Source organism: Bidens hawaiensis, unplaced genomic scaffold, assembly GCF_021521415.1.
Source record: "Bidens hawaiensis isolate Kalapana, Puna unplaced genomic scaffold, B.hawaiensis_p1.1 tig00012636_1, whole genome shotgun sequence".
Lineage (NCBI taxonomy): Eukaryota > Viridiplantae > Streptophyta > Magnoliopsida > Asterales > Asteraceae > Bidens > Bidens hawaiensis.
The window spans coordinates 8,715-80,803 of NW_027492042.1; the positions used below are offsets into that span (position 1 = coordinate 8,715).

General features: G+C 35.3%; 3 protein-coding genes, 1 non-coding gene and 1 pseudogene across 4 annotated transcripts; 3 read left to right on the forward strand and 2 right to left on the reverse strand.

Annotated features, from left to right (window-relative positions):
• Positions 1–3,563: 3,563 nt before the first annotated feature.
• Positions 3,564–6,266, forward strand: LOC143541680 (G-type lectin S-receptor-like serine/threonine-protein kinase SD2-5; annotated as a pseudogene).
• A 1,242-nt stretch (positions 6,267–7,508) lies between these two features.
• LOC143541688 (G-type lectin S-receptor-like serine/threonine-protein kinase SD2-5) lies at positions 7,509–9,603 on the forward strand. The gene is made up of 3 exons (XM_077034446.1): positions 7,509–7,829; positions 7,941–9,130; positions 9,174–9,603. The coding sequence occupies exons 1-3, from the start codon at positions 7,509–7,511 to the stop codon at positions 9,601–9,603; spliced, it is 1,941 nt and encodes a 646-aa protein (XP_076890561.1).
• A 28,248-nt stretch (positions 9,604–37,851) lies between these two features.
• On the forward strand, positions 37,852–47,314 carry LOC143541690 (serine carboxypeptidase-like 34). Its single transcript, XM_077034448.1, has 9 exons — positions 37,852–38,389; positions 42,877–42,984; positions 43,099–43,194; positions 43,315–43,407; positions 44,160–44,248; positions 44,326–44,616; positions 46,009–46,145; positions 46,244–46,442; positions 47,059–47,314. Exons 1-9 carry the CDS (start codon positions 38,110–38,112, stop codon positions 47,206–47,208), a joined length of 1,443 nt encoding a protein of 480 aa, XP_076890563.1. The 5' UTR covers positions 37,852–38,109; the 3' UTR covers positions 47,209–47,314.
• Positions 47,315–48,239: 925 nt separating this feature from the next.
• Positions 48,240–51,440, reverse strand: LOC143541689 (cytochrome P450 86B1-like). The gene is made up of 2 exons (XM_077034447.1): positions 49,946–51,440; positions 48,240–48,767 (listed from the first exon to the last, which is right to left on the reverse strand). The coding sequence occupies exons 1-2, from the start codon at positions 51,188–51,190 to the stop codon at positions 48,363–48,365; spliced, it is 1,650 nt and encodes a 549-aa protein (XP_076890562.1). The 5' UTR covers positions 51,191–51,440; the 3' UTR covers positions 48,240–48,362.
• A 16,531-nt stretch (positions 51,441–67,971) lies between these two features.
• LOC143541695 (U6 spliceosomal RNA) lies at positions 67,972–68,073 on the reverse strand. The gene has a single exon (XR_013136794.1). It is a non-coding gene; the product is annotated as a U6 spliceosomal RNA (small nuclear RNA).
• Positions 68,074–72,089: the final 4,016 nt, after the last annotated feature.

A 72,089-nucleotide genomic window follows, 5' to 3' on the forward strand; every position in this document is an offset into this window, starting at 1 on the left:
TTATTTTAGTTATACTTAATTAGTGAAATTAGTAGAATAAAAATTTATTGGTTCAATTTAACTTAAAACATTTAACTAAAATATCTTTGAATCGAAATAAATTTAATTACAAAATAATTTATAATAAAATATACCTTTATTTATTATTAATGTTGAAATGAAACTCATAATACCTTAAGACTTTAGTTGTATATTTACTCAGATGGCTATGATTTATTTATTTATTTTTTTTTGTATTGTGAAGCAAAATGACCTTTTTTTTAATAAAATGTCAAAGAAGTTGATGGTGGGCTAATATGATGATAACATGTTCATGTCTTCGTTTGGTTTTTTAATTTAGGTGTATAATAAGTTTGTGTAAGTAAAAACTTTATATGCATACAATCTAAATGTTTAATATTTTGGTTACAAAGTTATGCTAAAATATTTGTGTTGGTTTAATATGTTAGTTATGAAATTTTATGGTTGTCTATATGTATATGGTTGTTTCTATGTTTTTAAACCATGTGTAACATGTGCTACTATTATAGAAATATATTTGTGGCTTAGATACTTTTACATAAATGAATTTTTGATCATCTATGTCGATTCAAGTTAGCCGATTTTCTTCATATCCAGTTGAGTAAGTTGTGTTATTGTTGTTTCTAGTTTTCATGTCTTTAATATCTATATGAACACCAAATATAAATAACCTACAATTGTCACTAAAGTTAATAGTACTTGGTTTCCCGGTTTTCTAATTTTTCTGTTTTGTTTATTAAAATCCTTCATTAAGTCAGCAAAATTGAAACATCATGCTATATAAAATTCTGTTTTTATATTTATATTGTTCATCTTTTTCATATACTAACCATATTATATTCTATTATAGATGTTCTCAAATTAAAGAAAACGTAATTTTTGGTCAATCAACGTCTTTCAATACGAGGGGTAATTCAAACGGTTAGTCATTTTAATATTTTTTTAGTTGCCCTTTAAATGTTTTTTAGAAATGCATTTTTTTGTAAACGTGCAGCTTCAACGCTAAGAGAAATATTTACTAGCGTTTTGAACGGTAACATTTTATTTTAAACGCGTTAATACAATATATTGTATTAAAATATAATTTTTATTAACTAAAATATAGTAAATAATAATTTATATATTATTAACTAAAAATCAGGCACTTGTAAAAAAAAATTATACACGATTTTTATTATATTTATTATTAACTACATTATACCTTAAACAAATTTTTAATAACATTGAATGTATGTTCACACATTTCTTTTTTCTATTTTGTTTTTTAGAAATGATACGAAACATAATTTTCAGTTATCCAATCCTATTTTATTTTCTTAGAACCAATTAAAATATATGTTTTAATTAAGATGTGTATACGAATCAATTTATGTTAATTAGAGGCGCAAAGATATTTCTCCATTATTTTTTTACTTATATTTGGTTAACTCAATTTATATTGTTTTCATACTTTGCAACAAAATTCACATTATTTTTTTACCTTAGTTGTGGTCCATATAAAAAATCAGTTTTTTGGTTTTTAAGTAGGATCATACAAATTATTTTTTTATATTTTAATTTGAACTAAAATTTTTATAAACACATTGTGCTAAATAAAATCAAAAAGACCAAAATTATTTTGACTCATAGATTGGTTATAAAAATCGATATGCCAATAATGTTACTAAGGAATATGGATCAGAAGAACGGTTTGTGTGATGAAACTAGATTGCGAGTAATTAATTTGGGTAGATGTTTTGTTGTACTAGAAGTTATTTTAGGTACTAATACCGGTTGTCGCACTTATATAATTCGTTATGGTATAACACCTTCAGATAAGAAACTTTTGTTTAAATTGAAAATAAGGTAGTTTTTTCTAGTTGTAGTCTGTTTTGCAATGACCATTAACAAAAGTCAAGGTCAATCTCTAGCAATAGTTGACATATATCTCAAAGACCCGGTGTTTACACATAGACAACTTTATGTAGCTTTATCAAGAGTGAAGAGTGGTGTTAAAATTATTATATTAAACAATGAAGACAAAGTTACAAATAAAGAATAAATCTGGTTTATAAGGAAGTCTTTTTAGTAGCTTATGGATTTTACATTTTTAACTTTTGGTTATGTTTTCAAATATTGTAATTTGAATGTTGTTTGGGTTTATCTTTGTATTTCACAATCATTGGATTTCGTACCAATATTATTTACAACTTAAAGTACATATAACAACTTATGTTGTCTTTTCAAATGACATGTGGTTGTTCGAAAATTTCAATATTTCCACCCGTGTCGTATATAGGTTAATAACCTAGTGTTTAAATATGTTAAGTAATACATATTATTCTTAAATATATTATAACTATTTATATATAATATTAAAAACAAAATTAGTTACTAAAATAAATCAGTTGGTTATGAGATATAAATGGAAAGCTAAGTGATGATATGATGTTATGATCATATAATATAGTTCATTATGGTTTCCAATGTTAAAATTTTTGTTATTTTGCAATTCACCCCAGGCTATCAACAATGGCAAGTTAGTTTATTAAAATTTTCTTATTTTTTAAGTTGACATGGATTTACTTATTAAATAGATTTTTACAAAAATGGATTCTCATCTATTAAATTTTAGAACCCTAAATTGTTATTTAAAATAACTAGTTAATACTAGCATCTTGATATTTTTCGTAGAATCATCATAAATGCAACTCCAAATCAACTTTACTGGTCCAGGTCGACTCCAACTAGCTAGTGGTTGGTCCAACATGATAAGTTTCGTACAGTTAATCCATTAAGCTACAACAATTGTAGGGCTTCATTAGTTGTAACAAAAGCTACAACAACAATTGTAGTAACTAGGCCTTAACCGCAACGTTAAGGCCCGGGCGCTGGAAATGATAATATGGTAATGGGGTTTTAACAAGAAAATGATGAGGCTCACAACACATCGTTAAAGGGGTGTGTTAGTTAAAGTCTCATTACCTATATGACAATGACATGACGCTTTAACTTTAGGTTTAAAGCTTCACCACAACAAGTAGCCTCAGGTCCATGAGTATACCTTAACACCCATGACGTTAGAACTGATTTGACAAAATTTAATGAGTGGGACATCATTTCTATCATGGGTTAAGGGACATTAAAGACAAAATGAGTTAAAGTCCTCATGGACTTTAAAATCCTCTACCCTTACACACAACAATTTAAGAATTCTTTTTAAATTAAACTGAGGAGGGTTAAGCGTGGTTAAACCATTTCCTTTAGATTAGATGAAGTAAAAAAAGGACATAGTGAGTGATGCGATGTCTACGTAGAGTAGAGTTAAATGGCATGGATGGCCTAAGTGTTAACTCTCTCCTACTAGTTAAAATTTTCTTCATCAAAATTTAATAAATACTAATAATAGTAACATGTATTAAGTAGTTACGTTTATACACACTTCATTTTTGTATAACAAAGTTGTTAAATTAATGAAAACATTACTAACTTTATTAAGTTTTATATGATAAAACGAAAAAATTAAAATGAAAAATAATCCGACATGAAATGGTGTTGCACCATAGGTATGCACTATATAGCTTTTTGAACGATAATGAAGTGGGTGGTCTTTAAACAATAACACAGCTGGTTTTATGAAATTCTTATAACATATTGAATCATCCATGTATTCAAGAAGTGGTGATCAGTACTCATGAGGATTTGTAGTTTATTCTTTACCTTTTTCCTAATCCTCATGTTATGTTGCTACTCGGCCACTGCTGAATCAAATCAGCGTACATCTAATGCAGATGTTTCCATTACATGGACCACCAATTACTCATATGACCAACCGATGCTCCTTAGAAAAGCCAACCTAGCACAATTCGCCTGTGGTTTCTTTACTGAAGATGATGATCATGATGAACCTACCTCTTTCTTCTTTGGCATATTGATTTCACCAACCGAAGGACCTTCGATTGAGACTGGGATAGAAATTTGGTCTGCGAACCAAGGCCATCCGCTCAAAGAAAACGCGATACTGAATTTCACTGCAGCTGGAGACTTGGTCCTAAGTGATGCAGATGGAAGAATAGTTTGGAGCACCAATACTTCTGGAAAAGCGGTTGTTGGTATGAACCTAACTCATACAGGAAACCTGGTGTCGATGACCAGAACTCGGTAGTTTGGGAATCTTTTGATCACCCAACAGACTGCTTGGTACCAGGCCAAAAGCTGCTTCAAGGTCAAAAACTTAAATCTAGTGTTTTCTTAACTGGTCCTAATGGTAGGTATTCTCTTCAAGTCACGGGTGAAGGTTTGGTCGCTTCTGTTGAATCAAACCCACCTCAACCCTATTTCATTATGTATCGGGACGAACTGAAGGCACTGAGCTCATACATTAGCTTCTTAAATGGTGAAGTTGACACACCTCAGACATCATCATCACCTCACTATTTTAAACTGATGCCAGATGGGCAGTTGCAAGTGTTTGAATGGCAATCTGATTCTCAAGAGTGGAAAGTGGTAGACGATCTTACTACAGAATTCGAAGGGTGTGATTATCCTTTGGTTTGCGGAAGAAATTCCATTTGCTCGGGCGATAAACAATGTAGCTGTCCCGTGACAGAATATTTTAGACTGGTGAATGATCGCCAACCCATCCTTGGATGCTCCGAAATTACTCCTCTCACATGTAATTCTTTACAAAATCAACATTTTATCACACTGAGGAATGTCAGTTACTTCACTTCCTACACTCCGACAACCCCTGACTTAGCGAGGGTGAATATGGAAACTTGCAAACAAGCATGTCTAAAAAATTGCTCATGCAAAGCAGTTTTTTTTCAGTATGATTCAAATGCTTCAAGAGGAGATTGCTTTTTACCTTCTGAGGTATTTACAATGCAGACTGTTGAACCGCTTCATTATCATGCTTTAGCTTTCATAAAAGTCCAGAATGTTACATCACCTCATTTGTCTCCTCAAATTGTACCACAAGTAGGCTCTACCAAACCTTCGTCTCCTCAACTTGCAAGAATTGTAGGTTCTACGATTGGAAGTATTGTGATTTTGCTTTTTGTGGCCACAGGGTTTATTGCGTACGTAATCCACAAACAAAAAAAGGATATAGACATGGAGGAAGAGTATTTAGATCAAGTTCCAGGAATGCCAACTCGTTTTTCTCACGAAGAATTGAAAACCGCCACAAAGAATTTTAATAAAAAGCTTGGTGAAGGAGGGTATGGATCAGTTTTCGAAGGGATTCTCGGAGATGGCACCAAGATTGCAGTAAAATGCCTTGAAGGTATCGCACATGTTAATAAATCATTCCTAGCAGAGGTTCAATCCATTGGCAGCATTCACCATGTGAATCTGGTTAGACTTTGGGGATTTTGTACATGGAAATCACAAAGATTTCTAGTGTACGACTTCATGAGTAATGGCTCATTAGATAAATGGATCTATCATGGAAATCATGAACACATACTTGATTGGGAATGCAGAAAGAAAATCATTCTAGATATAGCAAAAGGTTTAGCATATCTCCATGAAGAATGTAGACAAAAAATCATCCACCTCGACATTAAACCTCAAAACATTCTCCTAGATGACAATTTCAATGCCAAAGTATCTGATTTCGGGTTGTCTAAGCTTATAGATAGAAATCAATCGCAAGTGATGACTACAATGAGAGGAACCCCTGGGTATCTTGCTCCGGAATGGTTGAGCTCAGTTATCACAGAAAAGGTGGATGTGTATAGCTTTGGAATCGTTCTCCTAGAAATTCTATGTGGAAGAAAGAATTTTGACCGGTCTCGGCCGGAAGAAAGCTGGCACTTACTCCGTGTTTTCCAAAATTGTTGGGAGCAAGAAAAGTTGTTAGATATCGTTGACATGAGTGGTGAGGATATGCACAAAAATGGTACGGAGATTATGGATATGATGAAGTTGGCTTCATGGTGTTTACAGACTGATTATACGCGAAGGCCTTCAATGTCATCGGTGGTTAAGGTGTTAGAAGGAGGAATGGAGGTTGAATCGAACCTGGCTTATAACTTCACGGATCCAAGACTACCAAAAAACAACAGTCATGAGAAAATTTTAACATTGTTATTGCCTTTTGTTCTATCTGGGCCTCGGTGAGTAAGTAGTGTTATGGGTTCTTGCGAATCATTTCTTTGCCTCTGTATTTTGTTTCAAACTAGAATGACTTTATGCTTGTAATATATCATTTTCAGTAAATTTTATAATGGTTGCAATAAATTCAAATTATTATGGTTTTAGCTACTTATATTATGTCAATGTCCTGTATTCTGCTTCACAAGTATTGATCAGCCGGAAACAATAGACCACAGTTCGCACTAGCTTATTCCATAATGGATAAAAAACAGATTGAGTAGACAATCTGAGTTACCAACTTAATTAACCATAGGGTTTAAGTGCTTGTTATATTAATTAATATTTTTTTAACCTCAGCCACCTCCACTTCCACTTCCATCCATTCAGCCCAACGTTCTTATTCAAGTTTGGGCCTCACACGAGTCATCAGTCAACTATATCGCTGTCTTTGGTGTTTTGCATACATGGACATGACTTGTGTGGTTGAATTATTCTGATGTCTACCTACTTAGCTATTGCTAATGGATTTCTGGTTCATACCCGCGGGTCGGGTATACAGGGTCCGGAACTGACTTTTATGCCCAAGTCTACAATTCAACTACATACTTAAATGTTCGATATCTTTTATTATCCACATTCCAGATTCTTTTTCTTCTTTACATAATTGTTTTTGACCCTTACTATGAAGGTAACGGTTGACTTGGTTTTAATATTTTGCTTGCAAAAAAGAGAGTACCACATGTTGGTTCAGGCCCAAATTAACTCAACACACACTCACGTATGTATGTATGTAATATGCACGAAACAAAATAAACCTTGGAACTCTCTGAGATGCTCAAACTATTATATTGAAAATGATAGTACAAGGAGAAACTACGTACTATGCTATCCTAGTTTTAAAAGAAACTAAACACATCCTACTTTATAGCAACTAACTTTCAACGGGAGCTATTCAACATCCATTTTTAGCCATGTTCTCTTCTGAACTCGGTCAAACCCTAACCAATCCATTATTAATAAACGTGCAACAACTCCTACTCTTCCGGATAACCAAAACCAAGTAGGATAATCCATAAACAAAACCGTGACGAGATAACGTGCCAACCCACAACCCATAAACGAACCCGATTAACCCAACACCACATGCTCATGACACGGTTTTATTCATTATATGAGAAGGATGATTGGCCTCAAATGAGTCAACTATAGCAATGAGTTGACTTTAACATACCGGCCATTTTGAATAATTAATGCATCAATTCGGCGTAGTGTCTTCAATGTTGATGAGTCATGAAGATTAACTCTAGTTTCTTCTTTGCCTTTTCTCTTCTTCTCATGTTGTGTCGCTACACACCCACTGCTCGGCGTTTTGAATCATCTCCTACAGCAGATCTTTCCACCATGTCATGCCCCGACAGATCCTCCTTGGAGAAACCAATGTAGCTCAGTTTGCTTGTGGCTTCTTCTGTGAAGAAAACTATACCACTTACTTCTTTTCCATATTCATTTTTGGAACCCGCAGTTCCAAATTTAAGGTCATTTGGTCAGCCAACCGAGACTATCCGGTCCAGGAAAAAGCAATACTGAATTTCACTACAGCTGGAGACTTGGTGCTAAAGGACGGAGACGGAAACGTAGTTTGGACCACCAAAACTGCAGGAAAATCAGTTGCTGGCATGAACCTAACTGATACCGGAAATTTGGTTTTGTTCAATGACCAGAATTCGGTAGTTTGAAAATCTTTTGATCACCCAACAGACTCTTTGTTACCTGGCCAAAAGCTGTTTCAAGGTCAAAAATTGATATCTGGTGTTTCTTTAACCAATTCATCAGGTCAGGAAGGTATGTATTCTCTTCAAGTCACGAATAAAGGTTTGTTTGCTTATGTTGAATCAAACCCACCTCAAGCCTATTACAGTAAGCTTGACTATCTATATGGTAATGAAACAAATAAAGGTAGAAGATACAATAGGTTCTTGAATGGGAGTTTGTCACTATTCTTTCATTCTTCCGAGCCAAGTGACCCAGATGATGCTATTGACATACCTCAAGCATCATCAGCTCAGTATATGAAACTGATGTCAGATGGGCACTTGCGAGTGTTTGAATGGCAGTCTGATTCTTTAAAGTGGACAGTGGTAGCCGATCTACTTACAAATAGTTATGTAGGAGAGTGTGGCTATCCATTGACTTGTGGAAGAAATTCCATTTGCACCACTGGTCAAAAACAACAATGTAGTTGTCCCACAAAAGATTACTTTAGACCAGTGAACAATCGCCAACTCAACATGGGTTGCTCTGAAATTACTCCTCTCACCTGTAATTCTACACGACGTCAACATTTTATCACCCTCGATCATGTCAAGTACTTCACTCTTACAGAAGACATGGAAGGGGTGAGTATGGAGACCTGCAAACAAGCATGCCTAAACAATTGTTCATGCAAGGCAGCTTATTTTCAGTATTCATTAAATGTATCAAGTGGAAAATGTTTTTTACCTTCAGAAATATTTACAATGAAGAATGAAAATTCAGGTTATTTTGTATGTTTAGCTTTCATAAAAGTCCAGAATGTTACATCACCTCCTTTGTCTCCTCCAGTTACAGCAATTTTAGGCTCTTCGAACCATTCGTCTCCTCAAGTTGCAAGAGTAGCAGGCTCTATAATTGGAGGTTTTGTGCTTCTGCTTGTAGTTGCCATAGGGATTATTATGTACAAAGTCCATAAGCGAAAAATGGATGCTGAAATGAAGGAAGAGTATTTTGATCAAGTTCCAGGAATGCTGACTCGGTTTTCTTATGAAGAACTGAAAACCGCCACTAAGAACTTTAGTACAAAGCTTGGTCAAGGAGGTTACGGATCAGTTTTTGAAGGGACTCTCAGAGATGGGACCAAGATTGCAGTAAAATGTCTTGAAGGTCTTGCGCATGTTAAGAAATCATTCGTAGCGGAGGTTCAATCTATTGGCAGCATTCACCATGTAAATCTAGTTAGACTTTGTGGATTCCGTGCATGGAAATCACAAAGGTTTCTAGTGTATGATTTCATGTGTAAATGGTTCATTAGATAGGTGGATCTACCATGGAGTTTGGGAGCAAATACTCGAATGGGAAAGCAGAAAGAAAATCATTCTTGATATAGCCAAAGGTTTAGCATATCTCCATGAAGATTGCAGGCAAAAAATTGTGCATCTTGATATTAAACCTCAAAACATACTTCTAGACAACGATTTCAACACCAAAGTATCTGATTTTGGGTTATCTAAGCTCATTGAGAAAACTCAAACTGAAGTGATGACTACCATTAAAGGAACACCGGGCTATATTGCTCCAGAGTGGCGGACCTCAATTATCACTGAAAGCTGGATGTATACAGTTTTGGGATTGTTCTCCTGGAGATCTTATGTGGTAGGAAAGTCTTTGATCGATCACTACCAGAAGAAGAAAACTGGTACTTGCTCAATGTTTTTGAAAAATGCTGGGAGCAAGGAACATTGTTAGAAATGGTTGATAGACATAGTGAAGATATGCAAGTACATGATACAACTTCACAGATCCAAGAATTCAGGAAACAGAAGTTAGGGACGAGAAAGATTTCACACGATTGTCATTATCTCTTCTCTCGGGGCCAAGATAAGTAGCCATGATGTCCTTGTGGATTATTTGTATGCATTATGCAATTTCTTTAATATTTTTTTTCCTTGTTGTAATATGAATTAATATGTGTTGGTTATGAATATCTTTTATATAGACATGTGTAGTATTCATTGTTCTAGCTAACTGTTTCAATCAAAGAAGCACAATCCTTTTGATAGTCTCGTAGAAAACAAAGCCCACTTTTTCAATTAATCTTTGAAATTTGGTAGAATAAAAAACAGCATTCTTCATTTCAATCATAGTACTGATATTCAGACCTTCTAGCATTTTCATTTATCATAAAATTCCAGATCAAGTCATGCTTAATTTTTGCCAATCCTTGAATTCTGTACGTCTTTTATTACAGATCTCACAAAAGGCATACTACCAAATTTTCTAACTGACTTATTATCCAAATTTTTCTCCATAAAGTTATTAGATTGCTTAGTGTATTGTTTACTACCATTGTTAACAACACATACTATAAGCTCATTAACAGTAATATTAGCAAAAGTAATGTAGACATAACCAAACGAGCCCAACTACTTGCAAGCTTCTCAAGCTCGGATTGATAAAAAGCTCGAAACGAGCAGAGCTGCTTGCGAGCTACTCAAAATTGGATCGATAAAAGGCTCGAAACAATCGGAGACTGAGCCTCATATAAAGCTCTTTTAGTTATCGAACCCGAGCTCGAGACTTGTATGGAAAGCTCGTTTAGGCTCGTCGAGCCTTAACGAGCTTTGTGTATTTAACCTCTTTTGGAAATCTATATATTAAGTTAACACTTCATAGCTGAGCTCGAGTCGGGCTTATCTCATTTAACGTTTCTCCAAATACATAAAAGTAATAAAAAATGTAAAATAAATTAATTAGTAAATAAATAACAAACGAGTTGATCCCTGGCTTAAAAGAGCAACTCACGAACTAGGCTCGAGCTTTAGAAAAAGAAGTTGAAACGAGCCATCTCGAGTCCTTGGATTCAAATTCAAATATTTTGAAATTAAACTTCGACCAATTTCACAATCACAAGACATTTGTTGTTTGATTTTGAAAAAAGAAACATCATAATGCTTGTTGATATGTTTCACTTCACAGCCAAATTAAATATCATTATTATGCTATTATAATTCCCTTGCAACATTTGTAGACATAGTTCTCGCTATCAATTGCTTACTTTATCCAAATTTTCACCAATTTATCGAAACGACTAATGGAATATTATGTGATGGTGGGCCTGTGTTGAATAGAGTAGTATTCGTGACTGTTTGGCCCACACTTTATTTAGCCCATTGTTAAATTGTTGTTGGTTAGTTGGCCTCTCTTAATATTTAAATACTTCAATTGGAAAACAAACAGTCAATCATAAACTTTAAAATGCAATTTTTATCTATTATAGATTTACAATTTAAGATGAAACTAGCAATAATAAAAATGTGCGCATAAGCCCAGCAACGGACTCGAATATCAAACAACATGATATACAAACATAACGACTATCCCTTCGTCACAACAAAAAAAACAATTTGGTTTGTCATGGTTTCGGTATTGTACATGCACTCGCTATATATAATACAAAATGATACTATATTCCGAATAAAACTATGTTTTCAACAAATTAAATTTATATACGTTATTGTGAATATAACTCCATTTTAATGGTGTGACGTAGATAAAAACCAACAAATTGTAATGGCATACTCAAAGTATCTAAAAAAATGCTCTGTATTAAACGTTATACAAGAATAAATAACTAGAAGATAAGCGACACTTTTTAAATGAAAAAAAAATCCCCATCAAGTAAAAACAAAAGTCAAGTAGACGCTACTAACCCCGTTCAGTGAAAACAAAAGCGGTACTTTTCAAACGAACAAATGAAAGCTCAAATAAACAAATGATATCCATGACAAGGAAAAACATGCTAGAATGAGAGACTCACTTCCTTAATCATCTCACAAGTCCCAAATAGCCACGTTCAGTGAAAATAAAAGCCACCAGACAGACACTAGTATCTCTGTGTAGTGAAAACAAAAGCGACACTTTTCAAACAAACAAACGGAAGCCCAAATGAACACATGGAAACCACAACGAGTCAAAGAAGAATAGAATGATGGACTCACCTCCTTAATAATCTCACGAGTCCCTGATATCCCTATTCCATGAAAACAAACGCCCGGAAGTCGCTACTAGCCCTGTTCAGTAAAAACAAAAGCGACACTTTTCAAATGAACAAATTAAAGCCCAAACGAACAAATTAAAACCACGACAAGTAAAAGAATAATATAATGAGGGACTCACCTCCTTTATCATCTCACGAGTCCCTAATAGCATCGTTCAGTGAAAACAAAAGCCCAAGAATCGAAAATCGGCGATAGCCCCATTCCGTGAAAACAAAAGCGACACTTTCCAAACAAACAACTGGAAGCCCAAACGAGCAAATGGAAACCACAACCGTAAAAGAAGACTAAATGATAGACTCACTTTCTTAATTATCTCACAAGTCCCTGATAGACTCGTTCGGTGAAACAAAAGCCCAAACGGTGTTTCTAACCATCTTTAGTGAAAAACGAAGCAAGACTTTTCAAATGAATAACTAGAAGCCTAAACGAACAAATAGAAACCACAACAAGTAAAAAAATACTAGAATGAAGAACTCACCAATTTAGTCATCCCACGAGTCCATGATTTCCCCGTTTAGTGAAAACAAAAACCTAGCAGTCATTGCTATCCCCGTTCAGTGAAAACAGAAGCAACATTTTTTTTTCAAACGAACAAATAGAAGCCCAAACAAACACATGGAAATCATGATGAGTAAAAGACGGATAGAATGAGGGAGTCACTTCCTTAATCATATCATGAGTCATGATAGCCTAGTTCAATGAAATAAAATCCCACCAGCCGTTTCTAGCCTCGTTTAGTGAAAACAAAAGCGACACTTTTCAACGAACAAATGAAATCCAAACGAACATACGGAAACCACGACGAGTGAAAGAAGATTTAAATGATGGACTCACCTCCTTAATCATCTCATGCGTCCCTAATAGAACCGTTCAGTAAAAATAAAAGCCCAACAGTCGTTGTTAGCCTCATTTAGTAAAAACAAAAGCGACACTTTTCAAACGAACAAATGAAAGCCCAAATGAACAAATTGGAAACCACGGAGAATTAAAGAATAACATAATGAGGGACTCACATCTTTAATCATCTCGCGTGTCCCTAATAGCATCCTTCTGTGAAAAAGGAAGACCAATAGTCACTGCTAGCCCATTCAGTGCAGAAGCAACATTTTTCAAATGAAAAACTAAAAGCCCAGACGAACAAATGGAAAAAACAATTAGTAAAAGAATACTAGAATGAAAAACCCACATATTTAGTCATACCACAAGCCCATGATTTCCCTGTTTAGTGAAAACAAAATCCCATCAGTCATTGCTATCCCCATTCAGTGGAAACAGAAAGAACACTTTTCAAACAAACAAATGAAAGCCTAAAAGAATAAATGGAAACTATGACGAGTAAAAGAAGACTAAAATGAGGAAGGCACTCATCTTATGAGTCCCTAATAGCCTAATTCAATGAAAATGAAATCCCATTAGTCGTTTCTAGCCCCGTTTAGTGAAAACAAAAACGACACTTTTAGATGAACAAATGGAAGCCAAACGAACATATGGAAACTACGACGAGTAAAAGAAGACTAGAATGATGGTCTCACCACCTTAATCATTTCACAAGTCCTTGATAGCCCCATTCGGTGAAAACAAAAGGCCACCAGTTCCTGCTAGCCCCGTTCAAGCTGACAAATGGAAACCCAAATGAACAAATGGAAACCACAAGGAGTGAAAGAACATTAGAATGAGGAACACACTTCTTTAGTCATCCAACGAGTCCCTAATAGCCCTGTTTAGTGAAAAAAAAAGCGTAGCATTCGCTGCTATCCCCATTCAGCGAAAAGAAAAGCGACATTTTTCTTCAAACGAATAGGAAACCACGACGAGTAAAACAATACAAGAATCGGGGAATCACTTACTTAATTGTCTCACGAGTCCCTAATAGCTACATTTAGTGAAAATAAAGGCCCACTAGTCACTTCAAGACTCGATTAGTAATAACAAAAGAGACACTTTCCAAATGAACAAATGGAAGCCCAAACGAACATATGAAAACCCCGACGAGTAAAATAAGACTAGATTGACGGACTCACCTCCTTAATTATCTTATGAGTGCCTGATAGCCTCGTTCAGTGAAAACAAAAGCCCACCAGTTGTTGCTATCCCCATTCAGTGAAAACATAAGCGCCACTTTTCGGAAGAAAAATGAAAGCCAAACGAACAAATTGAAATCAAGACAAGTAAAAGAAGACAAAAATGAAGGATTCACTTCCTTAATCATCTCACGACTCTCTGTTATCCTCGTTCAGTATAACTAAAAGCCCACCAATCGATATTAGCCATGTTTAATGAATGTCTCGAAGTTTTTGCATGTGTCAGAAATCATTCCTAGCTGAGGTTCAATCTATTGGTAGCATTCACCATGTGAATTTGGTTAGACTTCGAGGGTTCTATAAATTGAAATTACAAAGATTTCTAGTGTATGATTTCATGTGTAACGGGTTATTAGATCAGTGGATTTACCATGGACTTCGACAGTACATACTCGAATGGGAATGTTGAAAAAAAATTATTCTTCGTATAGCGATAGGTTTAGCATATCTCCACGAAGATTGTAGGAAAAAAATTAATTATGCATCTTGATATTAAACCTGATGAATATTGTTAGATAAATTCCTAAACTGAGACTCCTCTACCCCTTCCCTAATCAAACACCTAACAAGATGATATGGACTATAAAAGTATTATATATTGATGGTAATTATGGTTATAAACATGTTTTAAGCTGTGTAATTCAAATAATTGTTTGCATCTTTCTTCCATTCGCTTATTGGGACACTGTAATATCTTCTTATCGTTCACTAAGTTATTGGTTTGGTGATGGTCGGTTAATTTATATATGTTTTAGTTTGTTTATTATTTAGTTTTAACTGTTTATTTTAGAACTATCGATACTTCATATGTGCATTATGGGATTTCAGGTCACAGGCGTTAAAGTACTCATTTTGGACCTGTTGTGACACGGAATGAAGACCCAGGATGCCCAGCACGCGAAACGATAACATTCGTTGAAGATTGGCTGTAGCAGAACCCATCGCGGTACGCGATGGGTGTGTTGAAGGTCCCATCGCGTACCGCGATGGGATATTAAAGAGGCTTTGACTTTTGGTCAATCGTGGTACGCGATGGGCCATAGAAGACCCCGTCGCGTACCGCGACGGGACTGCAGACGGGATTTTTAGTTTATAACTTTATTTTCATCAAGAAGAAACCCTAACTCCGTTTTGACGAACCATAGGCGATTCCAGCAGTCCAAGAAGGCGATTTCTACCATCATAGCTCGTGTCAAGACCCTACTTATGATCCATATCATCTATATTGAAGATTCGATTATGTCTAGGCTCGGCTAATCTCTTAGAATCGCACCCGGGATGTATAGTTTGTAACTCTTTACAGTTTTTCTCTTGTGATTAAGAATACTTATTGATTACTGATGATTGATATATGATTATTGATGTTTAGTATTTCTGTGTATTCGGTCGGTTTAGGTTTACGTTGGTCTGAACGATCTGTTACCAGTTGCTAGATAATTAGTCATATAACTGTTTGGTTAGATTGAATACAATAAAACATACAATTACCCTTAACTGAGTCACACTGGCAAGGACCGTTTGATAACCAGTGCCGTGTGTAAAGTAATTGTTGACGTCTATGGTTTTGTCTGGTTGATCAGTTTTCAGTTAATCGTTGTTAATCAATCTGTTAGGTTACATGAGATACTGTTTGGTTGCTTACTTGAATTCCCGTGTGTGGTTTGCTTTGTTAACTGCTTAATACTCGTTTACTTGTTCGTTGCTTAGTTCTCTTAATTTAAACTATTGCTTGTGTGATCAGCACCAAAACCGTTTACTTCATAATATTAAATCTGTTACACGAATTGCATTGACCACATACTCCTTGTGATACGTTACCCTACTTGCTCTAACTATTTAGAATAATTAGGTTTTTTATTGACTCGAACGACGGTCATCAAAATGGCGCCGTTGCCGGGGAGTTAGTGCGCTTTTTGTATTTCGTGTTACAAGATTTTCGTGTTTAATTTAATTTTCAGTTTTTAGTTTAAATTTTATTTTACCTTATTTTATTTGTATTTTTTCATTTTACGCGGGTTGTGTTAGTTGTGCAGATTACAGGTTTATGCGCACCCGCCATTCGGGCCGACAGTCTCCGTTAATTTACGAGACCGAAATTGAGAGGTTAGCTCGGTAAAACCGAGTTCAGAACAGAAATTTAGAGATGGAAAACCAGAATCAGAATCAGAACCAAAACGAAAACCAGAACCAAAACGAAAACCAGAACCAAGACCCACTTCCACGAACCAACATGTTTCACCCAGAAAACATACCTAACCCACCAGAATTCAATAATCAAGATGACCAAAATCACTCAGCTCGTGCTTCCAGAACCCGAAACCAAAACCCAAGACGAAACCTAAACCTCTACTTTGACCGAGCTGGACCATCCGCTCCAAACAATAACCCCAACCGCCGAGTTCGGATAAATCTCGATGATGTTCAACAGAGTATTCCGACAGAACATGAGGGAAGTGGTGAAGAAGGAGGTATTGAAATGGTTAGATGCTGGTATTATCTTTGCCATATCAGACAGCACGTAAGTGAGCCCGACACAGACAGTACCGAAAAAGGCGGGCATCCAAGTCGTCAAGGATGACTTAGGTAACGAGGTCGCCACCCGGCCGGTAACTGGGTGGCGCATTTGTATTGATTATCGTAAACTGAACGCGGCAACATCAAAAGATCACTTTCCGCTTCCGTTTATCGATCAAAGTGTCGAAAAGCTATATGGTCAAAAATTTTATTGCTTTTTAGACGGATATTCCGGGTATAACAAGATAGCTATTCATCCTGAAGATCAGGAAAAGACCACGTTTACGTGCCCGTATGGCACAGTCGCATTTAGGCGAATGCCATTCATGTTATGTAACGCCCCCACCACCTTTCAGATGTGCATGATGAGTATCTTTCAGATATGGTGGGGGAGTCTTTGGAAATTTTCATTGATGATTTTTCGATTTTCGGCACATCTTTCGAGTCATGTTTAAACCAACTCGAAAGAGTTTTGAAAAGATGTGTCGAAACGAATTTGGTTCTTAGTTGGGAAAAGAGCCATTTTATGGTCCAAGAGGGAATTGTTTTGAGCCATGTCGTTTCGAGTCGGGGGATCGAAGTGGACCGGGCTAAGGTCCAAGTCATTTCTACTTTACCTCATCCCACCAATGTCAAAGGCATTAGATCATTTATGGGGCATGCCGGGTTTTATAGACGGTTTATTAAGGGTTTTAGTGACATTACCAAACCCTTATGTAATTTATTGCTTAAGGATGCCCCGTTTGACTTTAATGATGAATGTGCTAAGGCCTTTGACATTTTGAAATTGAAATTAGTTGAAGCCCCGATCTTGCAATCACCCGATTGGAGTTTACCGTTTGAAATAATGTGTGATGCAAGTGATTATGCAGTCGGGGCTGTTTTGGGTCAACGGGTTGAAAAGAAACCCGTTGCTATATACTATGCAAGTAAAACCCTCTCGGATGCTCAATTAAATTATACCACAACCGAGAAGGAGTTACTAGCAGTAGTATATTCTCTAGATAAATTCCGGTCTTACATTTGGGGTAGTACAGTTATTATATATTCTGACCATTCTGCTGTCAAGTACCTCATGGATAAAAAGAATGCAAAACCGAGGCTTATCAGATGGGTTTTGCTGTTGCAGGAATTTGATCTAGAGATTCGGGATAAGAAAGGGAGTGAAAATGTTGTTGCAGATCACTTGTCCCGAATTATGGTGGAAAATGGGAACACAGATGGGCCCATTAACGAGTCTTTCCCGGACGAGCATATTTTGGCAGTTTTACAAAATCCTTGGTTTGCTCATATTGTTAATTTTAAAGTTGCAGGTGATTTACCAGAGCATTGGCCAAGGAGAAAGAAGAAACAGTTGATGACCCAAGCTAAACAGTATATCTGGGACGATCTGGATTTGTTTAAAATTGGTGCAGATCAGATGATCAGACGTTGCATACCCGAGGAGGATGTCAGATCAGTTTTGGAACACGCACATTCGTCTGCGTGTGGTGGTCATTTCAGTGGCCAGAAAACTGCTCGAAATGTTTTAACGAGTGGTTTCTTTTGGCCTTCATTGTTTAAGGGATGCTCACGAGTTCGCGACACACTGTTTAAAGTGTTAACAACTCGGGAGTATTTCTAAGAGGGACGAGATGCCCTTGAACCCGATCCTAGTGGTTGACATTTTTGATGTTTGGGGGATCGATTTCATGGGCCCGTTTCCAAACTCGCACGGTAATTTGTATATCCTAGTGGCTATCGATTACATTTCTAAATGGGTTGAAGCGATAGCCACCAGGACAAATGATCACATAGTCGTTAGCAATTTTGTTCAAAGTAATATTTTTTCCAGATTTGGAGTCCCCCGAACCATCATAAGTGATGGGGGATCTCATTTTAAGAATTTTAAATTTGGGAAATTGCTTAAACGATATGGTGTTGATCATAGGATTGCAACTCCTTACCATCCACAAATGAGTGGACAAGTTGAGGTTTCGAATAGGCAAATAAAACAGATTTTATAGAAAACTGTTCGGACGGACAGAAAGGATTGGTCAACCAAGTTGACCGATGCCTTATGGGCCTACCGAACCGCTTATAAAATGCCAATTGGAACCACTCCTTATAGACTTGTGTATGGAAAGGATTGCCATTTACCGGTTGAAATTGCACAAAGAGCGTTTTGGGCTACTAAACAGGTTAATATGGATTATGAAGATGCAGGTAAAGCGAGAAAATTGGCTTTGTGCGAGATTGAGGAATTGAGATACGAGGCATACGATTGTGTGTCCGCTTACAAGGCAAAAATGAAGAAAGTTCATGATGCTAATATTCGGTTGAAGAATTTTGAAGTTGGTCAACGAGTGTGGTTGTATAACACGAGGATGAAGCTCTTCCCAGGTAAGTTGAAAAGTAAGTGGATGGGCCCGTATTTGATTGTAAGGGTTGGAAATCATGGTCAGTACGAGATCGAAGATTTCGATGATCATTTGAGGCAAGTGGTAAATGGCTATAGACTGAAGCCATATTTGGAGATGAAGGACATACACGAGCTGGATAAGGAATCAGTGAATTTTATTGTGACTTCACCGGTTTATGAAGATAACTGAGTTCGAGGCATTGTCGAGCTGTAGACTTTAAATTCAGCGCTTATAGGAGGCAACCCGGGGTTTGTAAGCGTCTGTCCAGTTTTATTTTTATTTTATTGGGTCTTGTATTTAGTGTTGTCTCGAGTTTTGTGCAGTAAACGCCAAGTGTGGGGAAGCTTGTTGAAGAATGGGAAATTAGAGAAGTTCGGTAAGCATTGGTGTAGTACACGTCACTCCAGGTATGTAAAGGTATTCTCAGTTTCTGAACGGGTCCAGGGTGATATTGGGATGCCAAAACAGGTGCGTTTTCGAAAAATTTCATATATGACTTTTGAACCCATCGCGGTACGCGATGGGCTGGCATAACACCCCATCGCGTACCGGGGTAAACCCTAATTTTTTACAATTTGGGCGGCGGTACGCTCCCGGTACATTTTAACCCATCACGTACCGCGATGGGTCATGGAGCTCCGCCGACCCAGGGTGTTATAAACACCTTCTTCTTCATTCTTTTTCTCTCTTCTTTCTTCTTCTCCGGCGTTCTCTCCGTCCTCTCTCTTCTTTCTTCTCCGCAAACTCCATCACCACACCACCACTCCCTCCCTCACCATCTCTTCCTCCCCAATCAAATAACCACCATCATCGCCCATCTCCGTCCCTCCATCTCCCACCTAACCACCCACCACCGCCGTCATTCTTCCTTCCCTGTCACACCACCACAGCCACCCACCATCACCCCTTCACCATCTCCGACCACCAACACAATCACCGTAACCCCCACCATCCCTCCCATCTCCGACCACTTCCGCCTCCCCAGACCACCACCGCTATCACCACCACTGCCGTCTATCCTTACCACTACCGGCCGTCCGCAGTACCACCGTCCGTTCTCTATTTTGCTCTCAATCCTTATTCCCGACATCGAGGTATGTATTTAACTTGTTCAATTTTTCGGATACCTGTTTAGTTTGATATGGGCTGTCGGAAAGAGTGCGTTTGTAACTTTGTTAATTTTGTTTGCGGGATTGTCGGATTGATAACCGGGTTATTTGAGTTTGGGTTTCGTTTTGTTTAGTGTGTCGGGATAATTGTTTTATTACTTGTAGTTCTGAGAGTATGGTTACCGGGTTACGGAACTTATTTTGGGATTATGGTTACAGGTTGATTGGGTTGGTTATCCATTTGACTAATCGGGATTGTTCAATGTGACGAGTCGGGTTTTGAGGTTCACATTTAAAAATCATTATTTTTATTTGTTACAAAACTAATGATAGTGTTTGTTCGATTTTAAACGATTTATGTGAACGTATTTTTAAAATATTTTATTAATACTTCGAAACCCAACCCGACATATTACTTGTGTGTTCTGCACGTTTTTCGAGACAGTTGGTCAGTTTGTGTCAAGTATGTTAGTTTGTCTTTTATTTTGTTTGTTTGTGTTTTGTTAATCGAGTCTCGGGGATAACTTGACAGTTTTAGTTGTTAATTGATTACCCGCCCGTACTCAATCTCCATTCGGACGGGTTAATCTGGTTTTTAGATATACGCACAGGGTGTCCCCGAATTTTTTGTTTTTATTTATTTTTATTTTAATATTTTATTAATATTTTAATATTATTTTATTATATGGGATGACCGCGAAGAAATGCTATACGGTCGTCGCAATATTAGCATATTTAACTTGTTTGCTTGAGTTTGCAGATATGGCAGATGCACCAGAGTCCTCGCGCACCCGGAGCAAGGGGCAGCGGACTGACCCTCGTGTCATCCGCTACGGTAGTGACGAGGTACAGATTGTACCGGGCATCGAGCCCGCAGATATTATGGGTGATGGACGCATTCCTCATCAGGTTCTACGATTTGACTTGACATCAGAGGAGTCTACCAGATTTGAGCGGGTTCGACAGATGCAGCTGCTTCGCCACCGTTCGTTTGACTGGACATTGATGCGTCAATTGGGGATTCACGACCAGGTATGTGATTTATTGAATGCTCCGTGAGTAGATGCGCTTGCGTGTGACTCGATTCCGTATGTCGAGCTCACACGTGAGTTTTATTCGACATTTAACTTCACGCCCACGGAGTTCAGTGAGCCACGCGCATTATCATTCTCACTGGGACGACAGTTGTACGAGATGTCCGTCCCAGACTTCGCCGTGGCCACTGGATTTTATACGGCCGATGAGGTTCAGGCGCCTGCCTTCCTCCAAAGCATTCGTGGTTATACGACACACGCTCAGACTCCTCGTGAGCACTGGCTCACAGAAACCCAGCTCGACCAGTATTGGGCGGAGATCGCCGAAGGGGCTCACTCCAGTTCTGTTGTGGAGTCGTCTATTCGGGACCCCGTCCATCGCTACATTCACAGGATCGTTGCCTGTACTCTCATATGTCGACATTCGGGCCACGAGAAGTGCAGCAACTTAGATCTGCTGTGTTTATATTCTATCCTTGGCCAGCGACCGGCCAATGTGGCGATGCTCCTGCTCACATCTTTCGCTCGGGGTAGCAGACTTCAGGGATACTCAACACACTTACCCTTAGGGCCTTATATTACGAGGATTGATGACCGACTTGGGGTATTTGAGCGCTATCCGACCAGATATTTTACGTTGGGGCCAGCTACGGGTGTTTTTGGGATATCGGAGGCCCATTGGGCAGGGATCGTTGAGGAGTAGGATCCGGTAGTTTTAGTCCCGGTTAGACAGGGCCCACATGCACCACTACCAGAGGGATTGGAGGCTACTGTTTCTCTTCAGAGGGGTATTCCGACACGCCGTCAGCGTCGTCCGACTCCACACATTAAGCGACCTCAGCAGCAGCATCCCGTGAGACAGGCATCAGCATCATCATCTTCACAGCCGCGGCAGCCAGTCACATTACAGATGATATTTCAGCGGCAGCTGGAAATTCAGCAGGAGCAGGTGGCACAGCGGGCCCGTTATAATGATTACTTTCGATTATTATTTACTGCTTTGCAAGTGCCGCTCCCGGACTCTTTGACTACTACAGAGGAGCAACCTGTAGACCCGCAGGATGAGGCAGCTGATGCTCCACCAGTACAGTAGTTTTTTTTTTGTTACCCTTTTTCACTTTATTTTGTTTTTATTAGTATCATGGTCTGTATTATACTATATTATATTTTGAGGGATCATGTTTGGGTAACTAGTTGGGATTATATGTTTATATATCTTTTGATTGCTGCTGTGTTTGACTTTATTTGTACATTTTGTTGTAACCGAACTTTGTGGGTGTAGTTCACTATAAACCCTCACGAGACCCCACTCGTCCTCCCGGGCTACCGGGGGATTTACAGGGCTTGTTGCATATGCTAAATGCAATCGTGATTCCTACGAAACTGAGTTAGGTCTTTTAACGTTTTTAATTAACTTAATAAATTTTACTATGAAACGAATTAATTTGGCTCGGTAATTGTTTTAATAAAATTAACAAATATTCATTTTCATAATTCTTAAAAGACCTATGTCTTACACTTGTGAGAAGCTTGCTTCTACACATTTGATATTTTGCCGGTTCGATTGTCAGTTTGGTAATTGGATGAGACGAGAGTACACGAGTGTTTTTGAGAGTTCACGAGCTGACTGGTCCTTCTCCAGTCACGTTGATATCAGGTGATTTCAGTTTCATAATTTAATTTTGTTTCTATTATTTTAAACGTTAAAAGTGTAATTATATAACTGTTAGTAGAACCGCCTCACATAAGCCCCGAAATTTTAAAATTGCTTAATAGTCAAAAACTCAATTTCAACCTCGTCCCTCAAATGTTCATTAATCGTTCTATCAATTTTTAAATTTGAGGACAATGTTAAGTATTCTTACATTGAGGACAATGTAAACCTCAAGTGTGGGGATGGGGGAAATTTGAAAAAATTTAGCCTGATAGTACCTAGAAGAGTGTTCAGAAACCAAAGTTGTTAACTGTTAATTATTGGCATTAATGCCAAGTCATAGGTTTCTGGTCATGGTTGGTTTTTCAGCTTCTCGATAGTCTTACTCACAAATGTTTTCAAAAAAGAGAAGTTGAAAATGGGGTCGTTTAGGCTGGAATAACGAGTCAAGGGGACGGGTATACATGTTTCATATCGGCAACCCATTATTCCAGACATATTGTGAGATGGCCCCCTAAACTTAATACACATATTATATAATAGATATAAAACATGTCTTACACCATTGATTGAGGAAAACCGGTATGTTTTACAGAGTTAGAACTTGCTTGTCACATGCTTATCGAGATCTTAATGCCACCACCTGTATGGAGATTAAGACTTTAGAAAACCTTTACATGCACTTTTCCTCCACTAAATAAATTTCCTTACCCGACATTATCCCCCTTGGAGCCCATTTGGACCTCATTCCCGTTTATTTGCTAAACCAGACATTACACACCATTTCAGCCTTGGCCTTCATTATATTTTAACCCTGTGTGATGAAATCCAGTTCGTTATCGAGTTGTATATAGTCAGTTGTTGAGCATAGTACACAATGTACGTATGTCTCGGTTTAGTTGTAAATATATGTTTGTCAGAGTTGAATAATTATTTGCTTCAGTGTATTAGTAAAAAAAATTGTGTTTATATTCAGCTGTGTATTCTGTAGTTCGTTGAAGTTCGTAAAAAAAATTAGCAAAAAGCCAAAAAGAAAGTAAGTTCTTATTCAGTTATGTAATTAGCAGTCTGTTTATTTTTGATTAATTGTTTGTGTATTAGTAAACTGGGTTTCATTCACCTTAGTCACTAAATATGCCTATTCCGCACCCAACCTAAGCCTCAGCAAAACCCTAGTCCGAGTCTTTATGCAACCGATGGGTAATGGGTGGAGATAAGACTGACCTGCAAGCTTATTAAGTTGTAACTCATACTTGGTATTTGAGGGCAGAGACATATACTGACACATCTTTTGTTAGTCCAAATATTAAACCGAGAGGAGTGTTGATAGTGTGAGGGGTATAAACATGTATGCCTTAACCGGAAACAAAGTACACTCGTCTGGGCGGCTCTATTGTTTTTATAATATCATTTAACCTTATTTGTGGGATGTCAATCTAGAAAGTGTCAGTCTGGGAAACTGGGTATGACGTTAAACCTTATTAGTATTAATGGCGATAATCTACATACCTATGATGGAGGTCGATGTTTGCTTTAGTGTTTTGCTTGAGGGCAAGCAAAAGATAAGTGTGGGGATGTGATGGTCGGTTAATTTGTATATGTTTTAGTTCGTTTATTATTTAGTTTTAACTGTTTATTTTAGAACTATCGATACTTCATACGTGCGTTATTGGATTTCAGGGCACATGCGTTAAAGTACTCATTTTGGACCTGTTGTGACACGGAATGAAGACCCGGGATGCCCAGCACGCGAAACGATAACATTCGTTGAAGATTGGCTGTAGCAGAACCCATCGCGGTACGCGATGGGTGTGTTGAAGGTCCCATCGCGGGCGATGGGATATTAAAGAGGCTTTGACTTTTGGTCAATCGAGGTACGTGATGGGCCATAGAAGACCCCGTCCCGTACCGCGACGGGACTGCAGACGGGATTTTTAGTTTATAACTTTATTTTCATCAAGAAGAAACCCTAACTCCGTTTTGACGAACCATAGGCGATTCCAGCAGTCCAAGAAGGCAATTTCTACCATCACAGCTCGTGTCAAGACCCTACATATGATCCATATCATCTATATTGAAGATTCGAATATGTCTAGGCTCGGCTAATCTCTTAGAATCGCACCCGGGATGTATAGTTTGTAACTCTTACAGTTTTTCTCTTGTGATTAAGAATACTTATTGATTATTGATGATTGATATATGATTATTGATGTTTAGTATTTCTGTGTATTCGGTCGGTTTAGGTTTACGTTGGTCTGAACGATCTGTTACCAGTTGCTAGATAATTAGTCATATAACTGTTTGGTTAGATTGAATACAATAAAACATACAATTACCCTTAACTGAGTCACACTGGCAAGGACCGTTTGATAACCAGTGCCGTGTGTAAAGTAATTGTTGACGTCTAAGGTTTTGTCTGGTTGATCAGTTTTCAGTTAATCGTTGATAATCAATTTGTTAGGTTACATGAGATACTGTTTGGTTGCTTACTTGAATTCCCGGGTGTGGTTTGCTTTGTTAACTGCTTAATACTCGTTTACTTGTTCGTTGCTTAGTTCTCTTAATTTAAACTATTGCTTGTGTGATCAGCACCAAAACCGTTTACTTCATAATATTAAATCTGTTACACGAATTGCATTGACCACATACTCCTTGTGATACGTTACCCTACTTGCTCTAACTATTTAGAATAATTAGGTTTTTTTTGTCTGGTTGATCAGTTTTCAGTTAATCGTTGATAATCAATCTGTTAGGTTACATGAGATACTGTTTGGTTGCTTACTTGAATTCCCGGGTGTGGTTTGCTTTGTTAACTGCTTAATACTTGTTTACTTGTTTGTTGCTTAGTTCTCTTAATTTAAACTATTGCTTGTGTGATCAGCACTAAAATCGTTTACTTCATAATATTAAATCTGTTACACGAATTGCATTGACCACATACTCCTTGTGATACGATACCCTACTTGCTCTAACTATTTAGAATAATTAGGTTTTTGATTGACTCAAACGACGGTCATCATTTGGGCCTTTGTGTTTTCCATGATTAATGATATATATTTTTAGAAATTCAATTTTCGTTTATATAATGTACTAATTTTGATATTATACATACACACTAATAATCTCATAACATGGAAACAATTTTTTGAATTAAAAGAAAACCTATAACAATACAATACTTGAATTAAAAAAAAATCATTTTTCTGTGTAACCTTTTAAAAGATTACTAGTGTAAGAAAATTTATGTCCGTTAAAAAATTATGAAGGAAAGTTGGTCTAATAGTTCAATCAAAATAAATATATGACTAAAGATGAGGAGGCAAAATGTAATTTGTCTTTAAATATCCCAGTGACTTCATCCCTTCAACAAACTCTATCTGAAACAATTTAAGCAATTTATCATACACCTTAAACAAACTATTCCATCAAGAATTTATAGAGTAATTTATATATAAGCCTATAAGGTATGCCAAAATCCATAAAAATTCATACAATTAACTACAACAATAATAACCTTATACACAAAACACCTAAACTAACTAGCTTTACTAACCAAATCAAACACCATGAGCAAGCATGAGAGAGAAAATATGATATGTTCTTCCTTCCCTGAATCATCACCCTCTGCATACCCCTAATCTAATCTTCCCCAAATTCATCAATTTCGTTTACAATTCTTGAAATAATCAAACCCCCTTTCATTTTTATTCTTTCCCTTGTAAATTTTGAGTTATTTCCATCCAATTTGCATCGGAAATTGTACCGCCACCATTTACAATTCTTGAAATAATCCCATATCTACATGGAGGTTCTGGAGAGGTCTCTCATAGTCAATTCAAGCACCGTTTGAGGTAGTTATTAAATCATTATGCTTGGTTTTATTATCTGAATTAAAGCCCTTAGGTTTTGTTTGCAATATGTGTTTGTCAAACTCAGATTTCTCAGTTTTTAGGATTCTTGGTTGGATAAGGATATGACATATGAACGGTGGCGGTGCAATTTTCGGTGCAAATTAGATGGACATAACTCAAAATTTACAAGGGAAAAAAATAAAAATGAAAGGGGGTTTGATTGTTTCAAGAATTGTAAATGGAATTGATGAATTTGGGGAAGATTAGATTAGGGGCATGGTGAGGGGATTATTCTGGGAAGGAAGATGAGGAGGCAAAATGTAATTTGTCTTTAAATATCCTAAAAGTCTTTGGGTGGGCAAAACTAATTTTCAAATAAGTGAAATCAACATCATATTGTATCAACATGTTAGGGTTTATTAGATTCCCCACCAAAAGACTTAGGATATTTAAAGACAAATTGCATTTTGCCTCCTCATCTTCCTTCCAAAATCATCACCCTCACCATACCCCTAATCTCATCTTCCCCAAATTCATCAATTTCGTTTATAATTCTTGAAATAACTAAACCCCCTTTTATTTTTATTCTTTTCCCTTGTAAATTTTGAGTTATTTCCGTCCAATTTGCATCGGCAATTGCACTGTCACCGTTCATATGTCATATCCTTATCCAACCAAGAATCCTAAAAATTGACCCAATTTCATTTAAAAATTTTGAGTTTTGGCAAACACATATTGCAAACGAAACCTTAGGGCTTTAATTCTGACAATAAAAACAAGCATAATGATATAATAACTACCCCAAGCGGTGCTCGAATTGACTATGAGAGATGAGAGACATCAATCAGTGACATCATATTGGAACCGAGTCAGGAGTCATCGTGGCATCATCATGCTTCTCTGTGATATCGATTTCTACAAGTAAGTTCTATTACTATGATGTCTAATATCTTATTTATGATTGAATCAACATGTTAGGGTTTATTGTTTTACCCATGTCTCAAGGATATTATCAACATGTGGTATCCGAGCGTATATTGATTATATCAATTCATAAATAATTTGTTTAGTTAATAATAATAATTTGTTTACGAAAACTGCTTTATTGATTTAAGTCAAAATAATTCAAGCGGCGTCGACTAATTCATTGAAATCAATTAAATGGGTTTTTATTGTTTATCATCCTTCGTGGAAATTAAATTCATTTTATATATTTAAATAAGAATAAAGATGATTAAGTGGTGCATATTGTCTGAAAATTAGTTTTGCCCACCAAAAGACTTTGGATCATTAAAGTTCAATATATATGACAGCTGCAAAACGAAAGTATAACAATTTTAAGTGAAAGAGATATTAATTAATAGACCTTGTAAAATAGTTCCTGTATAAATATTTTGCAATTGTTTGTATGGTGAATCGAATAAAGTAGATTGACTTCATGATTTTGAAATTAGATTTCATCCACATAAATTTTATTCACCTTTATGGTGGAATATTGACATATGTGTTTGGAAATTCTAAGAAAATATTGTTACATGGAGAACAAGTATAACTAGACTTTCGATTTGCGTCTTGATCAAAGTTTCGCTTAACTAACAATTCTTTGTTTTTGCGTACACTTTGTTTCATCAATAGATTCGAGTGTAACTATTTTGGCACGCTATTATTTAAGATTTCGTCTGAAACGTAACTTAATATGAAACGAAACTTAATATCTTTCGTTTTAATATTCAAATTTCTTAGTTTCGCTTAAATAAGCGGAACTTTGTAGCTTAACCTTCAAGTGACCGAACTTTTATGTGACTCGAGATTACGAATAGTCAAAGCTTTCGTTTGATCGAACTCACGAATGGTCTAATTCTTGTATGCAACAAGCTTTCAGGAAAACGAACTTAAAGAGGCCAATTATTTTGAATACTTTTATTTTGCACGTAAATTATTTATGTTTAAAACCATAACTTTCGCATAAGTTTTGCACAAGTTAGAAATTTAATGGTTAACTTTAATGAAGGATTAAGTGATTGAACCAACGAGATATCATTTGATTTGGATTTGAAGTGTAATGAAACCATTTTATTCAATTATGTGTATTGTCAAAACAAAATAAACCCAACGGCTACTTGTTTTGATGGTATACATGATGAACTATTGGCCTTATTTACATAGACATTTCATTTTTGCCCAAATGTGATGTGTTATGTTTAGTAGCCCTTACTTTATTTACGTGCGTTCATTATATTTGAATTTTGGTCATAGCCAACGCGAAGCCAAATTTCAAGTAGAACCTTACTTTACTCCTTATGTATGTTCATAATATTTGAATTTTGGTCATAGCCAACGCGAAGCAGGTCCTTAAGTCAGTCTTTTATGCTGGTGTCATAATTGACTTTATCTTCAACATATTGTTTTGTTTTCATTGTTGATCACCCCTAATTTAACATAATTAAACTCTTTTATCTATACTAATCTAGTATCGACTTTCAGTCCTAGCGTTCTAATCGAACTTTACCACTTAGAAGAACGCGGTTAAACTCACTCTTAGAATGTTGGATCTTATTTATGCATGAAGACATGACGCCCTCGTAGCTCTTACTGCTTAAGTATTGCCGATCATAAATTAGAGCATGATAAATGGGAGTTGTCGAACATAATGTCTTTTATGATCATCAATAATTCTATCTCAAGTGGTATAAAGGAGCCTATACCTGATTCAGAGAATGATGAATTTTATCTGGATTCAATTGAGGTACAATTTAAGGTATCTTTTAAAGCACATGCGAGCACGATGAAGTTAGTGGTGTGCGTAAGCACATTATGATGACGAGCAACATGTCCCATAAGTTAAATATACTAGACATGGAGTTCGATAATGTTTTCTAGTGAATTTATCATAACTTTTCTTCCTGGATGTTTTGATGCTTTTAAGATCGACTATAACAGTCAGAAAAGACAAATAGTCACCAAGTGAGTTCATAAGAAATATGTGTGCAACAGGAAGAGCGATAGAAATCTAGAAAAACCGGAAGTTGCTTACGCCGCTACCACAACTCACATTAGAGCAAGGGGAAATTTAAAGTGGAAAGTTTTAAGGTCCATAAATCTAAATCAAGTACTGTTACCCGCCTAATATCTCTAAGAAACTATCACATGTAAATTGTGCCATAATAAAGGACACATGCGATGGGGTTATTCAAAAATTTAAGGAGGGGCTAACTAAGAAAGGTATTTCTTACAATCCAGAAACTCATTAGAAACAAAAGAATTCTTAAAACGAGAGTTGGTGACGAACTTAATGATGTCGTATAAGCCATGCAATTTAATATGAAAATATTTTCATTGTATATACTTTATGATACCTTAATTTAGTATCACTACCAAAGTTAGACAGTGATGGACATGAAGTTTTTCATGGGCATGACAAAGTCACTATTAGTTTAAACTCTCAACTCTTGTTTGTGATTGTCTTGATTGAAATCTCTATAATTTACGCGTACTTGTATTTAGTTAAAGAAAAAAATGAATTATCTGACATATTTAAAACCTTTTATGACTAACGTTAAAATTCAACTTAAGCATAAGATAAAGGTTGTCTGATCATATAGACGAGGTGAGTATTATATGCCAACATACAAATTTACCACTAAGGGTACTTCTTAGCACAACGCCATCGCTGAGAGAAGAAATAGAACCCTAGACAATATGGTAATAAGTATGTTATCAAACTCAAATTTTCCTAACTTTTTATGTATCGGAGCCTTAAAGACAATTGTTCATATATATATAATAGGGATCTTTCTAAATGTGTCCTTAAAACACTTTTCAAGATTTGAACAGTAAGGAAGCCAAGCTTATGATATATGAAAGCATGGGGTAGTCTTGCCAAAGTTAAACTTTATAATAGACAACGAGAACTTGACATGAGGATTGTCAGTTGTTACTCTATAGGACATCCCAAACATACAAAGGGATCTAAATTCTATTACCCTCTGTCTACAACTCGCATAGTGGAAACTCGTGATGTTGAGTTTCTAGAGAACTCTAAGGTTAGTGGGAGCAGTGAAAGTGAAGTCTTTGATTTCCAAGAAGTGCAATAGGAGGGGGATAGACTCTTCAACTTTACCTCCTATTACTCCTTTTGTACATAACACTGCACCACCTAATGTTTCCTCATAAAATAATGCTTTAAATATTTATAAGAGTTAAGGCACATCAAACACACAAGAGTACAACCTAGAACCCATTAATGATCATGAACCCATGAACCCATAAATCGGTTTAGGTCGTCTTTGACTAATAGGCCTACTAACAAAGATGCTTATGTAACCTACCTTAATGAAGCTGATTTGGATTTAGGAAAGTATAATGATCCAATCTCTTATAATGAAGCCATGAGTGGTGATCAACCTTGTGAATAGAATAAAGCTATACTTGATGTGTTTTGATTTTTGTGAATACGAATGTCGTTTGGGACTTGGTTAAATTTCCCTAGGGTATAAAAACCCGTAATTAGTAAATGGGTTTACAAAACCAAATCAGGCCCGAATGAAAACATCGAACGTTATAAATCAAGATTGATTGTTAAAGACTATACCTAAAAGAGAGTATTATTTAGAAACCTTCTCACATGTATTACAGAAGGATTCCTTGAGGATTGTTATGACATTAGTAGTAAATTATGACTTAGAGCTACATTAGATGTATGCCAAGATTGTTTTCCTAAGTGGTAACTTGTGTAAAGACATGTTCATAACTCAACCTAAGGGATTTAAACATGAGGGTAAGGAACATTTAGTCTGTAAGTTATAGAAATCCAAATACGGGCTAAAACGGATAGCACGTTAATGGTACTTAAAGTTAGATGAAACTATTAAAAGAAAATGATGTATGAAGATCAAGTGGATCAATTAACCTACCTCAAAATGAGTGGGAGAAATTGTACTATACTTGTCATTTACATAGATGATTTTTTTTTGGTAAGTAATAGTTTAGATTTATTGCATGGGTTAAAGCGATCATTCTCGCATAACTTTGACATGATGGATCTCGGAAAAGCCACTTACATATTAGGCATCAAATACACAGAGATCGTATCTATGAGACATTAAGTCTGTCTCAAAAGGCTTGCATTAATCATGTTCTTACACAATATAGCATGCAGTGTTGCTTTCCATCAGTTCTCCGATAATTAAAGGAGGTGTTTTCATTTCATTTAAATGTCCGAAAACAGAGGTTTAAAAAGAGTGATGAAATTAATACCTTATGATTTAGTAGTTAAAGTGTGATGTATACTTAACTTTGTTTTCGTCCGGATATCACATTAATTGTTGTAATGCTAGACCAATTAACAATCTCATTATGGTCTAGATCATTATAAGACAACAAATAAAGTATGGTGATATCTATAAAGAACAAAATAAACTTGATATACAAACAACTGATAATTTGAAAGTAATCGACTATTTTGATTCTTACTTTGTTGAATTCAAATATGAAAAAAAATCAAATTAGGGATATCTCTTTATTATGACAGGCGGACCAATGTCATGGAGGAGTCATAAGCATCAATTAAGAATCTCCATAATGATGGCTGAATATGTTGCAGTGTACTATGCAACGTGCCATGGAATGATGTTAGGAAATTTGATAAGTTGACTCATAATTATTAACTCTATATCACGACAATTGAATATTTACTTTATTAAGTCAGTTGCCATTAGTTTTTTTTAACAGTAAAATTAGAGTGGCGCTGCATTATTTTTTGATGCAAAGTACTTGTTCGTAGTCGTACGTGAACGAGTAGAGGAAAATAACATTTGTATCGAATACATTAACACTATAAATATGCTATCACGAACCGATAACTTAAAGTCTCCCGTTCAAAATTTTCCGAGAACTTATAACGCGGATGGTTATAAGTAGAGACATTGTAAAATAGAATATGGCGTGTATGAATTATTATGATTTCCTCAAATGCTTTGTTTTTGTCTATAATAAGGATTATGTGCACATTATGATATATAGACAAAACTTATGCAAAATAATTAATTAATTACCTTAAAGGGTTTATTCCAGTTATTTGACCCTAAGATTTAAATGGTGTATGTTGAGACTTTAGTATGACTGTTTGGGATCTCGAGTTATCAACAACTCAAACGATTGTAACTATATACTGAAGTTTTAATGTAAAACTTGATGAGTGTTTAACTTGGCCACTTTTTAACAAATTACTCATCATAAATGGTTATTAAGCCAAGTGGGAGATTGTTGGAAAAACCCATATAATGTGGCCTCATTACCATTTAAATATTTATGATTAGTCAAATAACCTAATTGGTCCCATAAGATATATGGCCTATTTGATGGACATACCCATATATATATATATATATATATATATATATATATATATATATATATATATATATATATAGGGTTTAACTTAGATGTCACATAACAATTACAAAGAAAAAACACACACCAATAACTTACTCTCTAAGATCTCCATCAATGAGTGACGTCATAATGGAACCATATCAGGAGTCATCATGTCATCATCATCCTTCTCTGTGATCTCGATTTCTACAAGTAAGTTCTATTACTATGATGTCTAATTTCTTATTTATGATTGAATAAACATGTTAGGGTTTATGTTTTACCCATATCTCAAGGATATAAATCAACAGGAGTTTGGCAGCACATACTTTGGAAATGCAGAAAAAAGATTATTCTTCATATAGAGAAAGGTTTAGCATATCTCCACGAAGATTGTAGGCAAAAAAGTGTGCATCTTAATATTAAAACCTCAAAACATACTTCTTGACAATGATTTCAATGCCAAAGTATCTGATTTTGGGTTATCTAAGCATATTGACAGAACTCAATCCCAAGTGATGACTTCCATAAAAGGAACTACTGGCTACATTGCTCCGGAATGGCGGAGCTCAATTATTATTGAAAAGCAGGATTTATACAGCTTTGGGATCGTTCTCTTGAAGACCTTGTGTGGTAGGAAAAATTTTTATTGATCCCAGCCAGAAGAATACATTGCTCCGGAATGGCGGAGCTCAATTATTATTGAAAAGCAGGATTTATACAGCTTTGGGATCGTTCTCTTGAAGACCTTGTGTGGTAGGAAAAATTTTTATTGATCCCAGCCGGAAGAAAGCGAGCACTTGTTATTTGTCTTTCAGAAATGTTGGGAGCAAGGAACATTGTTAGATACGATTGACCAACACAGTAGTGAAGATATGCAATTACACAATACTGAAGTGGCGGAGATGATGAAAGTGGTTGCTTGGTGTTTACAGACAAATTTGAAGAAAAGGCCTTCAATGTCAACGGTGGTTAAGGTGTTGGAAGGAGGCAAGAATGTTGAGTCAGACTTGGATTACAACTTCACATATCTAAGAGTTCAGGAAACAGAAGTCGGAAATTAAAAGGATTTCACATTATTACCGTCATTTATACTCTCAAGGCCAAGATAAGTAGTCATTAGGTTCTCGTGCATCATTTCTTTGTATTTTCTTTAATGTTTTTTTTTCTATTCCAGTATCTATCTTCTTGTTTTGTGATACATTCAGTGTAATATCGTTTCTAATGTATACTCCAAGTAGTTTTGGTACCAACTCTATATTGATGTTTAAAGTGGTTGTGGGTTTGGAGTGCTGCCTTTCGGACTATTACTTATTGTTGGTTGTGATATGAGTTGTTGCACACTCTACTTCGTTTGTTTGGTATATGATGTGGTCAGTTGGTTCTTGTTCTTTTATACGATGATAGTTCCTATGGCTCCAAAATTTTATCGTTCCTATGTCTCTAAAAATGTTATCCTACCAACTTAAATCTTCTCTATTTTGAAAAACTCTCGATTCCAACTAGAAAGCCAAATCGAAGGCCCCAATTATGGTGATTCCAACTAGAAAGCCAAATCGAAGGCCCCAATTATGGTATGCGCAGTGGGTGGTAAAACAAGGCGACAAGGGGGTGGTTTTTGGAGAAACACAGCTCCTAGGCTACAAAATGGGCGAAATGTGGGGGCGACAAATTCTTGTCCTGCTTGTGTTGTGTATATATATATTATTATAATAATGTGATATATATATATATATGTGTGTGTGTGTGTGTAATTGGCTACACCATCACTACACCCCTTAAAAAAATCTCACCCTTTGCTGACTGCGCGCCACGTGGCGCAAGTCGCCCCATTTTGTAGCATCTCCACTACACATAGCCTTGAGACTCCACGCTATAAGTGCGGAAGTGGGCCGCCTTGGGCGCGGAACACCGCCAGGGGCGGAAATAGTGGGGGCGATGAGGAGGGGCTGCCTTGGAACGTCAGACGTCGTTCTCTCCCTCCATCTCTCGCACACATACACACACACACATATATATATATATGTATGTATAATAGGAGTGCCCAAGGGGCTTAACCCACATCATGGTGTTATAGGTCGGGGCTTCGATGTCCAGTGCTCACGTGATGCTGACGTGACACTGTGGAAAAGCTTCGATTCTCCCCACAATAGAGAACAACTAAGTGGGAAAGATCATCTGGAGCTAATACTCAACAACCTTCTAATATCTAGAAGCCATATTACAAACAAAAAAAAATGATCGGTTGTCTAAGCAGCGCTATCTCATGAAGAGCATAGAATAGAAGGGATATCCATACAGTGATTACTGAAGTTAGTTTTCATCGAAAGCCGATTTAAAAGAAGATTCCAGACCAAAATATTCACTTTCCTCTGCACAAACCGATTCCACATAGTCTAAGAGACACCCTTTGGAAGAACGCGGAGATCAGTAAAATTCTGAACTGACTTAAATGAATATTCGCTCTCCAAATGTATGTCTCAAATATAACCATATCCAAACTTGCATTGAGAGTAACCTGATGACCATTGTTACATAAATTCCTAAACTGATACCCCCATCCTTTCCATCAGTGTCGCAAAAGTTTCAACTAGGCACCGATTAATCGCTAGTCGGCTAATTAATTGGTCAATCGTCAAATCCGACCAAAATCGACGGTTTCTTGCAAGATTCCGATCAAAATCAGCGGTTTCCAGCGAGATTCTGACCAAAATCAGCATATTAAGGCAGGATTCCGACATCAATCAGTGGTTTTCGACGAGATTCCAACAAAAACAAGCGGTTTCCAACGATATTTCAGGCAGTTTATGGCCTAAATATGTTTGTGTATGCAAAAACTGAAAATTACACATAAAAATGTGTGCATGTATATATATAACTGAAAAATATACATTAAATTCTGATCTGATTATTTCAGGAATTAATTCCGATTAATCGCTAGTCCCTACCACACCGCCCGACTACCGACTAACGATTTTTACGACACTGCCTTTCGTAATCGAACGCCTAACAAGATGATATTGATTATAAAAGTATTATGTATTGATGGTAATAATTTTATATCAACATGTTTTAAGCCTTATAATTCAAATAATTGTTTGCATCTTTCTTCCATTCACTTATTTGGTTTTTTTAATTTTTTAGGACAATCTAGTATTATTTGTCGTCTATTTTTCGTTCAAAGTTATTGGTTGAGGACTATGTGTTTTCCATGATTAGTGATATTTTCGTGAATTCAATTTTATGTTAAATACTATTCTTGATATTGTACATACACACTAGTAATCATATAATGTGTTAATTTTTTTTTGAATTAAACGAAAACCTATAGCAATATCACATTTAAATTAAAAAGTAAAAAATGTTCGTTTTTATATTGTAACTTATTTAAAAGATTACTACTAGCATGAGTGTAGGTGTGTTTGGGTCACTCACTGGTCATATGTGGCATGTCACATCACGTATGGCATCATTTAAACACCATCCCTCCTCTAACCATCTCACTAGTGACCTGACCCAAATGAGGGTGATCACTCCCGTCATTTGAAGGGTGGTGACCCCATCAATCAATCAATTATTTTTCTTTTCTTTTAATTTTTGTTATATTAAATAAAATGGAAATGTGGAGAGGGGAATTAACCATAAGAGGGGCTAAAGGGTGATGTTGAAAGATAGAGGAAAAGTTGAGTTGACACTAAGGTGACGCAGATATGACAAATGAGGGGAAATGAGAAAGAATGTATACTCTTTAGCCTTATAATGTTATGTAAGCTTTTAAAGTTAGAGTTAGGGATAAAATCTCAAGAGTACGTAGGACTTTTTAAGAAAAAAGTTTTTGTGATATGAGTATAAAATCAAAGACTTGGATTTATAAAGTTTAGACCTTATATATCCTTTTCTTTCCCATTCATTCAACTCTCCCAAGGTAACTTTAAAAAGAGAGTACAAAGTCACATTTCGAAGGATGAAATTGTGTAAAACATTATGAAAGTCTCTTAAACACAAGTTGGGTTCGAGTCTTAAGAAGTTTACAATTTAAAAAAATTAATTGTAAATATAAATATAACCAACGAGTATTGTAAAACGTGTAGTTTAATATTTTTATATGTACATAAAGCAGTTGTCAGATACATAAAACAGAAAAATGCATATTTTGTTTCGTTTTTCTAAAGCTGACCAATTGACCTATCTATCGTAATATCCGACGAAACACCCATTAGGCCGTTGATGATTTTTTATCGATGGAAGTCAATTTTCTAATTATGTCGATTACATCCTTTATAGCAACCTAACTTTATATATGTTACATATTATCAACAAAACACAATTAGGCTATACTTTATGGTGGGGGGCATCGAAGCCCTTCCACAGTGCCACGTCATCGCCACGTAAGAAAACGGAGCTTCGAAACCCTTCTCCATAACGCTTTTTTATTGTTTAAAGCCCCTTTAACGCCCTATATATACATATATGTATGTGTGTGTGAGAGAGAGAGATGGAGAGAGAATGGCGCCCATCGTTCTAAAGCCCCCCCCCCCCCCCCCCGCGCGCCCCCTCGCCCCCATGCGACTGTTGTTTTCTTGATCTACCCAATTGGTCAAGGAAGCTTTTCTGATGGTATGCCTCTAAGAATTTATGGTACTTTCAACTTCATGATTGTATTCTAGGCTGAGCACAATATCCTTATGCACCCATTTCACATGCTAGGCGTAGCTGGTGTATTCGGCGGCTCCCTATTTAGTGTGATGCATGATTCTTTGGTAATCTCTAGTTTGATCAGGGAAACCACAGAAAATGAATCTGCTAATAAAGGTTACAGATTCAGTCAAGAAGAAGAAACTTATAATATCGTAGCCGCTCATGGTTATTTTGGCCGATGCCCTCGGCCCCCTAAGGGCGCCCATAGCGTGGAGTCTTATGAACCAAACCATCTTCATTAATTTTAATAAAACAAGTTGAAATAATATCGCACACACACACATGTATCATAGTCTTCAATTCATATTAATTACAAGAAGAAAAAAAGGAAAACAAGTTGTTGTGTAGGGTCCAAAATAGATATTTCCAATGTTGATGCCCATGAAAATGATATTTGCTTCCTATACATTAATGGTCAACAGCAATTTGTATATATATGCATACTATCTGTCCTTCAATCATTTCAAAACACACACACAATGTACACCACAAGGACAAGTAGTTTTCTTCTCATTATTTCAGTAGCCATTGTCAGTAGCTGTGTGGTAGTTTCCGGCCAACTTCCGCCAACGGGCCAGGCATTGCTTGAACAAAATGCTGACCGCGTGCTCGGCCTTCCGGGCCAGCCTCCTGTGAGCTTCAGTCAGTATGCTGGATATGTTACAGTGAATGAAAGTCATGGTAGGGCACTGTTTTATTGGTTTTTTGAAGCTGCCAAAAGCCCAAAAAAGAAACCTCTTCTTCTTTGGCTGAATGGAGGTAACAATTAATACTCAATACTTTTCTTTTAATTTTTTTACCATGGTGAATGACTTTTCAGTAAAAATATTCATAATTTTGTAATCATATTAGGTAAATATATGCTAATTGTTGAATTATGCAAGAAAAGAAATCTAATATTTATATATTTCAACTGGTACTGTTGATCCCAATGTTATTTCCGTACCACAAATAGATTAAAACCTAACAATTTTATTATAAAACTAAATGAAGATTTATTGGTCATAGGTGCTAGTAAAACATAAATAAATTTGAAATGAAAATGCTTATATTATGTCTCCTTCACAACAGCGTCACATCATTATGTTACGACGACCCTTTTGTCAAGTGCGAAAATGGTCATCTTTCACCCCCAATCCATCTTTCATGCATTTTTTTATATTTCTTTTAACTAAATTGTTTTAAATTAATATGTCTAAATATTAAACAGTTGATAGTAGAGCCGAATTAATAATGGTGTTGACTAAGCGAAAGGACGCGGTAAGTTTTTGATTGTTAAAGTACTAGGTATGAATAAATTAAAACAAGCCACCACATATGAAAACTAAGTTGAGTGACCAATCTTGCCATTCCTTTAAATTCAATTTGCCATTACTTATGAATTTAGTATACCGTTCTGACAGTTCTATCTTAAGAACTTCATTGTATAAAACGCAATTCAATCTGTCACATAAGATCATTTTCAACGGCATCTCTATTTTCATCTTTTTAATTACATAAATAAAAATAGTATATTTTTTTTTCATTTTCAGTTAAATGAAAAAATATTTTTACCATTACCTTTTATGTTTACTCTACGCACCACCACTTTTAAAAAACATTAATTATTTATAAAAGTTGAAGTTGAATAGTGTTTCTGCAAATTTACTCATAAACAAAAGTTTATCTATCTCATCTACTCACAACCACTTACAACTACTCTATATGATATAGAGAATCCACTCACAATTATATGGAAAACCTGTTGAGAATGCTATAAAGCAAACAAATTGTTTATGATGTTTTTATCATAACTCTGACTAAAAAGGAGAATTGCGTAGTTCACATAATTACAAGTGCAATTTAACCAAATTCTTCTTTTGGGTTTCGATGCTATTATTATATAACTTCCCTCTTGATTGATTGTTTAGCTCGACAAAAATGATTTGGCAATGACATCAAAAAGAATAAAAAGCCAGCATATTCTTAATTAGTTATATAATTGCGATTATTAACTTTTAACAGTACTAAAAGTTGTTAGATGGGTTGTATAATATAAATTATATAATTCTCACCGCCAATCATAGCGAAAATCAAACCGTTGTCTTACTGGTTCATTGGTGGGACTAGTTGACTAAATACTACATAAAATATTAATACTATATAAATTAATATAAATAAACTATAAAAGTTAAAACTATAATTCTTTAAAGTAAAATAACAAAATAAACAACTATATATATCATCTAAAATAATAATATTATCTGGATACATAATCCACTAATTAAGATTGTTGTCATCGTATCTGTCAAACAACTTTTGTCACGCATGACGCAATGTTTTTTTTCATATATTGTAAAATTTATAGAAAAATATGTTTTGAATGAATTAAACTATATGTATACACATGTTGAGAAAAGATAAAATACAATAATACCTTAACGCATAATAGATATGCGAGTACCCTATATTCACGAAATCGATCCATGAAATCACATCTCAACATCTCGAAATAGGCAATACATATCCAATTCATCATTGGTTCACCGAAAAAACAGTTTGGATAGTTAATCGAAATTTTTTACTTTTTTTCACGAAAACCGTTTTTGAGCGTTTTAGGTTTTTGGCTGGGCGTTTTAGAACTTTGCCTTTGAACGTTTTTGTCATTGAGAGTCTCGCGTACATATCGTACGTTAAACAATTATTGTACAGTAACATCACCCTATATTTTAGATATTAATAGTGACTTATCAGTCTAATATATACCTCAAAACAAAATATTTGATGTCAGAGGAAGTGTGTGTGTGTGGATGGGGTGGGGGTGGAGAAGCTAGTGGATTTTAAGGTCCTAATCTTGGACACAACGTATGAGTTAAGCAAAAAATGTTGTGGAAGTCAATTTTTGTTGACAAACGTATGAGTTAAGCAAAAATCTACGTGCAAGTTAAACTTAGGTTCAATAATAACTAAAAGATAAGAATATAATCGCTCAAGATTAACTATAAAAGACACGTACATGATGATTATGCATAATAAACCAATAACAAGTGGGTATTAAAGACAAAATGTCATGGTCTGTAAACAGTAATGGCATCAAAAGTATTGGAATATAGAACTTGATATTCTAATGTAAAGAGTTATGTGCATATGGACGTTATTGTCCTTGTACTTTCGACCATATGTTAGCATGACCTCAATTCGAAACACTTGCATGTTCTTTTCAAAATTTGGCAACCAAACTACATGTTATGTGTCTAAATTTGTGTACCATCACTTATGAAAATCATACTAACGTTCACTTCATATCATATGATAAGTCCGGCCACGCTATTTGTCTGTCAAGCTAATAAATCATTGGTTGTAATAAACAGATATCTGGAATTATGAGTCGTGTTTCGTTGAATTAAAATCTATTAAAAAGGAATTTGTATCGCTTATCACGAAATTCAAAATTGATGCTTTCCTAGTTTTAGAAAGATGCTGATGTACACAATCCAAAAACATTGTTTATGTCCATGTTGAGATATGATGGTTTCTGACCTTCTGTTCTTACATCCTAGGATCATCAATATTACATTCTACATTTGCTCCCACTTGCATTTGCAGACATCTTTATTGAATTCATAAACAGACCTTGATATTATTTTAAATGGACAAAATATTATTTCTTGATGGCACCATTCATCAATGATAGAAATGTACAAAAGCATTTGGTCCCCCATCCCCTCCACCCCACCCACCCACCCACCCACCATCTAGTAGAGACTAGAGACCACATTTTTTTTTTCTTTATTCCTATTTATGACTTTTGTTTTTTCTAAAAGTTAACTTTTATAAACATCCTCTCAACATAGGCCTAAAATGCGACCTAATTACAAATATTACACCAAAACAAAATTAAACCAATTAATCCAAGAGACCAAGGTCTTGAGAACTTCCAAAATCTTCTTAGGATCAGCTTTCTTGTTTGAAAATTATGTTTCGTTGCTAACTAACTAAATACGCTAACAAGTGAAGACCATAACTACATGGATTATCTCTTTAAAGTGATCTTCCTTTGGAACCAAATTGTGAAATTCGAAAAGGTCGCGGAGTGCATAAATCGGATCAACTTTGAACCACTAGTAACACCTTGCCAAACAACCGTGGCAATAAAACAAGATGTGAAAAGAATCAAAAGATGGTCAGCCATTTAAACTAAATATTAAATTTTTGGGCAAATGTGACTAATTATTATAATAAAAATAATAAACATAATTATCTTTTTAATGATACAATTATGATTATCTTAATGCATCTATAATTTCATTTAATAAGATTAATAGTTTAGTTATAGTGGAATATTTTTGTCTGTGATTTTGTACCTTTAGAATGATGAGCATCCACTACAACGTTGTTATCACCTTTTAAACTGGTTGTCTAATAAAGCCATAGACATTGCTTTTAATAAGGCCTTTTGACCAATAAAAAGGCTGACAGCTTCACCCAACATCTGACAACGGCCCAGCAAGTCACACTCTTGAGTCTTGGCCTCTTGAGACAACTCATTGATAAACATGTATTTTATTTTATTTTTTCATTTTAAGCAATATGTACTTTGTTTTTATTTTTTATTTTTATTTTATATTAATTTAGCAATAATAAGTGATGAAACGCGATAAGTAGTCGATTTTTGTTTTCACATTTTATTCCATGAATTAGCATTACTATAAAAGGTGAGCCTATAAGTATTGTTTTGCGGACCGTCCGACCTAAACAAGAATTCAATTCGACACAACGCATGGGTTATTAGTTATTACGTTGTTTTTAAGTTTAGCGAATAATGATTGCGTATGTCTTAAAGTGGGCTAAAAATGCTTAGACGTGATAAAATATGTGGACTCTTAACTAGCCCATATGAGGTAAGCCCATTTTTGCTCCCCACTGAAGGCCTAGAGGGTATCCATCCCCCCCCCCCCCCCCCCCCCCCCCCAACACACACACACACACACACACAAACTAACTACTTGTTGCTAATTGTCAAAGGGGTGCACAAACCAGTTTTAGATCAAACCGGGTTAGGTATTGGTCAACGGAAGTTAAAACTGGTTTTAGCTGGAACCAGTTTTGTTTCGAAACTGGTTTCCAAGTGAAAAAGGACCAGTTCTATTGAAACCTGTTATTAAGCGGTTTTGATAACGGAGTTTTCAAATCTTCGGTTTGGTTTCACTCAAAAGGTTTTAGGATTGTTCATGGTATTCAAACTTAACTTTTAAATTATAAAATAGGTCCTGGATGTTCCTCCATTGGATTTGGAGGGTTGGAAGAGTTGGGACCTTTTGTAGTCCAAAAGGGTGAATCAAAACTCCTTTTAAACAAAGAGGCTTGGAACAAAGGTAAAATATATATTAAAAATATGAATTATATCTAGCTATATTTTTGTAATCTTAACAGTTGCATCAAGTTCAACAACATATGATCGAATTATTACGTTTTTATGTTTGTCATAGCTGCAAACTTGTTATTTCTCGAGTCCCCGGTTGGTGTAGGATTCTCATACACAAACACTAGCACTGACATCAAACAGCTCGGTGACAAAATTACAGGTATATGTACTTTGCATACATGATACATAAACACGCAAGTATACATGTTTACATATACATACACTCATACTCGCCACACACAAACATATTAGATAACGATTTTTATTAATGTTTGACCAGCCCAGGACTCGTACACGTTTATCCGCAAATGGTTTAAGAGATTTCCACAGTACAAGACCCATGAATTCTACATTGCTGGTGAAAGCTATGCAGGTAACACAATATATATGTAGGAGCCATTATACATACATGGATATATTGCCAAAAACCACATAACAAAATGAATCATTTATTATTATTATTTTTTAATTACCCTTAAGAGTTTAAATATAATAAAATGGTACGCGCGTAATAATTATTGTTCACAAAATTAAATAAATATATACGTAAACAAATTAATGAAACAAAATAAAATTAAAAACGTACGCGAATAAATTTGTGAGATAAGTTTAATATTACATAACCTATATATGTGTATTAAGCAAAAATATTTTTGAGAAAATATAGACCATTAATGAAAAGTGGAAAGATTTTATTAATTTATTTTTCACATAATAATCTAAGTGTTTTGTAACGATTCTGTACCAACGAACTGAAAATGTGATAATTTGAATAGGCACTAGGATATTTGCGTGTTCGTATAATTCGTGAGAAAGTTGTCGCAATGTGGTTGCAATATTATTAAATTGGCTGTTGCGAATTGTCGACAGCTAGTGACGATTGTTTTTGGTCATAACATTGTTGGTAACTTGATTTGCGATTGTTTTACCAACCTATTTTGTTGCCTAATTGTTGGTAATCCGTATAACCATTTTGCCACAAGATTACTACAAATCTGAATGTCGCAAGTTAATTTTTTTAGTAGTGTGTTACTAACTGTCATTAAAAAAAAGTAACTTTTATATTTTCTTGTGGGATTTTATTTAATTATCCTGTAACTAAATCTTTCATACATGTATTTTCAGGGCATTACGTTCCACAATTAGCTGAACTTATATACGATAACAACAAGAACATTTCTGAGCAAGATCGTATAAACTTCAAAGGAATAATGGTATATTCTCTATTTTCTTGAGAAATATAGTTTTCGATTTTACTTGAAACGTTTTAAAATTACAAATGACAATGCAGATTGGAAATGCATTGCTAGATGATGAAACTGATCAGACGGGAATGATCGATTATGCTTGGGATCATGCCGTGATATCAGATCGCGTGTATCATGATGTAAAGACAAAATGCAACTTTAGCGACCCGAAATCATCTACGGATTGCGACATAGCGTTGGGTGAATACTTTCAAGTTTACAAACTTATCGACATGTATAGCTTGTATGCTCCCACGTGTGTGGATGTTAATTCTAGTTCTACTCAGCGTACGCATATGCACGGCAATGTTTCCCCTATTATTTTCTCCAAGCACGTGAGTACTCATTTAGCAACTTATTCATTCATTTTATAATCAATTTTAAATCAGTTGAAGCAGTACTAAATAAAACACAAAGAAGAAATTTTCATCACAAGTTTAGCGACCGAAACAATCAATCGCAATTTGTGACAATGTCTACTTAAATGTGTTTCAAATTTAGCGACTAAAAACAACTTGTCGCTAGGGGTGTTCATCGAATCGAATAACAAATTTTCAAGTTAATCGAATCGAATAATTCGAATAATTTATTTTTTTGCTGGTATTCGTATTCGATTCCTATTCGTTTAAAAGTTGGATTATTCGATTCGTATTCGTATTCGTATTACATCCCATATTCGAAATTCGATTCTATTCATTTTTGAAACTCGAAGTCGAATCGACGATTTGAATCGAATTCGAATAAATTTGAATCGATTCAAGTTCACATATGTCAAAAACTTCAAAAATCATAATCATCAATGTAAAACACATAAATATAAGTTTAAAGTAGCTACAATACCACATGAAAATAAGTTCAAAATTAAGCATTGAGAAAATTAAGAAATATCAGTATGGGTTATTGGGATTTATTATTATGTTTTGACATTTATTATTTAAGGATATGACCCAAATTAATAAACTAAATATATATTAATATATTATATAATTTGAATTCGAATTTCGAATCGAATCGAATAAAAAATCATGAATTCGTATTCAATTTGTATTAGATTACTATACTCGAATTCGAATCGAGTCGAATTTCGAATGTTTCGAATTCGAATCGTATTTTGAACACCCCTACTTGTCGCACATTGGCAGCGGTGCAAAAAACCAACGTGGCGAGATAGTCATATAATAACAGCCATCGCAAGTTTAGCGACCAGTAAAGTCGGTCACGGTTTGTGACAGTGTCAACTTATTTTCGTCGCAAGTTTAGCGAAAACCCAGTCATTCGCTTTGGAAAAGGTGCCCACTTAGTTGCTACAAGCTGAGTGGTTCGCGATACCGTCAAAATTAGCGACCAGTACTCGTCGCAAAAAAAGTCACAAATATGATGGTCGCTATTTCCATCACCATAATGAAAGTTTGTAATTTGGTTGCGAAAATGACATTCGAAATTTTAGTTGCAACATAGTTCAGTCGCAACAAAAAAATTTGGACTTTTGGTTACTCGTATATGTCGCGAAGTGATTTTCGTTGAGCATTTGTCGCAAATCCGATTAACGCTAAACATTTCGTGAGTTTGTTGCAACAAAGTAAGCGACGGATTTGCAACTGTTTGGTTTGCTTCATTAAACTTTTTCCATTTTAACTAGTCACTACTTTATGAATTTATTTTGCCTCTGTGGACACTTGCAGTTTATTTAGAACTCACACATACCCTCTCTTTAAACTTGATTACAGAAAGAATGGCACTCCAAACCAACCGGGTACGACCCGTGTCAGTCAGATTACACCGAGTCATATTTGAACAAGCCGAATGTTCAAGCCGCACTCCACGCGAACACCACAAAAATTCCTTACCCTTGGACGCATTGTAGGTAACGTATCACATAATCCTTTTTGTTCATCAATACAAACATTTGTGTTTTGTTTGTAAAATTAATTAACTAACAACTACGTACTTTTTTTTAAACAGTGATGCTATAACATTTTGGAACGATGCTCCTGCTTCGATCCTTCCAATCATAAGAAAACTTGTTGCGGGCAGTATTCGTGTTTGGGTTTATAGTGGAGATACTGATGGCAGGATTCCCGTTACCGCTACAAGACTCTCGTTGAGAAAACTTGGGTTTAAAACAATTGAAGAATGGTCTCCATGGTACAGTAAAAACCAGGTAACAAAAATTAATTTTAAATACTTTTTTGTGACCAGAAAATAATAATAAATAGTTTCTTGTCAATTTTTTTTTTCTTTTCTAACAACAAATTCCTTAAACCTTATGCTTGCAAGGATTTCATCCGTTTTGCTACAAGAAAATAATGTTATACTTTTAATATATTTTTTTCTTATCATTTCGGTAACATAAAGTCCACTAACTTATTAAAATACTTTTATGAATTAATGCAAAATACTTCACTAATATTTTACTTCAACATTTTTTCAGTTTCACGAGCGAAATTAGTTTTATTTTTATTTTTGTTTATGTTTTTTATGACCGGATATGAATTTTAACTATCATTTATTATTATTTATTTTACATTTTCTTTTAATTTGTTGCTACGGTCACAATTAACTTAAGTTTTAATCTATTTGTGAACCGGATATGGACTTTTACTTTTTATTTTTACGCGAAGATGTTATGACCGTATTGAAATGGTTGCAAATTTTATGACATTTTTATAACAAAAATATATATGGTCACTAATATTTTGAAAGTGGTTATCTTGGTCGCTAAATTTACGACGTCTTTGTTTGTCGCTAATAGCCATGATATGTGTTTGTTGTTTTAGGTTGGAGGTTGGACTATTCGATACGATGGATTGAAGTTTGTAACTATTAGGGGAGCTGGACATCAAGTTCCTACTTTCAAACCAAAGGAAGCCCTTGAACTTGTTAGGCACTTTTTATCCAATCAAAAGCTGCCATCTGTACCCTTTTAAACAAACTATAAAAACGTTGTATAAATTAACTCAATTAATTTATACACCCACAAAATGCATTCTCGTGGGTCAGCATTGTCTCGTTATACACATGGTCATTGTTTGAATCCAAATTATTATTTGGGGAAAATAACGGAAATGCAATGCTGGGTCAAAATCAAAAGAAGACTATGTTAGCCTGAGCATCTGAACAAAGAAATTCATCAGATGCCTAATGCCTACAAAGAAATTTTTTATTACAAATGTTACACAATTTTGGGCGTTTCACAGCAGAGATGCCAATATCAGTTAACCATCTATTCAAATTTTAATTACTAACCGTAACCAGTTATCCAAATTGTTAAAACCAATAATGGTTAGTAATCGGTTTCCGGGCTTAAAAACATTAACTTGTCTAACCGTGTTATTATGCCAAGCGGTTAATCTATACCGGTTGAAATAACCGGTTAATAAAATTATACTACCAAACTCGCTTTATTAAGTTAATAAAATTAAATTAACTACAAACAAAGATAAATATAAAACAAAAACAACACTACATTTTATTCATATTAGCATTGTCGCTTTAATAGGTCTTTAGTTGCCTGCTCCGGAACTTTTGCCTTCATTTTTTGGTTTTGCCGCATTGCAATGTTTTGTCACATTGCAATGTTTTGCCAAATAAGTTTCGGGTGGAGTTGGACGTGGGCCACGTGGCTTTGAGGAACAATCTGCAACTTTTGCAACGAGCTATTTCGTTATCGTTGGACATGTGACACAAATCGAACCTTGTGAAGGTTTTGGGATGTCTCTTGGTTTTCGAGTATCAATACAATTGGGTTGAAACTTGAGGGGATTAAGCGGTTTTGTGTTTTAGAGAGTTTATAAGAAACAGAGAAGCGGTGTAATCAAACCTAAATATCCAACCAAAATCATAAGGGTGGTTAATATGATGCTACCTTCTATGCAACACAATACAATACAATATTGTGCAATACAATACAATATTGAATTATCCAACCAAAGGTAATAATATTTGCAAGTCTCATCTTACTACCTTCTATGCAATACAATATTGAATTATCATTTTATAAATGTAATATGGTTTCAAACAAAAACAAAAAAATCATAAAAATAATCTCAAAAAGCAAGCCACACATCTACACTAGAAATTGTCAATATTTAATATTCTGATACATCCTTAGATCAGATTCACTCCTTTTGCAAAGCTTCACTTTCAACCCATGTTTCATGTACATAGTGAGTGCAAGCTTTGGTGCCACAGGATGATTTTCAGCCACAACTACTTTATAACGGTATAAAATTGAGGCAGCCACAAATTTCATTTGGTAATAGGCAAAATCTTTGCCTAAACACAGCCGTGGGCCGCCGTTGAAGGCCGTGAACTTGTAGGCAGATTCGCTCATGAACCGCTTGTCTCTCAGCCATCTTTCGGGCCGGAATTGCCGGCAGTCTTTTCCCCATATTGCCTCCATTCTTCCCATTGCATAGATTGCATATACCACTTTGGTTCCTTTTTTTAATACTGTCCCGTCTGGGAATACATCATCTTCAACAACCTGAATTTGTATTTTGAGGCAATAACCATATTAAAGTCATTAAATTAGCCAAATCAGCTTTATGGTGTAATAAAACTATTAAAATACCCATCTACTTTCTTATTTTACAAATATAAAGTTTGACTCGTAAATAAAAATAGTAAGGTTCTTTTTACGCGCACCATAAGTATTAATTATATAGTGAAAAGATCCAATACATTAATGCCTTAACGTATATTACGTACGCGAATCCATTTTCACGAATCGATCCATGAAATTACATCCAAACATCTCGGAATCGTCAATACATATCCAATCAATCATTTGTTCACCCAAAAAAACAGTTTTGAATGATTAATCGATCAAGTTTTCACTTTTTCACGAAAACCGTTTTTTAAGCGTTTGTTGAGCGTTTAAGTTTTGTGAGTGTTTTCTGAGCGTTTTAGATTTTCGCCTTTATATTTTGCCTTTGAACTTCTCGCATACCTACCGTACGTTAAGACATTAGCATACAGTAACTAAACCATAGTTATATATGCAAGACACGAGACAAAATATAAAATATAAAACTCAATGACCAGTTTGTAATATTTGTAAAATAAAAAACTCAACGCCCATTTTGTAATAAATAGTTGTAAAATAAAATTTAAAAATAAAAACTCAATGCCCATTTTGTAGTATGGCTAATTTGGTGACTTGAAAAAAGAAAAAAAAAGGGCAACTGGCCAAGTTAATTGATTAGTAAATCATATATTGAAGTTTTAAATTTATACAGTTTCAGTTTTTTAACAAAAATATATCTAAATAGTTTTAATTTAAGTTTTAAAGTTTTTAAATTAAAAAAAAAAGAACTTTTAAGTTTCTAGAATTATTAAACATATTGAAAAATATGATTTTAAATATTTTTGTTTTTAAGTTTTATTTTTAAAATGTTTGGACGCAAGATACTCATATTCTTATGCCCACCACGTGGCACAAGCTTTTCAAATGTACGTCTTTGTAGTTGACTAGAAAACTTTATTAAATAAAAGCTGAATTAAGCCTTGAAGAGGTTTGAAATATGGTGTTTTTGAAAGAGTCACGTAAATCGTTAAAATCAATAAGAACGACTAATATCCTGGCTCAGACTCATTCATATATTATAAGTAGTTTCAAACATTCCTAAAAAAAATTATTAATTGTATAATAGCAAGGATTACCTCCTTATGATCCACGGGTACCGAAGGGTATAACCTCAACGCTTCAGACAAAGCACCATGCAAATACTCCATCTTCTTCACCTCTTCTGGTCTAAACACCAAATTCCCATTTTGTCCCTCATCTCCCCTCTCCTTCACAATCCCACATATCTCACACAATATCTTCTCCTCCACCGTTGGATTCCGATCTAGCAGCCAGAAAAACCAACTCAAAGCCACCGAAGAAGTGTCCCTTCCAGCAAGTATAAAATTCACACAAATATCGCGTAAAAACTTGTCCGAAAACGGCTGGTCATGTTCATCTTTAAGTCCCATAAAGATTGTTAAAAGATCAGACTTTTGTTTATTGTCATCATCAACATGCAACATCATTTCTTTTCGTCTAGTTCGAATCACTTCATGTGCAAATGTGTCTACTCCTTTGATTGAATGCTTAAGTGTCTTTTCGGATCCGAGGTTAAAATATCGCATGATCTTCCAAACTAGTGTTGGAGTTACAAACCGGAGGATAGTCGCTTCGGTTGCGGCTTCAAAGGCTTTAGCGAAGGGGATTTCAGGTAGCCCGGGACTTAAACATCCCGGGTCAACCCCAAATGCAATCATGCAAACGTTATCGAACGTTAATCTTAAAAGAATGTCTTGTAGATCAATCTCAGTAGATTGATCTACTGACTCGTCCAAAACAGGTAATAACCGTTTATGGACGAGTTCTAATAATGACTCGGTGGTCATGTTTCTAAACTTGGATGAATGAAACTCGATGCTCGCGGTTTTTCTTTGTTTTTGCCATACATCATCGTCCGCGTTAAAGATTCCATTACCAAGAAGATCACGAAGAGTGTGTCGAAAATATGGACCTTTCGGGTAAGCTTGAAACCTTGTTTTGAGAAGGTGTTCAAGGTTACGAGGATCCGAAGTGATTACGCAATTAAGATTCGTAAACGAAGGGCCTTTAAACACGAATGTCCCGTTTTGTCTACTAAGAATTTGAGATAGCCATTCGTAGACGTCGACTCGAAGGCCTAGAACTAAGGATGGCAACATTCCAACAAGTGGCCACACGGGTAGGCCGTTTCGTTTTCGTTGACGTACAGAATGTATGGCAACGAAAACGAACAGGGCTATGAAAAGCTCTAGGATTTGCACATCTAGCAATATTTTTCGACCGTTGGCCGGATAAAGAGGAGGAGAAGAGGTGGACATGATGGTGGTGTTGAGGGTGGAAGGTGTAGAATAATGGTTCATGTTTAAGATATGTTAACGGGAAGGTGAAGCAAGTCATGTGTTATATGAGGGTGGGGTGTTAGTGTTGCTTGTTGTGCATGAGAATTGGATTTGGTGAGCAGAAATGATGGCTAAATTTTGATGATTTAGGGTTATCAACAATTTGGTGGTTAACTATTGGATGGTGTTTTTTTAAGGGTGGGGTAGGGTTGGGTTGGTATGGAGGTTAACCTAAGTGCCATTAGTCTGAATAAAGGTTAACAACCACCAACTGCATTGTATAATAAACTATTTAAAGTGTTTTATATATAGTGTGGACATAAATAGAATATTTTTATATAGTTGCATACAGTTTCTAGATGGTTCATGATATGTGTGATCAATATTTTTTCTTATCAACGAATAAAGCCCTGTTATGCAAAATACGTCTATGATTATAAACAACGTTGAATAATTTAAGCTCAACATCTTTTGTTTCACAGGAACTCACTGTTTGAAGGCCCAATAAAATAAAACCCGATTAAAATTAGTTCGAACTTAAGATCTTGCAGCATACAATACAAATCTCACTTCTCCTTTAATACAGCTGAGTTAAATTCATTGAATTGGCATCTGAATTGAATTGGTATCTGAATCTAATTAAATAAAGTTCATGTAAGAGAATTTAAATGTAATAAAATAAAATGGATGGGTAATTGCTGGTCAGTAATAGGGTGACTTTCTCCTAATCACGTCAATTTTGGTCTCACCGGAAAACCCTAAGGGGATCCGGCCGCCGCCACCCTACGGGGAAAACCCTAATCTCCCACCTTCACTCTTCCCTCTCCTCCACCACACCTCAGCCTCCACCACTCCACAGTCGCCGCCAACCGACCCAGCCGGAAAACCGGAAAACCCTCCACAGTCGCCGGAAACCCCTCTCCAGAGCCACCACCACTCCACAGTCGCCGGAAAACTCTCTCCTCCACCTTCACTCTTCCCTCTCCTCCACAGTCGCCGCCAACCGACCCAGCCGCCCAGCCTCCACTTCGACGATCCTCCACCCCGCTGCTTTGACCACGATCCACGGCGGCATGGATTCAGAAGAATGGGAACAACCACGTAATCGGAAAAGGAAACGGAATGGTCATCAGGCTCAAGGTAATAACAAGGTTTTATCGAAGTTTTTTGTCTCAAATCTTCCCCCAAAGTGTTCTTCGCAAGACTTAAAAGATGTTATGGGTAGCTTTGGTCGTTACGAAGGTTCCTATATAGCTAGGAAGCTGGATAAATGGGGCAAGAGGTTTGCTTTCGTATTGTTTTCCGAGGTGAAAGATGTCAAACGGTTGGGAGATGAGTTATCAGACGTATGGATCGGTTCGTATAAGTTGTTTATTGCGATTGCTCGGTTTGTGGATGGTGAGAATCTACAGAGACCCGACTCTGGTAATAGGAGGAAGACGGCTTCGGTTCCTGTTAATAGCCATGCAAAACCTAGTGGTCAAACAAACCCTAGTTCCGAATGATCCGATAGGAATGGGGTTCCCTATGCATCAGTTAGTAATGGGCGTTCCTTTGTTGATTCTTTGTTAAATCGGAACAAAGTAGATGAGATTAAGGTGGATGATTCAGTGGAACGGTTTTCTCATTGGAAGGGATGTGCTCTTACGGGAAGGGTGGTGAATCTTCACACGTTAACTTCTCTGAAAAAGTTGGTTCGGAAGCATGGTTGGAGATCATTAGAGATTAAGTATCTGGGAGGGCTTTCAGTGGTGTTGGTATTCTACGTTAGTGGGGATAGGGATGCCTTCCTGAATGACAAAGACAAATGGTCAGACTGGTTTGAGTTTTTAGAACCTTGGTCTGATAGAACTAGAGTGGAGGAGGGTCGGATCACCTGGCTCCAAGTTCATGGGGTTCCGGCTCAGTTGATGTTAGACGAGGTATTCGATTTGATTGGAAGCAGATTTGGCAAAGTGGTTCAATCGGCTTCCTTATCAGGTGAAGAGAACAACTTATCGTATGCTCTCATCGGTGTGTTGAGTAAAGAGTGCAAACGGATTGTGGATCGGGTGGACATTAATTGGAGGGGAAAAATTTTTAGAGTGTGGGTGGATGAAGATGTTGGGGAATGGATACCGGAATGTGTAGTAGAGTATGAAGAGGATGATGGTTCCGTTTTACCGGATGAGGATATGTGTGATGATAATATCGTGCAGGATGAGTTCCATAATGTGCATCGTGAAGAGGGCGAATGTTCTCAAGCTAATGAGTTTTCTGTCAGGGAACATGTTGTTAATGGGTTGGATGGTTGTGTGAACGATAATTCTAACGTGATGGTCGGGGAGTTTTCGAACTCTTATAATCATTCTAATGAGGAGGCGGTCGAGAATGGTAACGTTGATAGTACTAATGTTTCTGTGTTGAAAGGCAAGGGACATAAGAAGTTCAGACGGAAGTCTTTATTTTCTAATCGGAGTGGGGGTAGTGGTTCTAGGGAGCGTCCTAAGAAGAGACTAAGGGAGGATAAAGATATGTTTGATCTTGATAGGTTTATCGGTATTATGCACGTGCCTTCGGATGTTACTAGGGGTATCGAGACAGGTGTTGGAGGAGTGTTCTTAACACCGGATCTTAACAAAGGGATGTCTACTAATACGGAGGTGGTTCGAGACATCGAGGGAGAGACTGCGGAGCCCTCGATGATTGGTAGAGGTATTGATCCAGTGCAACACCAAGGTCCGATTGAGGTGGAGTTGGAGAAGACCATTGAGTTGAGTAAGGCGTTAGGTGTTGAGAATTTGCAAGATTTTGTTTCTAATGTTAAAGAGGTTCTTGTTTCCGAAGGCTATCAAGAAGGTGTTCAATGATTGTTTTTTCTCTGAACATTCGTGGGTTAGGGAGTTCTAGCAAAGCCGATTGGATTCGAGGTCTTCGAGTCCATCATGAGGTTAGTTTTATTGTTTTACAAGAGTCGCAATTTGTTTCCTTGGATTATGTGGATGTGGGACGGTTTTGGGGTTATGGTGAGTATTCTTTTGATTGGGTTCCTTCGTCTGGAAGGTTGGGTGGGTTATTATCGATCTGGGATTCCCGAGTCTTTCGTATGGAAAGGGTGGTCAAGAATAATAATTGGCTTCTAGTTTCGGGCACTGTGAAAGGAAAGAGTAGCTTGTTTCATATTCTCAATGTTTGTTCTCCTCAAAATCTAGTTACTAAACGAGCACTTTGGGGGGAAATTCGTGATTTGATCGGGGAGGGTAATGGGAGGTGGATTGTGGCAGGAGATTTTAACTCGGTTCGGTGTGCCGAGGATAGGCGGAATTCTTTGTTTAATGTGGGTGAGGCCAATGAGTTTAACGATTTCATTGATGATTCGAATCTTCACGAGTACTCCTTGAAAGGGAGGCGTTTTACTTTTGTTGCAGGAAATAAATTAAGCCGTATTGACAGAATCTTCGTTAATTGGGATTTCTTTATGGAATGGCCGTGTGCGGAGTATATTGCTCTCGAAAGGAATAAGCCGGATCATAGTCCGTTGGTTTTGAAAATTGGTTCTTCCAAGAACTATGGTCCCAAACCGTTTAGGTTTTTCAATTCATGGCTTGGTAGAGAGGATTTTGGGACGTTGGTTAAGAAGACGCTTATTGATGGCTCGTTTCATGGTTCTCCGGATGCGAGATTGTTGTATAAATTTAAAGCTTTGCGTGATGCTATCAGTAGATGGGCGATCGATTGTAAAGCCAAAGAAAAGAGGAAAGGGTTTTATTGGAGCAAAAGTTGCGTGATTTGGACCAAACCATGGAGGTCCTGGATTTGTTGGAAGAAGAGACATGGTCTTTAAGCGAAATTAAAAGACGACTAGGCGAGTTGGATAATCATTATTACCGGGATTTGAAGCAAAAGGCTCGGTGTAATTGGGCGATTCATGGAGACGAAAATTCTCGATTTTTTCACGGTTTTATTAATAAACATAAATCTTCAAATTATTTTCCGGGTTTGGAAGTGAATGGGGCGTGGGAAACAAACCCGGTTCTCATTAAAAAGGAAGTTTTGCGTTTCTTTGCTGGTAAGTTTAAAGAATCTATTACACATCGGCCTCGGTTGATTGGATATGGGTTTTCGGTCTTGTCTTCGGTGGAGACGGATTTTTTGATCAGTGATTTTTCCGTGCATGAGATCAAGAAGGCGGTTTTTGAAGGCGGTGGTGACAAAGCTCCTGGGCCGGATGGTTTTAATTTTAGGTTCATTCGGTTTTTTTGGGAGTTGTTCGAGAAGGATTTTGCGGATATTCTTGATCATTTTCATAGGGTTAAAAGTTTTTGCTCGGGGGTTGATTCGTCTTTTATCACCTTAATTCCTAAGGTAAACAATCCGTCTTCTTTGGGGGATTTTAGACCGATAAGTCTCATTGGTTGTATTTTAAAGACTGTGTCGAAGGTGTTAGTGAATCGACTCAAAACGGTTATGAATAAGATTGTCTCAGAGCATCAGTCGGCTTTCTTATCCGGGAGATATATTCTTGATGGCCCTTTGGTGGCTAATGAGGTTATTGCTTGGGCTAAGAAGAGGGAGAGAAGAATTTTTATGTTCAAGATTGACTTCGATAAAGCCTTTGATAATGTGAATTGGGAGTTCTTGTTGTCGGTTATTTCTCAGATGGGTTTTCCTTCGGTCTGGTGCGATTGGATTAGTGGTATCTTGTTGGCGACCAGATCATCTGTTCTTGTTAATGGATCTCCTACATTCGAATTTGGGTGTCATAAAGGCATTCGTCAAGGTGACCCGCTATCGCCTTTTCTTTTTATTATTCTGATAGAGGCTTTTTCAGGTATGTTGAAACAAGCCTGTGATATAGGTGCGTTTCATGGTATTACTCTTCCTGATGAAGGTCCTACTTTATCCCATCTTTTTTATGCGGATGATGCTATGATTATGGGAGAGTGGTCTTCTTTTAATTTTGATAACTTGAAACGTATTCTTCGCATATTTTACTTGTGTTCGGGGCTAAAGATTAATCTCCATAAATCAGTGTTATTTGGAGTAGGTGTAGAAGATGGTGAGATCGATATCCAAGCTGGTTTCATGGGTTGTAAGCCGGGTAGAATCCCGTTTTCTTATCTAGGGATTATGGTTGGCGCTAACATGAATACGGTTGTTAATTGGGAACCGGTTGTGTCCAAGTTCAAGAAGAGGCTATCTAAATGGAAAGTTAATTCGTTATCTATTGCCGGTCAGTTAACCCTTATTAAATCGGTGCTGGATGGTCTTCCCACTTATTATTTTTCGCTTTTTAAGGCACCCAAGAAGGTTACCAATGATTTAGAAGCTTTGATGAGAAGGTTCTTATGGGGTGGTTCGGATGATGTGAGGAAGATGTCATGGGTGGCTTGGGAGGTAGTCACCAAACCTATAAAAGAAGGGGGTTTAGGTATCGCTCGTTTAGAGGTTAATAATCAAGCGCTGATTACTAAATGGATTGGGAGATTTCTAAATGATCATCACGCGATGTGGAGAAGAGTAGTGTTGTCTATTCACGGGTCCTCGCGCTGTTGGGGGCTTGCTCCGGTTAATAATGGGGTTCCCGGGGTTTGGAAGAATTGTGTTATGTTTTGGATCAAATTTTAAGTTGATGGTGTGGGTTTTAATAGAGTGATCCGGGCCACAGTTGGGAATGGTCGCCAAGTTCGGTTTTGGATGGATTTGTGGTTGGGTTCGGCGCCGATTATGGACAAGTATCCGTCCTTATATGCGGTAGAAAAACATAAAAATGTCTTGTTAGCAGATCGGTTGGTGGTCACTGGATCTTCTCGTCGCATTGTGTGGGATTGGCTTAGAGCTCCTTGCTCCCAACAGGAGGTGATCGAGAAACAAGAGTTGGAAGATCTCCTTCAAGGGGTGGTGATGGTTGACCGTGAAGATTCATGGTCTTGGGCGGTTGGTAGCGGCAAAGAGTTCGAGGTTTCGGCGATTAAAAAATGGATGGTGCGGTCCGTTGTGGATGCTGGGAGTTTCGGTTTCCAATGGAGCGATTGGGTCCCGAAAAAATGTAATATTTTTATGTGGAGGGCCGTTCTGGATAGTCTTCCAACCAAGCAGGCTTTAGCTAGACGTCATTTGCATTGTGATGATCATAGTTGTGCTTTATGTGAGAGTAATGAGGAATCACTCGAGCACTTGTTAACCGGGTGTTTCATTTCTATGGCCGTTTGGAATGCGATTGGTTCATGGTGCAACATCCCTAGATCTTTTGTTTTTCATGTCAATGATTTGGTGGAAGTGCATAAGGTTTGTGGTGCGACGGGGAACAAGAGATTGATTATTCATGGAATTGTCATCATTACTTGTTGGAGGATTTGGCGGGCTAGGAATGAAAAGATTTTTTCGGGCAAGAACACTAAGCTGGTAGAAATGGTTGCGGATATAAAATCTTTGGGTTTTCTTTGGTACAAAAATAGATCTAAGATAGGGGTAGTGGATTGGAAAAGATGGTGTTTATTTGATGTAACGTGATTGTTGTTTTTGGTTTTTGGATTTCAGCGTCTTTCTCCGTCTTGGTGATAGTCGTTGGTTGTGTTTGTTTTTAATGAAAGTCAATTTTCAAAAAAAAAATTACTGGTCAAAAAGGAAAAATGTATGGCACTTTGGATAACGCGTTAAAAGACGTGATTTTTTAATGCATTAAATTGGGTTGGATCGGTAGATGTTAGTTACATTGTTATGTTTCTTTTAGTAAATAAACTATTGGGGTTATATTTAATTTTTAATTTATTTTAATAGGTAAGAATACGATATCAATTTTGCTTAGTCATAACAACAAACCTCTATATATTGTCACATGATTATATATGATACAAACTTTTTTTCAAAATATTAACTTTTTTCCATCACAAACTCTATTAAAAATATTAAAATTATATATATATATATATAAAAGTTTAAGTTCAGGAGAGAAATGATATTACTGCGAGAAATACGATAAATGAATATGAGTCACTAGTTTTATTTTAGGTTTTAAATGCTTAAAAATAAATGAGAAAGATATAAATACAACAATAAATGCAATCTCTCTCTTCAATTTATACAACTTATAACCATAATAAATTTCTCTCTAATTAATATACATAACTTTTTTAACTATAATAAGTAAAAAGATAAAAACACTAATTTAGCTTTATAATTTATTTACATTCTCTTCATTTTATCTAACAAAAATACAATTTATCCACGACCTCATGGATCTAAAATTATAGTTTATTAACCAAAATCGACAAAAAATCAAGTTTATGTCTGACCATAAAGGACCCACTTGCTTAACTTATTTTCTTACTTTTTAGGCCCGTTTCACCTTCTTTAAAACGAGCCAAAACTTAAACAACATAACTAAATATTATTATAACCTAATCTTTTAACCATAACTAAAAATGGATTATTCATAGCTTATGACCAAATTCTAAGCATTTTTAGTGAAATATATATTTTTCTCTAAAACTCCAAACCACGAAACCGAACTCGTATGTCTTTGTTTGTTTTTTTTATTTCATTTGTGTTTCATTGAAACAAGAAGTATTTATATTTTCTAGGATCACACATCAAACCGAACTCATACACGTTAAACCGAATTCATCCGGTTCGCTCGCTTAAGTGTTCATATCATCTTTAACTCGCTTATTTTATCTAGTGAGTTTTCATAGCCCGTTTTCATATAATAAAATGTTTTCAAGTGTTGCACGTTATATATATAATGTCAAGCTGTAAACCAATTTATGCTATTGTCTTGCATGTTACTTTTCTTCATATTTTATTTGAACTATGTGAATTATATGCTATGTGTTTATTATTTTATGATTGAAGAGACTATACATGCTCTAAGTGGAAGGGTCCGACGGAACGTGCATGCGCCTCATAGTAATTCGACTTTAAGTCTAAAAGAATGGCGATATCATTTTCATCTATTTCATCTATCCTTAGTAATTTGGTCTTGCGCCAAGGTAAACGGGAATTTTCATCTATTGATTGTTTATTTATATTACTTTGGCAAAATATATAGTATTTTAAACGTGCTGTAGATTGAGGTATGATTGAGGATCGAAGAAAATTTAGTTTGAATTTTAAGTTATTATAAATTAATAATGTTTGTTTTTTTATGTATGTTAATTGCTTTTGAGACAGTTGTTCTCTTGTGATTTGATGAAATAAATTAGTATTATTGTCACATTAACAGTATCTACGAGCTCTGAACAATCAGCGTACCGTCCGGTGTATAATCCATCATTGATCAAGGTGTTACAATCTTTCACATAAAGCACCTAACCTTTAGTGGTACCAGTTAAACCAATCAAAATTTTTAACCTGTGAATCTCTTAATTAGCCCTTGACCAAAACCATTCTTCTTATTGATTTGACCGAACGCCGCACAAATCCTAATTCCATATATGGTTGTCTTCACGATCCAAGTAATTAAAACTATTAACTATACTTTCAAGATCTTTAAGATTCGATTTCACCACAACCACAAGGTTTTCACCATTCGAGACTCGTTTGTGGTGACAACCCCATCCAGACGTTTTGCATAGCTCTCTAACTCATATACCTAACTAAACATCCATTCAAAATTCAGCTTATTTCCATGCCTCGCTATCCTGTTAGGCCACCCGTAGTGGGCGACCTTTTCCGGCGAATTTTGAGCGACAGAGGCGAGAACCCCCCCTCCCCCCCCCCCCCCCCGCAAAATGTGGGGCGATAAGGGGGGTATCTATTTGTCGCCGTGAGATGTGTGTGTGTATATTATTATATATGTTTATGTGTGGAATATATATCTATAATATATATATAAACGAATATATAAAAGTCCTACGTGTCGCGATGTGGTCGCTCCTCCTTTTTTTGGAGTCACCAGATTTGCTTGACTTTTAAATGGAGGCTTCTCATACATTTGACCCGAATTCATGAGTATGGGCCTTACCAAACCCAGATATTCCTTAAACGGGTTATAATATCTCATTAAATTAAAAATTATTCTCACCAAATTATTGATGTAAAATCCTATAAAATAGGATATACTAAAAATTAATATCTTATTTATTTTAATATATATATTTATATATATATATATATATTATTTAATTCAAAACACCAAATTTATAGTAAAAAAAATAAACGGGTCTTAGATCTCATCAAACCATAAGTATATTATTAACTTTCATAAATATTATTTATAACTAATAAACCAATTTTATAGTAAAGGAAATAAACGGTTCTTGGGTCTCATCAAAACCATATGGCTTTTAAATCGGGTTATAACATCTCATTTATTTGTGAAACAATTTATCACCAAACCATAAGTATATTATTAACTTTCATACAATAGAAAAATATAAATTCAAAAAATAAATAAATATTAAAACAAATAATATAAAACAACCCCGTAAAATCTTACGTGTCGCGATTTGGTCGCTCCCCCTTTTTTGGAGTCACCAGATTTACTTGGATTTTAAATAGAGGCTTCTCATTCATTTGACCCGAATTCATGGGTATTGGTCTAATCAAACCCATAATTTCTTAAACGAGTTATAACTATTAATTAAATTAAAAACTAATATCACCAAATATTTGATATAAAAATCCAAAAAGTAGGGATATACTAAAAGTTAATATCTGATTTATTTAAAAAAGATATATATTATTTATAATTAAAAAACCAATTTTATAGTAAAAAAAACGGGTCTTGGGTCTCCTCAAACGCATACAGCTTCGGGTTATAACATCTCACTTATTTGTGAAACAATTTATCATCAAATCATATATATTATTAACTTTCATACAATAAAAAAAATAAAAAATCAAAAAATAAATAAATATTATAAACAAATAATATAAAACAGCCCCCTTAAATAAACGAAACATTTTAAAGCTCTATGGTTGGTTATTACATTTACTCAAGCCATCATATTATTTTATTTGTAAATGAAGATTTTTCATGCATTTTACCCGAATTCACGGTATGGGTCTCACCATACCCAGATAACCTTAAGCGGGTTATAACATCTCACTATTCTAAAAATAAATCTCACCAAGGATTTGATACGCAAATCATATAAAATAAGGATATACTAAATATTTATATCCAATTTTTTTAAAGAATATATTATTTATAATAAGAAACAATTTTATAGTAAAAAAAATAAGCGGGTCATGGGTCTCAAACCCATAGTTTATAAATGGGTTATAACATGTCAGCTATTTGTGAAACTATTTTATCATCAAACCCTAAATATATTGTTAACTTTTTTTAATAAATAAAATTAAAATGTAAAAAAATATGAATATTATACACGAAAACAAAGCACAACCACCGTAATACGGGTGATAAAAACTAATGTGTGTGTGTATGTATATATATATATATGGGATGGATATTTTGAGAACATTGATGAGTTGTAAGAACTTTAAGAACTCAATATGGACCACACATTTAATTAAATGAGTATGGAATATGTGACTGGGAATAAATCTGATTAAAAAATTAATCTGGAGAGAGAATAAGTATTTTTGATGATTACACAAGTTTAAATGTTAGTTACACATGTGTAATAAGTCGATTCGGTGCGTAAAAAAATACTGTAATTTTTTGTACATTACTTACACTTGCGTATTACACATGTGTAAAAAAATTCAAAAAAAAAAAATTGTTACGCTGAGTTCTTTCGAGTTCTTAATACTCAAAGCGGTTCTCAAAAGAAATCAATCATGTATATATATATATATATATATATATATATATATATATATATATATATATATATATATATATATATATATTAGCCTACAACACCATTACACCCCAAAAACAAATTCCACCCTTTGCTGACTGGACGCCGCCACGTGTCGCAGTTCACTCAATTTGTTGTCCCTTTACTACACATAGCCTTATATGGTCTTTCAATATCAAACCCAAAACCTTTCATTATATCCACAACCTTGGCAATTTTGGACCTCGTACCCGTTACTGATCATTACTTTTCCACCTTACGGTAATCCCAATTTTTTATGGAATGGCAACTTAACATTTACCCTCCATATCCGTTTTGCTAGCAATGCCAAATTCATCAAACCCAAGTTACTCATCCCTAAACCTCCATAATCTTTTGGTTTCATTACCTTAGACAAATGCACCCAATATATTTTCAGGGCAAAAGGCTCCATAGAAAATTATTTCTATATTTTTAAGAAAAGCGCGCAATTACTCATTTTGGCACCAAAAACATTAAGAAATAGTAGGGTAAGCTTCCAAGAATTGATTTGATTCATATTAACCTACCCCGCCCTTGAAAGAATGACATTCGCTTTCCATGTTTAATTTGTGTCCGAAACCATCAATAATTGGGTTCCATTGCCATACCAAATTCATATTCAAGCAAGCCATGAATCATAAATGAAATCGAAGCCAATTCACAACTTAGAGTACTAGCCAAGCTAGCAATGACAAAATCCTCTACACGTACAAACACCAAACATAAGCTTTCTTTTTCCTACACATCTTTAAACCCGATGCCAAGTGGAAACATGTTAGAATTAGGGGTGGCAATCTTGACCCATGGGTTGAATGAGTTGTATCAAAATGTATAAGATAGGTCAAAATTGGTCAAACTATAAAAAAGAAAATGATTGAAACGGGTCAAAACGGGTTGACATTTCTCTCTCTCTCTCTCTCTCTCTCTCTCTCTCTCTTTTTATGGAACGAGAAAAACGAAGAAATTTTTTTTGTATTTTTACTTTTTAAGTTTTTGATTTATATTTCGAGTTATTATTATTTTTTTTTGAATTTTTGGTGAGGGGTTTTGAAATGGGTCAAAATGGGTTGAGATTTCAAAACCCATTTCAAAACCTTTCACCAAAAAATTCAAAAAAAAATAATTAAAAAATTATAACTCGAAATATAAATCAAAACCTTAAAAGGTAAAAATACCAAAAAGTTTCTTCCGTTTTTCTCGTTCCATAAAAAAAAACCGAGAAATGTCAACCCGTTTTGACCCGTTTCAATCATTTTTTTTAGTTTGACCCATTCTGACTCATCTTATGCATTTTGATACAATCCATTCAACCCATGGGTCAAGATTGCCACCCCTAGTTAGAATGTTGTACAAGTTAAGCGTGTTCTCTTTGGACCATTCTCCAACATAACCTCCCGTGCTAGACGTGTCTTCATCAGAAGAATGATACCACATCAAAACCATAGCCAACTTATTATTGCATATAAGAGAGAATACATTTAGGTCCCAAATCTTTTAAGGTACCCCTAAAACAATGATCCAAGCAATTATATGAATCATTCTATAAGTACTTGTATAATCTTTTGAAAAGTTCTTACTTTGTTCCAAATATTGAAACTGCAAAAGAACCTTTAAACCTCCAACATACGTACGTAACCATAATTTACTCTTATTAAAAACATATAGTGTTTGATTGAGCATATCACCTGACAAGATCTGTGCTAGTGACCCAGTCTCATAAAACCCACATGACTTGTCATAAAACCCATATATATGACAAGAGGTGTCCTACTGGTTTTATCATTTTGTCTAACTTGATGGCGAAAATATGGCTATATTAATTACAATTAGTTAGCATCAATTAGATATGATCGAATAAAGAGGATGTTGAGTAGTTTGGATCATCGTTCGTCACCTTTTAGATTAAACTCACCTTTAAGATTAAACGCAACTCTCACCCCAATTCTTTAAAATGCATGACGTTTGATATGCTTTTTGCTAACAACCGTTGATCATGATGAATCGGACATGTTTGGTGCTACCGTAACTTTTAAGTATTAGAGCTTTTCATTATTATTATACTACCATATAAAAATAAGTTGCAATCTTTTGATAAACAAAATCATCTAAATACCTTTTGCATGATGGTATAAAATTTGGTTATAACTAAGGACATACAAGGATGGATTTAAAACATTTTTCAGTGTGTTCAAAACGCTCATGCGTTTATGACTAAGGGAAAAATACAAATTTTCTCTTTAATTTTGATCGGACACTCGAGCAGGTCTTGGTCCATTTAAGAAAGTATACAAATACATTTTTAGGCAGGTCGTAGGGACCTAGTTTTGCCTACATGTTTTTTTCTTTTTACAAGCCAAAAAGAATTATATTATTAAAAGCCATCGATTAAAAGTAATTTTACCGGGAAATCAAAATTACATAACAAATGGTGGGTATTTCAACATTTAATCCAACTAATTCTAAAATTAACAATTCTACTCGAAACCCATAATTATGTGAAATTTACGAGTGATAGTCTTTTTGTATCTATGTTTATAGGTTGATTCTAATGTTATATCTGTCTGCATTTACCATATAGACAGTCTTTCACCACCTATGGATTATTGGTAGTTGTCTATACATACACAAACACGCCTTATGTTATGTATTGTCTATTGCATGTTTTGAGTCGAAGATCTTTCTAGAAGCAACCTCTCTATTATCAGGGGTAAAGGTAAAGTTTAATTACATTCTATCCTTCTCAGAGCCTACAAATAGTTTTGTTATTACGGGATATATTAGGTTTTATTGTACATTGTTTTTTGTATGAATACCCTTCTTAATAAGTATTTGTAATAAAAATAATCAATTTTAATGGTAAAAAAAGTAAATTACCCTTATAAATATATGCCCATAGTAAAGTGCATTTCACATGATTTTACTAATTAACAAAATATGCATGAGGGTATTATTTTTAGTTATTCAAATCATTGACCAGCCACTAACATACTCAATCATCTCATTTAAAAAAAAAAATCCATTATAGGTGAGAGAACCATGTGTCACAACTTGAAACCCCATTTTTTTTTTGGTTATCGGTGAGACTTGAAATCCTGGTCGTTTTCTTATAGGGCTATCAACCGTCGCATCATGTGCATAATCATTCTTCAATTTAACATGTAGTTATTAGTGTAGCATGCGTATCGTTCATTCACCCATGAAGATGGAAGACTATTTAGAAGTTCTTATCATCTTATTTATTGTTGTTTTAAGTTTAAACATCTTATTTCTAATAGTTTTGGAATTATGAAGGTTTTCTTAAGCAATTTGATTATAGTTTTATTAGCCTTTTAACCCGTGTATTACATGGGATTTCTTAAATGATAAAATAAACAAAGTCCGTTATTTGAAAGAAATAAACAAAACTAAAGTTAGAAAAAATAAATGAAATAAATAAGGTATGTTATTTCAATTGTGATTCTCAAAATACTTCACATGATTGAAATCGTGTGCAGCTTTGCATATCATATAATAAATCTAAAAGCTTCCTTGACGATGATAAAACCGAGCTACTATAAATGCAAAGTCCTCCATAGACCTTTGAGACAATTTTCCACCCCAAATTGTATACCTTAAAATAAACATATAAAAGAAAAGGATAGTGCTAATTTGTAATAAATACTACAATTAAAGTATAAAAAGAGAAATTGAGAAGAATGTTATAGCAAGTTACTATTTATAATAGGATAAAATAGTATTAAACTTGTTTAAAGCTCATTTTAATTCAAAATGTTTTATATCGTTTATTTTTCTCAAATTCTAAATGCCCAATTATTTACATCACAGATATTAAGTGTGTTAAAATGGTCCAATCATTTTTAAAATCTATCTTATTTTTTTACTCAAACAAATATGACCATTACCAATTTTGATAACAGCTTGTTACGACCCGTATCAAGTTCTATTAGTGTTGTTTTGACATGAACCAAAATTATAGTTTTTAAAATTATCCATTCAGATCCGATACTTGTGTTGAGTCAAAATCAAAACCAACGGGTTAAACCATTCGGACCTTTCTTTCAGTTTGTCATTCCGACTCGAACTATTTTGACTCGTAACAAATTTATAAAACAACTCGTAGCAAAATCAATTTTTATTAAAGTAGTTTTGACCTGAACCAAATTCACAAAATTTTAAAATGACCCATATGTATTCGATCTTTGTCTTAAGTCAAATCAGAACGAAACATATGATACAAAATGTAGTCTGAAACGTGACAAACATGATTTGATAATAGGATTGCAAGTCCGATAGGTGTCTTCACCTTAAACGCAACATTTGATATAAATGTCTTATATAAAGAAGTATTTTCAAATGTTTAAATCATCATTTTAAAGACTCATTTAATATGTAAATTATGTATTGTACAAAGTAATTATATTTTTCTTTCATGTTTTACGACATATGAAATATATATTTTTCATATTGTACCATGTGTGCGACAAATGATGGAAAATATGAACTTAATGTAATTTCCCAAGTAACAATATTTAAAAGATGATGATTAATGTGTATATATAAAATAATCTAGAGCATAATGCCGTTAGACAATATAAATCTTCAATATTTAAAAATCATCACCAACCCAATAACTGATTATATTTAACGTCAACGTTTCTTGAAGAGTAATTAAAAAGGTGGCATTTACACACCTTTGAATAATGAATAAAATTCACTTAACTATGTTATAACCCAATTGGCAAAATGTTTTTGACCAATGATCCATTAATGACTAGGATAAATGAATGTAGCCTTGACAATTAAGCCTCAACATTTTCTTTTATTAGTAAAGTAAGATAAGATAAAGGTTTTGGATTTTTGTATAGTTGAATATCGGATTTACGTTAAACTTGATTCCAGTTTTATGAAGGTTTGGAATATGGTCTTATTTATTTTGATCTTGTTGAAGTCGAATTACTTTTCTTTTATACTTGTTCTACCCGACTTGTTCAGCCTGAGACCCGATCTTATTTGGGCCGGTTCTCGGGTTAATTTTCTTTGAGCTTAAACCTGAATATCCCAACCCAATTAACCAGAAACCCAATAAAACTACCCAAGAAACACCCGTAACATAAACCATACTTGGTTAACGCCTTTCTTTATTCCCATTCACGGCCTCCTTGCAAATAGTTTGGATTTCTCGCCAGAGATTACGCCGGCCACTAATCCAACGCTCCCCTCTGCACCCACCCTACTCACACTTTCATTGAACCTATATTATCCAATCCATTTGATTCGACGCATGAAACCCAAGTCGAGCCTTTACCTGACACATCTCCACTCAAACGCAATTGTGCAAGACCTGACAACTTGAAGTCAACGCTACCAAGACGTGGAACTTAGACCATCTGTAGTGGGGCGCGTCCCACCCCCACGGCCCCACATGGCGGCGGGAACACCGCCCCCGGGGCGCTATGGGCGCCATGTAGTGGGGGCGCTTCCCACATAGAGTCGGGTGGGGGGAAGGGTTGGTTTTGATTGGTGATTTTTTATTTGTTATTTTTTTCTATAAATAAAATAATAAAGGTAATGATTGTTGAGACTCCATCCAGTACACTCATTTTAGCCATAAAGCCCCCTATAATGACGTGACGTCACATGACGCATAACGCCCCCATAGGGGCTCTATCCACTACACACGATCTTAGAAATGTTTTAGCCCCAGCTAGTGGATTTGGCATAAGTCAACTTTAACTAGTTGTGCTGTAAAATTAAATTATTTGAGTTAATTTTTGGTATACATTTAAATATTTTTGCTAGGGCTGGTGGGTCATATAACTGGAGTCTTATTAGTGTTTAGTCGTAAAGTTTCAGGAGTGAGGTTATTTTTTCACAAACTTTTATCAATATTGGATTACGCTTTCATGGCTAACGCTTGTAGTCGTCAGTCTATGAACAACCCTCTTATTTGTAGTTGAAGATCTTGGTAACTAAATTTATCTTACTTATTATTTACGCATGTAAGTTTAGTGATATCCTTAGTTTAGGATGTTGTAATAGTTGAACAACTTTTTTTCGTGTGTTATCTTTGCGTAGGGGTCTTGCTAATCTTCTTTGTATCGTTCTAATTTTATCGGGTGTCCACGAAGGGACAATGGTTGAACAATTAGAATATATAGGACGTTTATACATTTGAAGAACTTTGGTAATCTTATGTGGCTTACTGAGTTGACTGTGACACAAAAACAGAGGTGTGCACGATGATGCTCTAAGATATGCACATTGAGAAAATTATTATTATTATTATTATTATTATTATTATTATTATTATTAGATAAAAAGCAAATTTTGGTGCCACAAACCTATTTTAAAAACCTTTTTTTGGGGTTTTATGTAAAAGATCTCATATAAAAACCAATGTACTCATGTGGTGGGATGGTTAAAGGTGATTTGCTTAATACTTTGGTGGGCATGTTGTTTGTCCATGATGAGTCCCCTCCATAACCTAGATTTTTTGGTTTATTTTTCTTCTTTTGGATTTTTTTGGTTTATTTATCTTCTTTTGGATTAATTAGTTTTTGTTTATACTTTTTTTTTATGTGTTTTAAATATGTTTGTTTATGTTTTTTTTAAATAGGTGTCGTAATTCGATAGAGCTTAAATTTTTTGTCAACTTGCAGCCGCATTGTGCGAGTTTTACCATAAGTTATGCAACTGTCATTATTATTTTGTGTATTTATTTACTTTTTTGGGTTTATTATTGTACTGTTACGAACTTAATCAACACAAACCGAATTTGCGTCATTGCACCACCGCAACGTGACGGGTTGTTACATAGTATAGTATAAAAGAGGATGTCGGTGCCACAAAGTTGCTATTTTTTATGAACTTTGGTTTGGTATATAATAGACAGTTTTCACTTAGAAAAACACTTGACTTCTGACCCGTTGGTTGTGTGGGGATGTTCTTATACATAATGTGGTTTGCTATCTGGGTTCTTATACACGACAGAAACCAACCAAATTTGTTTAGACTCACCGCCTCAACGCCCAGGATCTACAACACTCGGGTTTTACAAAGCCCGAGTTTTACCGACCGACGTTACCCCATAATGCACATAACCAAAATCGACCGAATTCATGTATATATATCGACTCAACGCCCGAGACTGACAACACTTGAGTTTTACCACCGTCCAAGTTTGCCCAGCACAGCGCGCCGGCATAACACTAGTTATTATTATTATTATTACTGGGAAACTTTACACAATATTAACCAAATTTCTTGAAGTACTGTGATTGGAGGCTGTAACTGATCAGCTTTCTTCTGTAATGTGTCTTCAATACCATTGCTTGCAGGCCTTGAATTAAATGTGATTTCTGTATCACCATTAGGTGGTGAATCCTTTTGATTTTTTCACATTTCTCCGGATTTCAACTAGAGTTTTAAGGTAAAGTTCCACAAGCTCTGAGCAATTTTTCCTGTTTAAGTTACACTTTAATTCGGAAATTTTGATTTTAAAAGACACGTGACAAAATAAATCATATGAGCAGCTCAAATTCAACCTTTGTTTGATCTTGTTTAAAAGTAATATCAGACCTTGCAACAATCAAACATTCAGTTATCTTTTGAACTTACTACTCAATATCCCTATATAGATTTTGCTTTGCTTTTGTGGTGTTGTGTGCATTTGAATAGTGTATTTCAACTTCAAAGCTGAGGTCAAAAGTGTGAGAAAGAGGCTTTGAACATTAAAAAGATAAAATTTGAAGAATGAAGACTTGAACTACTGAACAAAACAAGTTTAAAGGCTAACAGTACCACAATTTTCCTCTAATACTCTCTGAAACTTGATTAATTGAAAAAACATAAGTCCATTCTGAACTCTTGTAAAACAGACATCTAAATTACTAGTTACGACGTGTATAATCGGCTAGACACGTCTCATCACAAGCATTAACAAAACACATATTCGTCAAAAACAACTTTTTAACACCATGGAACCATAAAATTTTGAGTCAGATTAAAAGTAAAAGTAGCTTAAAATGTAATATGAAGTCACTTAGAAAACCGACATGCACCCGCACTTCCTATGATTCTTTGTTTTCGGGTTCCATATCTTTTTCATCAGCAGCGGTAGTCATACCTAACATATATTTATTATTTACAAAGAAAAGATACATATGATGAGTAAAGAGGAACTTACAAGAGCATGGTCTTTGGCGTTTGACAGTAGCATTCACCTGATCTTTGGTATCTTTTTCATCACCTAATAATACCATTTTCTGTTATTATTGGCAAAGAAAGTTACATATGATGGTCGAATCGATGATTAGTGAATCAAAGACTTACAAGAGCACAGGCCTTTGCGTTTAAGAGTACCAACCGTCGACCCCTCTTCTTTCTCCTCATTGAAACCTTTAAAAGCCATATCCTCATCCGAGTCGGTGGCAAAACGTTCATCAATGTACCCTAACATTTATTATTAAAAAATAAAGAAAAAAAGAAAGGTAATATGAGATTATTGAATCACTAGTTAGTTAATTAATTAATAACGGGTAAAGAGAGAGTGAACTTACACGCACGCACCCCATTCTTTTCGTCTTCGTAGTCGGATTCATGTCTCCATGATAGGTAGTCTGCGCGGAACTCCTCATCGGTCAAGTCTGAAAATTTGTTCAAATGCACCCACATTGGTTCCTTTGTTAGCGGAAAGGCTTCCTCTGCTTCACGGAGACTGGCTTTAAACGTTTAGAATCTCTTGAGCTTCAAAGCTTCGGTTTCGTAACTTATATCGCGATATGTCATCCATTCCTCAAAAACCACCATGTCTTCAGCATCGGATGCAGACATTGCAACGTTGATACAGATCAAACCCTAAGAACTTTTGAGAGCTAGGTAAATATATAAAACTTGTTGAGTTATAACGATAAGCTATTCGCTATACTAGATCGAAACAAAAACTAAGAAGAATCAAAGCATATACATGTAACCTAATACACCTAATAGGTTGCCAAGTTGTGCATGAAAAAGAAAAACCCTAGGTACCTTTCGTCTGCTTGAAAGTGTGATGGTAATTATGTTAGATTTTGTGTTTTGTGCCACTTTTCAAAAGGGTTATAATTGTCAACCATGCATTTTTCCTTAAATCGGGTTACTTAGGATTTTTTGTCCGTCAAAAAAACAATGCATGAGAATAGGAGCCGGGCAGTTCTTAAGGAGGGTGGTCGACATACCCCAGCCTGACACCCCGCTATAAATATATATATTTTTTAAAAACAATTATATGTATTTTTATGGAAAACAATATATATATTTAATATTTAAACTCAATTACACAACAACTAGCTTGGTCTAGTGGCAATTGACAAAGGGGCATGACTCTCAACCAACAGATTGTGGGTTTCTAGCTAGTTTTACTTAAGACATGTTTAAGCCTATTTTTATACAAAAAGTATTTTACACAAGTAAAAAAACCCAAATTATAACCAAGTAAACTCATTTAAAAATTTACAAACCCAAATCATAACTAAATAAACTCATTTAAATATTAAATTGTTTAAATAAAATAAAACCATTTTATGTAAGGTTCAACTTTTTTTCGCCTATGGCCTAAAGATTTTTATCAATTTTTGAAGACGGCTCTGGATGTGAGGGTCGGGATTTGCAATATATGTAACTATATTCAAATTTTAACTTCTTTTAATTATGTTAAAAATAAAATCCACGTCAACATTCCAGATTAACATAAAAAAAATGATAAAAAGAATTCTTCAATGAAAAAAATAACATGCTAAAATAACATTTTAAAACCTATAAATTTAATAAAATATAAAAGTTGAGGTCCTTAATTATAACACTTTTTAGTTTGAGTGACTTAATTAGTACACTTTCAAACCTGACTACTATGCTAATATACAAAATTCCAACACATATGCTAATAAAAATATTTTATCATAAAAAAATTAGTTAATCTTGTTTTCCACCATGCTAGGAGAAAAGCCATCAACATTTGGACTAACCTTCAAAGGCTCTAAACTTGAGAATTTGGTAAGAAACTTGGGCATTTCTTTTGGGACAGATTCACGAATAGTTAGGTCTATTGCATTAATGTCTTTCCTGTTTTACGATGAATGACATGCGACTTCATAATGATAAACAATCATTCC

Excerpts from the sequence above, each read along its gene's own strand:
- LOC143541688 (XM_077034446.1), top strand. The coding sequence starts at position 7,509 with ATGCCCCGACAGATCCTCCTTGGAGAAACCAATGTAGCTCAGTTTGCT. Across the intron at positions 7,830-7,940 it reads TGTTCAATGACCAGAATTCG|GAAGGTATGTATTCTCTTCA; the intron begins GTAGTTTGAAAA and ends TCATCAGGTCAG. Across the intron at positions 9,131-9,173 it reads CGTGCATGGAAATCACAAAG|GTGGATCTACCATGGAGTTT; the intron begins GTTTCTAGTGTA and ends TTCATTAGATAG.
- LOC143541690 (XM_077034448.1), top strand. The coding sequence starts at position 38,110 with ATGTACACCACAAGGACAAGTAGTTTTCTTCTCATTATTTCAGTAGCC. Across the intron at positions 43,408-44,159 it reads TGCTGGTGAAAGCTATGCAG|GGCATTACGTTCCACAATTA; the intron begins GTAACACAATAT and ends ATGTATTTTCAG. Across the intron at positions 44,617-46,008 it reads CTATTATTTTCTCCAAGCAC|AAAGAATGGCACTCCAAACC; the intron begins GTGAGTACTCAT and ends ACTTGATTACAG.
- LOC143541689 (XM_077034447.1), bottom strand. The coding sequence starts at position 51,190 with ATGAACCATTATTCTACACCTTCCACCCTCAACACCACCATCATGTCC. Across the intron at positions 48,768-49,945 it reads TACCCGTGGATCATAAGGAG|GTTGTTGAAGATGATGTATT; the intron begins GTAATCCTTGCT and ends ATACAAATTCAG.